The following is a 72089-nucleotide window of genomic DNA, read 5'->3' as shown; positions in this document are numbered from 1 at the left end:
TTTGGATTTAATGCTATTATCTAGATATAGTCAGCTTCATTCTCATCCCAGTTACACTGCTGCAAATCTAGAGTAAGTGCTAATTAATGCAATTAGTCCACATTTATATTTGCTGTCACACAAAGCCCTCTTGCCACCCTCTACTCACCAGATAGCATTTGGGGGATTTTACCTTGTTCTCACCAGTGCTGCCTCAGTATAAGGCTGCTCTACAGAGGCTACCATGCAGTCAAAAGAGAGGGATATCAGAGGCCCAGTGGCAGGGGTTCATTTGCATGACTGCCTCTTCATGGGCCGCTATATGCCAGTTTGGCAGCAATCCTGACTCTGAGTCCCACTAGCCTGGCCATGCTGCAGCACAGTTACCTCACTGGAGAGCTCCCCTCTCCTCAGTGAGATCCTCCAGGATTTGGGCCACATGAGGTGCCCTCAATAATTTTATAATAGGTGTTGTGTATTCAAGTCACTATGGGATTTTTTCATTCACCCCAGTGTAATATCAGTCTGAAATCTAAATTGGTCTGGGCTGTCTGGTCCTAGAATATGCCCCAGAAGGCATCACACAACATGAGAAAGTCACTATGTCTAAACATGTCTTGCTTGGGATAATCAGCATGTGACACTGATACCATCTGCTCAGTACAGGCTAGGGACAGAGCTGAGAGTGAATTATCTTGTGCCCAAGAAAGAGGAATCCTTTTTGAGTGGATCTGAGGTCACCAACAGGCCAGCATGTTGGAAGCAAGCGTATATCACACTCTTACCATGTATAATGTCCTGGGACAGAAGAAGAACTTCAGTTCCCACAATTGACAGCCCCAAGGATCATGCAGATCCTTCAAGTGAAGCATTAAACCGGGCCCAGTCTGCTGAGTGGCATTTCTGTTAAATCTGCTAACGCAACACAATCAATTGTCATCACATTCAGATTCATATTGGTGTCAACATTTGTGTTCTTCCATGTCAGTTGAGATATCCTCTTCTGTACTTGTCTTTTGCAATGATTAGTAAGCTTTGGGAAAGTGAAAGCTATTTTTGTAAACAGCTGGCTTGGATATTGTAAAATGAATCCACTCTGCATGCCGCTGAAATCTGGTGACAATTCATACTTTAATCCAACATAGTTGGCATTTGCTGCCAAAAAAAACATAGGGACTTCCACACAAAGGGCTGCATTTTTCAAAGACATTTGCACTAGAGATGGAGCAAAAGACCTGATTCTAATTTACACTAAGGTTACACCACTCCGGCACTGAAAAGGGGACTTTAAGTGAGATTTAAGGTCACTTTACCTTACCAGAGCATGGTAAAAGGGCCTTCATCCAAATGGGAGTCTGGCCTGTAGCATTCAGGGATTTTCAAAGTAAAATAGTCTGATTTCATCCATCATATTGATGTAATTGCAAATAAAAGTATTTAATGAAAGCTGAGAATAACAGTCAGTTTCCACATTAAGATTTCATAAACCTCTTAAAAACATTTTTCGACTTGCTCTAAAACTCCTAGTGTGATGGGGTGGACTAGGCCCAGAGGCCCCTGCCACACCGTTCTCAGGAAAGGAGCAGTGGAGCTAAGTCCTCCTTCTCCAAGCACCCTAGAGAGACTGTGTGGGAAGCAGCCCATCAGGGGGAGGCTTCAAGAGGCTAATCAGTCAGAGAGTTGCAGGCTAGTATAAAAGGAGTTGCAGTGCAGATCAGTCAGTTCCTTGCTGGAGGCAGAGAAGTGCAAATAGTGCTCCTGGCTGGCAAAGGGCACTGCAGCACCATGGACAGCTCAGTGCTTGCAGGAACTGAGGGAGTGAGGAAGAGCTCCTGGCTGGCTGCTAGGCCTGAACATAGACTGGTAAGGGTGTAGCTTTGGTGAAGGCTGGGGCTGTGGGGAAATGGCCCAGGGAACTGAAAGTAATTTTGTTAAAAGGACACGGTGGTATGTGGCTGCTATTCTTAGGGTCCTCTGCTTCCCTCCATAGGCCACTGGGGAACTGGCCTACAGTTAGACAGCAATAAACCCCCAGGGGGGATATGAACTCCTTAGTGGCCCAGCTGGGGCCAGAAGGGCCCAGAGAGGGAAAAACCACTGTTTCCAAGGAGGAAGCCCTGGGGATAAAGCCCGATACCAGGGCCGGGACTGTTTAAAGACTGCAGGTACATCCGACCAGAACGGGGTGCTCACAAGAGGTGGGTGCCATGCTGTTACATCTTGTAATAAGAAGGAGGGTGAAAAACTTGTCCCCTTGTGGAAAAGTTCTGCAGTGCTATATATTTTGTTCAGGATATATAGTGGTACTAAAAATCATTAGTGTTAGACTCTCCCCACCCCTTTTTTTTTTAAAGGAAAAGCAGCTACTACATGTGGACAACCAGTAAATGGTTCATATTTTAAAAACACAGAAATCAATTTCCCCCTAAAGCATTTTCCACAGATCAGACTTTTCCTTGATTCACAAATTACCCATTAAAAGCCCAAAAGTAGATAGGGGGAGGGGTGTGATGATGGATTAACCTTATTATCCTGACTGAGATTAAAGATAGTCCTACACCACTTCCTCTTAAATGTACAAAGCAAAAATGATGACTCGAGACTTGTGTAGGCTACTTGGAATACCAATGCCAAGTCAGGAAAGATAGCAGGTAGATACAAGAATGAATCTGATGCTATCATCATTTTTTGTATTACACTAGTGCCTGGAGCCCCTAACCAAGCTTGGGATCCTGCACTGGGTCTCTGCAGGGGTTCTCCATCTACCCCTGGAGGAGAGAGGTCAGGGCCTGAAGTGCCTACACACTCAGGTCCATGTCTTCCACCTCCAAGTCCTGCAGAGGCTCCTTTATGGTGGAGGTAGGCCAGAGTGGAGCGTACTGGCGCAAGCCTTCCTGCGTTGCTTTTCGAAGGCTCCGATATGACCAGCAGCTCCTTTTATCTCCCTCCGAGGGGTCTTCCGCGAGACCTCTCCAGGTTGCCAGTCTTCTACCAGGATCTCCTCCAGACCTGGAAAATGTTCTCAGTGACCAGGTCCATCGTGGCCACCAAGAGGGCAGATCTCCTTTCGGATCCCCTGCTACACAACCCCCAGCTACGACCAGGGAGACTGGCTGGATCCCCTGATGCTCGCTCAGCACATGGGGCTCTCCAGGCCTCATACTTCCCAGCGCGTACTTCAGAAGGTGAGGGCCACTTTGACACTTGCTGCTCAGCCTACCTCAACCGGGTCCTGTGAGAGGGCACGCCCCACCCACCCTCCACCCCAGGCCCTCTGGACCTTTTCATCCGGCCCCTGCCCCATGGACCCAATCAGCCTCTCCCTCGCCCCTTCACCATTAGCCAGCTGCACAACTTGCAGCCAGCTTGTTTCCAGACTGCATCAAGGAAACATGTATACATGCTTGTGCTCCACACCCTTCACTTCCTCACCCTCGCATCCCACCCCAACACAAAGTGGCGGGACCTCCTGCCACCTTTCAAGGGTGAGGCACTCCGGTGGGACAGCCTATACTCTACCCTGGTCCCGAGGCCCGCCGGGGACATCAACTGGTGGCTCCTTCATGGGGCCATGACCACAGGCATGTACTTGGTGTGGTTTCACCCCATCCCAGACACCTGTCCCTTCTGCAGCATGAGGGAGACCTTGGCGCACATTTACCAGGAGTGCACCAGGTTGCAGCCCCTATTCCAGCGCCTCACAAATATTCTGTTACATTTCTGGCTGCACTTTTCCCCTCACCTCCTTATCTATGCACTCCCCATCTGAGGCCCCACAAAGCCACAGGACCACCTGGTCGACCTCCTCCTGGCCCTGGCTAAAATGGCCATCTATAAAACCAGGGAGAGGAGGTTGGCCAATGGAGACTCCTGTGACTGTCTGCATCTGGGCAGAGTTCCTCTGGGCGGCATCTGCTGGTTCCCTTGACACCTTCGAGGAGCAATGGGCGCTGTCCAGGGTTCTCTGCTCAGTGTCCCCATCAGGTTCCCTTTGTTTGACCCTTTGGCCACACTCCTGTCCCTGTTATTTCATTAGTTGTCCCCTGGAATCATTTAGGCTGGGGGGAGGTCCTTTAGCAGTGGGCGGGCTCCGCCTACTCACTTCCTGGATCCCAGTAGGATCCTAGCATTTTAGGCACCGTATATTACAGCTGAGCAAACCATTGATTTTTCAGTTCAGTGGCCAAAATGAAAAATTCAATAAAAGTTTTCTTTTGGCTCAAACAAAACATTTTGTTTGACCTGAATTTTTTTCCATTTTTTCTTTTCATTGTTTTAGGGTTGTTGTTGGGTGGGGTTTTCTTGCCTTTGTGTGTGTGTTTTAATGAACCTAGCTAAATGTATAAACAAATCATCATTTTGAAATGGAATATTATTTCTTTTCAAAATATTTCTTTGCAAAATGTAGCGTGTTTTGACATTTTGGAAAAAAGTTTTCCAGCTGAAATTATTCACTGAATTCAGCCTGCATTTGCAATTGCCTTCAGTTAAATCAAGCTGCACTTTTTTCAAACTATCTGAAAAGCTAGTCCCTATTCCAAATGTTTTTCAATCTATATAGGCAGTACAGAAAAAGGAGTGAGAGGAGAAATAGACAGAAAGTGTCCTGCCTAGCATTATGTTCCTAACTTAGACTCACTGTCACTTAACTCTCTGCAGGTCAGTTACCCCTTCTTTAAAATGAGAAATAAGTCCCCCCCCTTTGAAAATATCTTTGAGAAATATATGGGAAAAGCACAACATAAATTCTTCATGTGACCTACAAAGCCATGTAATCTAGTTTGTTGACTTTAATGGGACAACATATGTGAGCAAAAGATTGCTTGTGGGAGTAACAGTTAGAAGATTAGCCCCTTATTCCTGTGAATTATCCCTAAATGAAACATACTGACAGGATAATTCTTAACTATTTCACTCCTGATCACTTTAGCTAACACTGTTGACAATTAAATCATAATCAGGGGGTTTCTACATTAATACATCATTGAGATGGTGGTTGCCATTTATGTGTCTCATAGATCTATGGATTTATGCTATCTTTCTGCAGATTCAGGCTAGCAGCATTGCACTGGGTCACATATAGAATGTCCTCTTCAAAAACTGCAACAGAAGAGCTAGAAAGGCTTTTGTTTTGTTTGTGTTCATTTGTTTGTTTGAAATCTTAAATTTTCCGGAAACCACTTTCTTTAATGAACTGTGTAGACAGACCATAAATCCAAATTAGAACATGTATTTTTTGGGGTGCATATTTCCAGAGGCCTTAGAGTAAAATTTTCAAAAACACCTTAGTGATATAGGACCTAAGTATCAAGGAAAAGTCACTAGGGTTTAGGCTCCTAAGTCATGTAGGTGGTTTTGAAGATTTTACCCTTGGTCGTAAGAGGTTTAAACTCAGAATGAGAACATTGCAGGAGACTTTGGAACTTACAGCAATGGGAAAACTAGGAGAATGTCAATTAAAAAAAAAGACGGCTGAAGACAATGGAACTTTGATAGCAATTATGCATCAGTAAAAACTGCATGATCAGATTGACAGTATTCCAATACTCACATGAGAAAAATATTTAAAGCACTGATGATTATTATTATTACTGGCTAAAAGCCTGGAGATGAGCTGATCAACCTGCTATTCATGATGTTATTCAGTTGCCAAGCTATCGAGTAACATTTGGATTGTGCCATCTTGCTGCATTATTTCAGCCATAAAAGGTACCCTCTAACCTGACAGCAGCTTTCTTAGTTAGAGAGGAGTGTGCCACTTACATCTAGCAGAAAGCTGGTATTTAGTGATTACAGGTGCAGTGCATTTAGACTCATTCAGCTACTTCTAGTTGAGAACAGCCTTCTTGGCTGCAAGAAATGGAGCAAATCTCTTTAGAGGGTGGATCAGTAGTACTAGCAAATCCAGAGATATGACAACAGGGCAAAACTACTGCTACCATTGCTCTGCCACAAGCTTCCTGTGTGACTGTGGCAAGTCATTTTGAGGACCTGGTTTCTGAAATGATGAGTGCTTAAAGCACCTACCACCATCAGTGGCAGCCGCAGGTGCTCAGTGCCTCTGAAAATCAGGCCTGTCTTCTCCAGAATGCCATCCCTGAAGTCAATGGGATACTTTCTGTTACCTTGAGGTGGGGGTGGAGGGTTAGAACAGGCCTAAACTTTTAGCCAGGGCCTCCATTCAGGGTTTTATTTCCCCTTTAATGACTGATCATAATACAAGAGCTGGGCAATGACTGCAGCTGCCTCTGATAGGAAGTGTTGTCTTGTATGTAGAGGGAGGAAATGAGAACCATGACTCTTGGGAGCTGCTACTGAATCACTTTGTGGCCTTGGGCAAAATCCTTAAAATATCTGTGCATCAGTTAACCCATCATTAATAATGCATAGTCATACCTTTATTGCCTGCGACTTGGTTACTGTGGTAACGGGCTTTGATCTCCTTGGATGAATCGTGCTACTGAAGTTAAAATCATTATTTGTTGTTGCACAAAATATTCAGGATGGTGAACTCAAGGCTTAGCAGGCAAAAATCCATCCAGATCCCCTTTACCATTGCTCTGAACAGGTATGTGTTAAACTACTCTGTGCAGAGATGTCTCTTATTCATTAACGAGCTTACTGTGTGATGAAAGGAAAAACAAACTCCATGGCTGTTTTGCTGATGTTAAGGATTTCATTCAGATAATAAATTAAACATGAATGTTGTTGCCATGCATCCATTTCAGAATTCAGCCCCTCGGGGACTCAATAATCCTATTCTCCTGAAGCTAGGAAGATCAATGCATGGAAACAATGAGCTAAATCTACTTGTATTTCATCTGTGGGTGTTAGGAAGGTAACATAAAAGAGGAGTGAAGGAATGTGGACTGAGCTCCCTACCTGATGAGGAGATAAGGTTATTGACCTCATCATCCAATGTAACAAAACATCATCCGGATAGCCATCCTGGTAAAGCCCTGAGCAGTCTGAAACCCCCTGCAGAATGAGGCAGCACAGTCCATGCAACTCGCATAAAGAATTCCATGTGGATAGTTTTTGTTCTTGGCAAAATGAAAGGAAGAGGTGGGGAGCCTCCTCATGAAATATGGGCTGATGGCTTGGAGTCTTTTCTCAAAGCGCCCTCTGGTGCTAATGACCGGAATAGTCTGCAGCATTGAAAGTTGTGTGAGCATGCTGTGTCTTTCAGCCACACTGTAACTCATTCAAAGAATTAATTTAGATTAAATAAGACAGTCAGTACATATTAATTAAATATCAATTGATTCTTTAAAGAGTACTTATTGAAGGTTCTCAAATTGAGAAGGGAGAAATCTGGCTGTCACGCAATTAATTCAGAATGACACAAGCAACAAATGCAGATTACATTTTTTCTTAACATATTAAACTCGTAAGAAATGTTTACACATCCAATTAACATTTAACAAGATAACCTTATAGCACATTAATTAGCTATCTATTAATTAAAAGCCATACCAAAATTAAAATAGACAATATGCAAGGCTGCCTAGTACTGCATATGTGGATAAAGAGAATTGACATCATGGATTTTCCACAAAGCATTTTGAGAGACTTATAATATATGCAAAACTTAGGGGAACACCCAACCTGTTATACCTCGTCCCAGTCATTATGCCTGTGATCCAACAATCCGATATAGTGACAAATGAGTGCCAGAGCTTTTTTCCTTATACACGTGACTGGTGAATGGCTCTCTGGCAAAAACCACTATCTCTAGTCCAGTTGTCTGTTCCCAGCACTAATGATGTCAATACATTAGAAGCCTTTGAAACTGAATAGGACATTTCCCTTTGTTTCTTCTCTATAGAGACGTAGCAAGGAAAAAATGAGGATTTTGAGATCCATACAAGAAAGAACCAAAGGGGGGAGGGGTGGGAAAGTCAGTTGGTGTTATAAGGTAAAGGTCATTAGTTTAACTACAGGTATCCCGCAAACACCTGACCTGCCCATATGTGCACACCCAGAGATCCTCACTACAGACAGTAATCTTGATTCTCCTCATTTCAGAGTGAAAGGAAAATAGGTGCCTGTCCCTGTTGTCCAAAGGAGAGGAACAGTTGTCCATTAGGAGGAGACATAAATAATACTTATGTTCCTCTCTGTTTCATTGGGTTTAGGATTTAAGCACCTACCTTAGCAATTGGGGAGAATTATATGCCACTGTGTGAAGTTAAGAGAGTCAGGGTGATTTTGAGGCTACATTCCTTGCTTTTTATCTAGTCCCTCTTCCAGTAATTGCTGCTAGCTTGAAATTTTGTCACTCTTCAGGCACTAAAATGGGCCACAGAAGTTTTAAAAGATTGTAAAAGTGTGCAGGCCAGGACCTCTTTTCAAGTCAAACACTCCTCCTGAAAAGAAAGTAAAAGCTGAGGGAACCTCTCGATCAGTCTTCCTCTTGCTGGCACAGGACAGAGCATGTACTTACTCAACAAGTGCAAATGACTAATGAATTTCATGCTGATGAAAGTGCATGCACAGGTAACAGTTATGTATAACTTATTGAAAAGTGTATGCACACTGACTGCTCTGTGTTTGCTGCTCTTTATATGTATGTGTTTATACATACACACACACATCTGAATTTTTTTCTTCAACTACAGTATCCACTCAAAACATAGGAACCATTTTAAGTACTTTAAGGTAGCTGATCTCTGTAATACCATTGTCAGCCCAGTCACACTCTTGCATTACAGCACTCCTTTTTCATCTGTGTGTATTCATAATACGTACATAATTTAATCCATTGTATAGGAATTTTTAAGCCCCATACAGTAAAAAACTGAAAACAAAAACAATTTAAATCCAGCAAGCCAAATACAATACACAGCCAAGTGAGAGTTTTGTAAGAAATCTGGCATAAGGACAAACCGAGAGCAATTGGGTAAACCACCCAGATAGAATGGGGGAAGGGCCAGGAAAAGGTTCAACATGGGAGGGAGGGAAGAGCAGGCCAGAAAGCAGGAATAGTGAGCAAAATAAAAGCACAAGAGCCAGCAAAAAACTGGGAGTGGTTTTGCTATGTCCTAAAACGAGAGGGAGCAAACAGCATGGAAAGACAGATGTTGTGTATAGGAATGACATTGCTAATGTCTGTGTTAAGCCTCTGCGCATGCTTGTTGTTCATTATGTCTTCAGAAGCCGAGCAGATTCAAACTAAGCTGAGTATTCATGCAGTTAATAAAAGTGCTGGGCCTTCTCACCCACCTGCCTCCTGAGCACTCGCTGAATCTTATAAGGGGAAAAGTCTCTCTTCAGTAGACTTCAGCTGGTACTATCTGTCTTCCTCTAAGCCCCAGACCTGTCAGAGACGTGAGAGCACCATCCTCTGCCAAACACCAGCTCTGTCTAAAATGCCTAGCCTGAGTGGGCAGAAGAGCTCTGCTGAACAGAGAATCCCTCTCTCTGCTTACTGCATAGTAGTTCCTTTCTGAGAGATGCTGCATTCCCCATTCTGGCCGTGTCTTTCCAGGGAAAGTCAGTGAGCAGAGGGACTGAGGGAGAAGCACATGTCAGTGGGATTCACACTGGGAGGAGATAAATGAACAGGACTGAGGGTGCAAATCAGGGGAGAAGAGAAAAAAGGGTGTGACAACAACCAATAGGAAGACAAAAGCAGAGACAAAATCCAGATCTTCATCCTAGTCCTGTAAATCTCTTTCCAGCAACAAGAAAATCTCCCTGCAGCCCCTGGCTATGGATTGGCACCTCCCAGAAAGGTCCATGGCCATGTCTACCACTGGGAGAAAAGGGCAAACATTCCATATGAGTAGGAGTTGGCATTGGCAGTAGTCATTATTCACCTATAATGCAACATGGGTCACCATGCTAAGAGAACAGTTGTGGAGGGTCCTTAAGGGACAGGCACCCATATGGCAGTGGAGTTACACCAGGGATGGACTTTGGCCCATCCAATTAATTTAGATCATGTTATATGGTACACAATAGCTGAACTCTACAGAACTGCAGAGCTCTACCCACCAGCAAATCATTTGAATCTTACTTTATAGCAACAAGAAAAACTAGACCAGTAGACCTTGTTATCCCTATTGATGAGGCACTAAATCCTCGTAAGTAGTGCAGGCTTGTAAGTGCTTCATCCATTACCTTCCAGCCAATCAACGTGATGTTGCGGAGAGTGCACATCAGTCGTGTGAAGGTTGTGACTGCCATTTCGTCATGCTAAACGTGATAGCTGTCACTCCTATGATTAAGTGACCTTTGTGCTCCATTAAGCCATAGCATGATTTTTAGATGTCCATATCTGACTTTACAGTTCCAATCTCTATGAGCAGACTAAAATTTGTGGGGAAGGGATTACTTGGCTGCAGGCCTGATGCATAGTACAAAAAGTGCCTGTAATACCACATATGGACACCTTTATAGCCTATGCCAAACTCATCCTAAAACAGCCTTTTAATCTGAGTATGTCTTTGTGTTTGCCAGGTTCTATTTGGAGCGATTGAATTTTGCCATCATTTGATTAATGGCATAATCTTCAGCAAGTGCCAGTCTATATGTGTTGCTCTTTAAGGGGCTGATTCAAAGCCCATTGAAGCCAGCAAGCGTTGATTTAGGCCTTAAATTCCATCCGATTGCAGTCAGTTACACAGCTGTTTGGGAGACAGAAATTAACTGTGGGATATCAGGATTCCTTGGTTCTGTTCCTAGCTCTGGGACGGATGTGTGGGTGCAGTGGTTAGCAATAACAATCACTTTGAATGGGCAGATCAGACTGAATATGTGAAATCTATTTCCTTTTTTTCTCAGCCTCAAAATATCACATAGGTACGTGATTGCTGAACCACACATGCTAAGTTCAGGTTCAGCCCAGATGCTTAATTATGCTTTCTCAAGCCATAATTAAACTTCTCGTATCTATAACATTTGGCTGGAAATCTCAGGAGAATAGTTTTCTTGTGACATTTCTGGTGTTTCCTGCTTCTGTACGAGCTGGAAAATCCCCGGGAGAGCTTTCAGCACATCTATTTTCAGTCCTGATAGGGACTGGGAGATGCAGATGTACCGAAAAACTAAGGGAAATTGGAAGAGGTGGGAAGGGAAAGTGTTAACCAAACATTTCAGAACGCCCACAAGGATTCATGATTTGGTCTATAAATGGGCCAAAGTTTTGTGGAAGTAAGGACAGGTAGGTGAGAGGTTATGTTTTCTGTACCAGTTTCCCCATCCCTTCTATAGACTTCCTTTGGAATAGATATGCTCTCCTTACCTAACCAACTCCAATCACTCAGGATATTCAGTCCTGGTGAATTAATGCCCAGCCTACCATGAATATGAGGCCAAGAGTAGCAGCCTCCATACCTCGGTACCATTTGTCTACTATGTTGGAACCACTACATCACTGCAGCATCCTGGCTTCCACAGACCAGCCCCAGTGCTGCCCTCCACACCAGTCTATAAGGCTGGTGCAGAGACCTCTTCTTAGGCACTTGGAGTGTAGAGACCACACTGAATGGTTACTCTGGCCATAGGTACCCCTTGTAATGGTGCAGCCCTCTCCTCATGACATCCTCTGTGCTTGGACAGCACCATGGGCTAATGTGAAGGAGGCAAAGCCAATTTCCTCCCCCCACACCAGAGTCCTCAGGGAGGGAGTCAACAACTGTGTCCAGCATTCTATGGGGCATGCAGGCAGAGAGGGGCTCTTTACATAGTCACATAAAAAGCAGAAAGAGTCTGGCCTTATGCATTGTGGGTGCCCTCTGGTTCTGAATTGTTCTCATCTATATTTAAAGGTTGAAAATCCCTTCAGATAGATGTTCGGCATATATAGTGGGGTGAGGGGTTATGGTGTAGTTTGGCAGTCTGTACACAAAGCTGGCAGTCAGAAAGTCTTGGATTCTAATGCTGACTATGTCAATTGCTTGCTTTGCTTTAGGTCAATTTCTCAATCTCTTTGTGTGTTTCAGTTTTCCCGTCTGGACAACAGGGATAATGATACTTAGAGGTATGTTGTGGTGGTTGGTTAGTTAATATTTGTAACATGCTTTTTAGACTCTAAATGCTTAGAATCATTCAGCTTGGCACAGTGGTCTCTTTCTGCCATGATTATATTTCTCTTATGGTTGTTACAAACAATGTGTATATATTTTAAAATGGGACAAATAGCTGGCCTTTGAGTTGCTGCAGAGACCAAAACAGATCATGAATCAGCAGTTGACATCTCACCTCCGTAAATCCAGGTTCTTATATTGATACTTATGACTACAACCACTGAGAGTCTTTAAATGTTATCGTGAGATGATTTAAAATTGTAACATACCTGGAAACTAAGGGGTAATATCTGGAATTCACAGACAGGAAGATGATACCACTATTTCTAACATAGATTAATTTTTATTTCCTTTTGAATCTGGAAGGATTTTTTTTAAGTGTCACTGTTGATTTTGCCTGTTTGGACACAAGCAAGCTAAGATTCCAGGTTAAATATATAAATACAGTGTTTGTGTCTTTCCCTTGCAAACATAATAAATGCATGGGCTCTTACACCTCAGCCTAGAACAGGACGACTCCTATTTGGTAGCATGATAGCTGCAATCTCACAGGAGACAATAGTTATTTGCTATTTATTGTTACAGACGGCTGCATTACCAGAGGGATTTAAGGACATTTAGCACAACACATGCACTCTATCATTGAGAGAACATGCCCTTTTAAAAATACATCTTTCCCTCTAAGTGCTGCCTGGAGCAGTGGAACTCTCGGCACTCCCTTTATCTGAAATTGCTGACACCTGTTATATGGGAACAAATAATTCTAGAGTCCCTGTCATTTTCTTCTCAGCCTGCCATCTCACCTTCTGGTTTCCTAAGGGCCTTGTCACCCTTAATCACAGCTTTCCTTGTGATGGACACCAGAGGTGGAGAACTAGACAGGTTCCAGATTAGCCACAGCAGAATTCGCTTAACCTTATTCCCTTGGGGAAAAGGAGGAGGATGGGGAGGGGATGAAAAATGCAGATGTACTAAAATAGACTACTACACCTAAAGCAAATAAGCATGAGCAAATTTGCTGTCATATTTTCTGCTTCCTGAACTAATTCCTTCCTTGGAGGCCGGGCATTCTGATATCCCAAGCAGTGTTTGAATGTCTCTGTTGAAATACTGTATGCTGAACATTTGTCTTTCTAGAACTGAGGAAGGAGCTTTTCATTCAGACATTTACAGATATTAGAGATCAGGGGTTCCATTCAAGTCAATAACAAAACTTCCATTGACTTCAGTGGCACCAGGATTTCAACTGGAGACTTTATAAAAACCAGGAGCCAGATTTTCAGGTGTCCAGCACCCACGAAACCTGAAAATAGATTTATGAAACAATTCCAGCTCCCACTGGGGCACCTTAAAAGGGTCAGATTGTCAAAAAAACAACAACAAACAATAGCTCCCATTGTGAGACTATTGATTAGATTTTCCCAAAAGCTCAATATACAACAAGTACCCAGAATAGTGAGCACTTTGGAAAATATGGCCCTGGTTACTGAATCTTGTGAAAACTGTAGCCCTTACTAGCTCTTTGTCTTTATCTTCAGATGGCAGGTTATATTATATTGGCGCATTTTACAGCCAATCAAGCCCCAAAACCTCTAGAAGAAGATACTGGGGCACAGAGAGATTAAGGCCAAAATTTTCTGAAGCAGCCACTGTTTTTTTTCTTTTATTTGTGTGAGTTCCCTCAAACGTGACTATATCAGAAACCATTTCAGTGTGCAGGGTTTACACAAACTTTTTGGCATGTTCATTTTGGTGACCCAAAGTTTTGTTTGGCTGAACCAAAAACTCAAAGCAAGACTTGGCCAGAATGACCAAATTTCTCATGGAGGTTCTTGCTACCAAACCAGTAATCAGCCCAGGTTTGCTCGAAACTCAGATGTCAGCTCCTTACCCTGAGCTTTGGGTATGTAGTGAAAGTTTCACACCATTATAAGCCCTTGTTGCAAAACGCTGTGCTACTAGGGTTCATCGGTTACCTTCCAATTTTTCTCTCCAAGTCATCTTTTAAGGCTGCTCTGCATTGGCATGGTTCACGTTCTACACGGAAAGCTAAAGGCACATCCAACAATGGCATGCACCTTGTTAAAGGTACATCCAGCAACTGTGTGTGCCTAGTTTCTCAGAAGTCACAGAGGAACCTGCAGTTCCCCCAATACTGGATCCACAGGTGTGCATGATGTAGCTTTAGCATTTTAAGGGCTTGATCCAAAGCCTATTGAAAGCACTGGAAAGACTCCCATTAGGGTCTGATCCAAAGTCCATTGAAGTTAAGTGATGGCAGTGTAAATAGATTATGAGGAAGGTTTAACTGAGCACTGTCCATTTGATAGCATCCCTAAGCCAATATTTACAGCACTTATCATGAAGCGATTCACATTTTAAATTGTTCCCAAATAGACTATTGACAAACCTGCCTTTTGCCTTCCATCTCCACACTCCTGGGTGGGTATTTTGGGCCCTTTCTCTTTTTATTTTTTTATTGACACTTCCACTTTTTCAGCATGGAATGTATATTGACGAAGCCATCAAGAGAGCAAATACATTAAACCTAAAACAACAGCAAAAGCCCTAAATAATACAAAGCTAGACCTGCAGCCAGTATGCTGAAGAGCTTTACATAGCCCCAGCAGCAAGTCTCTTCAAGCTTCTATTTGGCCATAACAAGGGAGCAAATCTTTCAATTACATTAAGAATAGACAAACAGCAGGCAAAGAATACATCAGGCCAGATTCTCTGCCCTGATTCCCACCCCTACGCCCCACCTGCATGGCACAAAGGGGCCGGAATCTGGCCACAAATGCCTTGTTGAAGTTCACCAGCAGAGGGAGGCTCTCAGCACCTGTAAAACTGGTATTGCTGGCTCCTCTGACAACCCACTCCAGCACAGAGGTTTGTTAGGGGTGAGACAGAACACAGCTCTGCTCTTGGACATCCTGAGAATCAGAAGGTCATAACTCCCTGATGTCCCACTTCCTGCTCCAAGAGAACTGTGCTTCAGGAGAGAATCTGGCCAGTCATTTGTACTGGATTCCTCTAAATATCCTTCCACTACTGTAGGAAAGAAAAGTATATTGCAGCTCAACTGTACATGGAAAAGCAGGGCAGCAGCAAGAGTCATCTTGACTGGTGCATGCCACTGTGTGACAGAGACCTAAATCCCTGGAATTAAATCTCCCTTCGCAGCACAAGAGGAATGGGGAACCACAGCTATAGGCGAAAGCAACAGTTTTTGCACAAAGTCTGAGGCTAAGCACTAGAGCTGAGTCAATAACTGATTCTCCAGTACAGTGGCAGTTTTGAAATATTGAAGAAAACTTTGGCTCAGGTCTGAATTATTTTTTTTTAATTTTCAGTAAACTGAAAAAGTCCATTATGGGTCTGTGCCAGAGTGGGGATTCACACCTGGGACTCCCACATCCCAGATGTGTGCCTTAACCACGGCAGGAGAGGTTTGGGGAGGAGGGCCAACACTGCCACCAGCATCACATCCTGCTCCTCCTCCCTTTCTGGACATTTTACTAATGACCAAAAATATTTCTGTCACATTTGCAAATAATTTCAGCCCAATCAAAACTGCATTTTTCATCCAATAAACAATTCAACAAATGCAAAATTTCCCCCCATGTCCACTAAACAGACATTCACAATCCTCTGTCTGGAAGTCTAGACTCTGATTCACCTTCATATTTCCCATCCTTCACTTAGTTTGGCAACTGCTTTGACCTCTAAGCTCTGTATGTTTCCTCTTTATAAATAACCCTTGTCTCAGCAGGATACAGCATTGCAGCTCAGTCATTTGTTTCAGGAAAAGCTTTCCTTCTCCCTGGTCTTCTTCACTCTCTGGTTTTTGGAACTGGATTTATACAATGAATGTTGGTTTACTCCCTTCAAAAACAAAATCTTATTCTTGGGCTGCATGGCAAATTCTGGCCTGAACTTAGATATTCCAGAAGGCTAAGATCACTGTTGGCAGTTGTAATAGAATTCCTCTCTGGAATTCTGAAACATTTTAGGATGATCTCCTCCTCCTGCCCAAAATGTCCACTCCATATAGCTTAATAGACACAGGATTTTTGATGCCTATTTTTCTTATTGAGGCTTTAAAGGGGCCAAAGGGAGTTAGGCACCCAGCACCTGCCATTAGCCCCTGTTGTTTTTTTTCGAGTCCCAGACCCTGCTTCAGGCTCTGCTAGGTTGAGTGTTTCCTAAGATGTACTTTCCCCTTCCAGTGAAGCAGGTCCTTACTTGCTGGGCCATTTTTTTAGTTCAAGCTATATATACCTTCTATCGCTAATAGCAGATTCTCCCCCATCCCCAAATGTTCCAATGTCTTGGTTTTATTTGTTTCCACTCTGTCTTCCAGTCTCCTCTTTCCCACCAGCAGTGAAAATCTCCATTGCTGACAGTTTCAACTTTGTCTTCCAAACACATTGTGTAGTATGAAATCCCACTTGAATTAGGGAGTGAGTCTTCACACTGCACTTCACACAAGAGAGCACTTGCTGAAAGGCCTGAGACAAACTCACATGTGATTTGAAAAACTTGAATTTGATTTTTGTCCCATTGGTCATGTTATAAAATTATCTTTGCCTGGAGGAAGGAGCTCATAGAGTTAAAGCCCTGGCATCTAGAAAACACTGAAAAGCTGCCAGTCTCTGCTCTTCTGCTTTGATGGCACAGTAGCCCAATGCTATTGCAATCTCTGATCATGTGATCACAGACCATCATTAGCATGCATTTATTAACTGCCACCTGAAATCTCTGCCTGGTCATAGGCTCTAGTTGTGTCACCTAACTTGAACTAAATGCCTGTGAAAAGAAACTTTTCGGACTATATCCTGCCCTCCAGAAAGATCATTGAGACTTTATTCCAGTTCCTATCATAGACTTTAGAAAACCTGACCAATTCATAAGCAGCTCTTTTGTTTCTACATTTACAACAAAACCTTCAAGTGTTTTCCTTTCACTTCAAAAGATTCCACTGAGGATGAAAAAAGGAAATAAATGGAAAAGTATTTAAGGAGCACCCATTATCATAGTATGCGAGCGCCTCACAGTCTTTAATATATTTCTCCTCACAGCACCCTTATGAGGTAGGACAGGGCTATTACCCACATTTTACAGAGGGGAAACTGAGGCACAGAGACTAAGTGACTTGTCTGTGGTCATACAGGGAGCCTATGGCAGAGTAGGGAACTAAACCAGGGTCTCCTGAGTTCCAAGCTTGTGTACTAACCTGTAGGCTGTCCTTCCTTTCACATCAATAGGGGGAAGAGGAGACAGGGAGGAAAAGTCTCCCAATTCAAGTACATGCTAAAAAGAGCGAGAAAGAGCAACAAGTATCTTTTTCCTTCAGTAGCAAATCAGAGACCCAGAGTTGAGGCAAAATTACTCTTTAATTCCATGGGAATGAAATCCAGCCCTTGGTTCTTAGCAGTAACAAGGTACATTTTCGTCCCAACTCCCAAATCTTGAAGAGCAAAGGGGCTCTTCCCACCTGTTCATATGGATAATATTATTAGACTGCACTATATGGAACAACAGTGACATGCAGTGGCTAGCTGGGTTAATCACAGGTATGTGGTAGCTGGGGCTAGATCAGGATGTGCTACTATTGCAGGAATCAGATCTTATCTAATGGTTAAGTTATATGTCTAAGGAGCTATAATGCTGTACAGAAATGACAGACTGGTGAAATATTGAGTTACATTATACACGTAAAAGCAGTCCTGTTACTAATTTACACTTTATCCTGATTCCTTGTATAACAGTGCTATTAAAATATAGCCACTGTAAAAATTATATTTTTGGCTCAATTCCCAAATTAATATACATCTTTTTATTGGTTTATAATGCTTGTCTTGGCTTTAACTGGTATAGCAAACTGAAAACTTCCTAGATTTTCTTTCCACCTGTTTGGCGTCAGTCTCTACCTTTGCCACTTATCTATCAAACAAGTTAATGACAACATTTGTATGACACCTTTTATCCAAAGCATTTTAGCTGGTGAGGCTAATATATACTAATAGTTCAGTTATAGATGGAGAAACTGAGGCATGGACATATTAAATGAGCTGACCACCCAGTGAATCAATAGCTGAATCAGGTATAGAATGCAGGGACTTCTTGCTCTTATTTTGAAGGAACATACTAATTCCTTTTCTTTAACATGCCTGTTATAATTAAAATGTAAAGAGCAGTGAGTTACTATCAGCCTGTGATGTATGATTTGTTTAGATAACTTGTAGAGGGAAATCATTTCTTAACTTGGAAACCCTCTGGACCGTGGACTGTCTTTTTCCATATCTTTTCTGCAGTGCACAGCCCAGTGGAGCCAATTACAGGGTGATCTGGCCCCTTCAGGGAAGGGAGCATTACGATTTAGCCTTAGCTGCGCCAGCTTTAGCTCATCTTCCCAGGTGGCTGGGATGAGTGCGAGAGTCACATGACAGGGAGAGCATGTGATCAAAAATCAGGCCTGCTGGCAGTTGGAGGGAGACCCCACAGACTGCAGGCCTAGCAATCTGCACTCCAGTAAGGATGGGAACACTGGCCAGGAAGGAGACAAAGGCTGGGTATTTAGGAAGAGGCCCCGGGAAAGAAAGCAGGGCACCTTGGGTGATGGGGCAGACACCCCAATTGTTAGTGTCTCAAGGCTACCCCACTGCAGGGGTGCTGGAACAATTTGTATAGTGAGGGTGCTGAGAGCCATTAAACTCAGGGGTGGCTCCAGGCACCAGCACACCAAGCGCGTGCCTGGGGTGGCAAGCCATGGGGGGGGCGCTCTGCCGGTCGCCGCAAGGGCAACAGGCAGGTTGCCTTCGGCGGCATGCCTGTGGAGGGTCCTCTGGTCCCGCAGCTTTGGCGGACCTCCCACAGGCGTGCCACTGAATCCGCGGGATCGGGGACCTCCCGCAGGCAAGCCGTCGAAGGCAGCCTGCCTGCCGTGCTTGGGGTGGCAAAATACCTAGAGCCGCCCTTGATTAAACCAAATTGTAAACCAGTATATGATGGAAACCACTTCAAGACAGGGGGTACGGGAGCACCCCCAGTTCTAGCACCAAAAGTCAGCTGTAGCAGAGGCTGGAGCCCTCTTGAAAGGGGAGGAGGGATTGATTGGAGCCCAAGAGCATAGACCCAGAGAGGAATGGCTTTGCCTGGCAGGGGAAGAGGGGAGGACGGACTGAGTTTTATATTTCCTTGTAGACTCTGACTGATCAACTCCAGAAGGAATCAACTTTTGTAAATTAGCTGTAAGGTTAAGTCACCTCAGATACCTAATCACAGTGGGAGAGCTGGAGGACCACTTGGGGTTGGAGGAAGACAGTGAGTCAGCATCTGAGATAAAGTGAGGCAGAAGATGGGCCTGAAGCCTGACTGGCTAAATCCCTGCTGGTCACAGTGCTTGGTGAGGCTCTGGATGCTACTGTAACAAAGCATGTGCACAGTGACATGCTACAAAATAGATCGTTCAAAAAAATCAGACCATGCCCTTAGTTAATCAATCCACCCACTGTGGCTGTTATCCACCTGGATTATTAATACTTACTCCCACCCCCTAGGGCCCTAGGGTGATCAGATTCCTGATTTTTAGGGACAGTCCCGATATTTGGGGCTTTTTTTATATATATGGGCTCCTATTACCCCCCACCCCCTGTCCCGATTTTTCACACTTGCTGTCTGGTCACCCTACCCCAGGCCCATGAGCCCATTCATGGCGGGTCACAGATCAGGTTAAGTGGCTCCATATAGAACTGGATCCCCCTGACAATGCTCTTCCATATTTCTGCAATGGAAGTTGGATCCGGCCCCCAGTAAAGTAAATGGGAGAGTTTCCACTTTAATGGGATCTAGATCAGGCCTGGGTGCTGCTGCAGGGTGAGTACTTCAAGACTGAGAGTGATATGTCCTTCCTGGGGATATGGTTTAGGGTTTGGAATGATTCAAAGAGAGGGGGATTATTTAAAGTTGAGTGTCCCTCTGAAGAATGTAACTCACGGTTACCCAACTGCCAGGGAATGTTACCGTGTGCATGAATTCTAGAGAATCACTGCAGAAGCTCAAGGGATTAATAATGGGGAATGAAGCCATCCTGCAGGTAAAGATGATGTGGATTTCTGTGACTGGGTCTGGGTTCCAAAGAAAGCATTGCAAAAGCCTTGAGTTCTACTGGCCACTTGTACATTTGGAAAAAGTCCATTTCCCAGTTCTAAATGTGCCATCTTTCAGTTTCATCAGACATCCCCCTTCTTGTATTAGCAGAGAGGGCAAAGGGGAGCGTCCAACTTACTTGCTCTATGCTTTTCGTTATCATAGACCCCTCTCAAGTGTCCTCTTAATTTCTCCTCTCTAAACCCGGTCTTTTGGATTTCTCTTCCTGTGGAAGCTTTTCTATGCTTTCAAAAACCCTGGTCAGTGGGAATTTTACCTTTAATAGGAACAGGATTTAGCCTCATAGAATTTTAATACAAGTCTCATCCCAAAAGCTGGTGTGGGCATGTTTGCTGTATAGATTAGGGTCTCTAAAGAGGAAGACACATAATAGACCTTGAAAGGCATGATTTTTTTGTGAGTCCTGCAAAGTTTGTTTCCATGGGTTTGTGTCTGACAGTTATAATATTACTTTAATGTGGTTTTGCATAATTAAATTTCCTCTTTGTATAATGCTAGTCAAATGGGAGTCATTGCAATAAAAGGTTTATTACACCAAGGGTTTTTCACAGTGCTGATGCAGCCAATTCCAAAATGTTATGGAAATGAAACTACTCCACAGTGTGGTACAGCTTCTTCCCTCAGTGTGCTGCATGCATTGCAGAGAATATTACCTTGTAAATATTTGAGGAGGCCAGGTTGGATGGAGTAGCAAGTCCGCTGCCTCAGCAGCCAGCTGTGTTGTCTAGAAGCAGAAATAAGTCATTTGCAAAATGCTGTGTAGCTAGTGGCAGATAAATTCCTTTCAACACCTAGGGATCATTACACTAGGCGAGTCCCAGTGCTATGTGATAAGCTACCTTCTGAGCAAAAGAAAAAACAATAAAATAATGAAGTATTAAATCTCTGCAGCAAACATCTTCCCTTTTTTAAAACCTCAGCAGCAAATTCTTCCATCTAGTAGTTTTAAAAATTGGAATGTCTCTCCTCTTCTGCCACCGTTTGGGACACTAGGATCCATGTCCGGTTAGCAGAGTAGACTCAGAGCCTTGGTTTCAGTCTGGGGTAGCAACACATGTATGTGTCCTGGGTCCTTGCACAGCTTGCTCAGAAGCCCACACCTCCGCATCCGCGCTGCTCTGTTTAGTCGTGCTAGCGTGGGTATGTCTATCCATGCTGCAGTCACACCACAGACTGCAGTTGTAGATGTAACCTTAAGGGCTCATTTAAAGTCTGCTGTATGGTGTCTATTATATGACCTCATGAAGTGGGTGTTGCTCCTGCTGTAGTTCCAATGAGATACAGAGTTTAATTGTCCTTCTCTTCCCGCACATAACTGTGTAATGCAGCTGTGGGCTGTCAACCAGCTGCCATGTTTCACCCCAATGGAGGCTGCATTTCAATGGTGGGGAAAGTAAAATCCCCAAATGTTGCTTGTGTAATATACTAATTTAAGGCCCTGATCCTGCCAAGTCTTGCGTCCACTGCAATCACTCTTATGCTGAAAGCTAAACACGTGGGTAAGTCTTTGCGGGATGAGGCTACATTCGTAAAGCAGTTTCGGCTCATTGGGAATGGAAGGTGCAATATAAAAATGGATGTTTTGCTTAATACATATTGCTATTCGGGTTTTATAATTACTCACTATGGCCTATCCAGGTGCCTCTTCTGGGCCACAGTGAGGTGGGTTAGGTGAAGCCTTACCCCACATAAAGCTGTATTTCAGAATGCACATCAAGAGTTTTACTTATATTCTCATCTGGGACTTGGGAATAAATAATAATAATACTCACCTACATGACAACTATTTGGATCCTTTAACTAATTGAATAAAATACTTTGATTAAATACATACACTTCAAACAGCAACATAACAATAACATTGCATTAACTTGAGGGCCAAATTCATTGAGTTACACTTGTGTACCTGCTGAATCATATGGGCCAACTCCTACTCAAGTTTAGTGGTGTAAATGGAGCCCAGTCTAGTTCTTCTGCATTTGAGCAACCATTGTAAATAAGAGCAGAGTTGAGCCCAATGAATTTATTGGCGATTGTAGACCAGTATCTAGAGATCCCTGTATAGAACTATCACATTAACAGACTCCTGCAGTGCAGACTCCTGCAGTGCATGACTTCACAGAGGCTCAGGAAAGATAACTAAATTAACCAAAGGTGAGAAGTTAAAGCATATTAGAGGGCATTAAACCCCTCTGTGGACTCTCTCTCATTCAGAATTAAAGTGGCTTTCGATCACTTCAGCGTAATCCCTGAAAACATGTCAGTCTTTTATGAAATTTAGCGTATAAAAAATTGAAACAAAGTATTTTGATGGGGTCAAAATGTTTTGTTTAGACTTTATCGGAATGAACTTTGATTTTTTTTAATTGACTTTTTGTTTTGAAATGTGTTTTATAGTGTAATTTTAAAAGTCCAAAATCAGAACAAAACACTTCAATTTTATTGAAATTAAATCTTTTCACACACCAATTTTTTTCAAAAACTTTAATATAGTGGGAAATTTCTAAACTTTTTGTTCTGAATTGGAGCAAAAACAAATTTTGAAATATGAGAATTTCCTATAGAATGGAAATTCCAAGTTTTGACCAGCTCTGGTTTTCTGTTCCAATATCCAAATTACAAGGAAGTGCAAGAGAGATTTAGTTCCTCAGATGATCAGTAATCATGAAAGGCTTCCCATCAAAATGCAACGAGGAAAAACTTTGTGTGACCCATTGTACCAGTCTATGTAGCAACCTGCCATTGGATCAGAAATGGACACAGGAGATCAAACGTGAAATGCAGGCAGATCACATCTCTTCTCTGACAGATGCCTGGCGGTATCTGTCTCTTAGTTCAGCAACACTTGTGTAGCTTGACATGCCAAGAAAGTCTCATTGCACTGAACTGAAATTGCCCAGGTTTTACAGAATCCAGAACTTTTGTTCTGAATTGGTCAGAGGAAATCTTTCAACCACTACAGCAATGGTGTCCAACCTTTTTATGCCCAAGATCACTTTTTTAATTTAAGAGAAGCCCAGGATCTGCCCTTCCCCAAAGCCCTGCCCTGTTCACTCCATCCTCCCACTCTCTATCACTGGCTCTCTCCCTCCCTCACTCACTTTCACTGGACTGGGGTAGGGGGTTGGGGTTCGGGAGGGGGTGCGGGCTCTGGGCTGGGGACAAGGGTTCTCAGTGTCAGAGGGGACTCTGGGCTGAGCCTGGGGCAGGGTGTTTGGGATGCAGGAGGGGGTAAGGGGTGCTGGCTCTGGGAGTGGGGGTCAGGACTGGGGTTCAGGGTGCAGGAGGGGGTTCAGGGTACAGGAGGGGATTTAGGGTGCTGGTTCCAGGAGGTGGCTCAGGGCTGGAGGTTGAAGTGTGGCTTCCTGCCGGGCAGCACTTACCTCCGCCAGCTCCCAGTTGGTGGTACAGCGTGGCTGCTGCTAAGGCAGGCTCCCTGCCAACCCCGGCCCCACGCTGCTCCCGGAAGGGGCCAATGTGTCCACTGTTTCCATTTACCACAGCTCCCCATTCTGGCCAATGGGAGCTGTGGGGGTGGTGCTTGCAGGCAGAAGCAGCATGCAGAGGGAGACCCCTGCTGCCCCCTGCCCCTGCCCTTGGGGACACACTGGCTACTTCCAGGAGTGGCGTGGGGCCAGGGTAGGCAGGGAACCTGCCTTAGCAGCAGCCATGCTGCACCACCGACAGGGAGCCTTTAAGATTCAGGGGTGGCTCCAGGCGTCAGCGCAGCAAGCTGCAAGGGGGTGGCCTGCCAGTCACTCTGAGTGTGGCAGGCAGGCGGCTTTCAGCAGCGCCCCTGCAGGAGGTCCACCGGTCCCACAGCTTCGGCGGCAATTCGGCGGTGGGGACGCCAATGGCATGGCACCGACGGACCTCCCACAGGCATGCCACCGAAACCACAGGTGCACCGCCGAAAGCCGCCTGCCTGCCTGCCGTGCTTGGGGAGGCAAAAAACATAGAGCCGCCCCTGCTAGGATTGACCAATTGGTGACCACTGCACTAGAGGGTGTTTTTATCAGCCACTGAAAACACTAAAATGCTCTTCTCTGTCCTGCAAACCTCCACTAAAATCTGTAGGACAGATATCAGTGTCCGTCCTACTCAGTTATTGCTCAGTTCTAAGTCAGTCAGTCTCAGTATCTGGTCCTAGCGTTCAAAGCTCAGGACCAGTTGTGGGGTGCAGTGATTTGCCCCAGTTCCCCTGTTTGCAGTGTGCTCAGTTTGGGGTAGGGTTGCCAACTTTCTAATCACACAAAACTGAACACTCCTGCCCCACCTCCTCCCTGAGGCCCCGCCCCCACTCGCTCCATCCCCCCTCCCTCCATCACTCGCTCTCCCTCACTCTCACTCAGGGCTTGTCTACATCAGAAAGTTGCAGCGCTGGTGAGGGAGTTACAGCGCTGCAACTTAGGAGGTGTACACATCTGCAGGGCACCACCAGCGCTGCAACTCCCTGTTTGCAGCGCTGGCCGTACTCCCGTTTTGTCTCGGGTGTAGAGGATCCAGCGCTGGTGATCCAGCGCTGGTAATCAAATATAGACACTTACCAGCGCTTTTCTTGACCTCCGTGGAATAAGCAGGTATCCCAGCATACCTGAGGAAGCCTCTGGTAATCAAGCTGGTCTCCTTCCCCGGTTTGCTCTCGCGTTCCCCGAACCCCGAGCAAGCAGGTCTCCTTCCCTGAGGTTTGCTGGGTGGTTCCGGGAACGCGAGAGCAAACCGGGAAAGGAGACCAGCTTCGCCGCGGTTTGCTCTCACGTTCCCCGAACAAGCAGGTCTCCTTCCCTGAGGTTTGCTGGGTGGTTCCGGGAACGCGAGAGCAAACCGGGAAAGGAGACCAGCTTCGCCGCGGTTTGCTCTCGCGTTCCCCGAACCCCGAGCAAGCAGGTCTCCTTCCCTGCGGTTTGCAGGGTGGTTCCGGGAAACGCGAGAGCAAACCGCGGCGAAGCTGGTCTCCTTTCCCGGTTTGCTCTCGCGTTCCCGGAACCACCCAGCAAACCGCAGGGAAGGAGACCTGCTTGTTCGGGGAACGCGAGAGCAAACCGCGGCGAAGCTGGTCTCCTTTCCCGGGTTTGCTCTCACGTTCCCCGAACCACCCAGCAAACCGCAGGGAAGGAGACCTGCTTGTTCGGGGGTTCGGGGAACGAGAGAGCAAACCGGGAAAGGAGACCAGCTTCGCCGCAGTTTGCTCTCACGTTCCCCGAACCTCCCTTGAAGCCGCCCAACAGCGCTGCAGTGTGGCCACATCTAACACCACTTGCAGCGCTGGTTGCTGTAAGTGTGGCCACTCTGCAGCGCTGGCCCTATACAGCTGTACTAATACAGCTGTAACAACCAGCGCTGCAAAATTTTAGATGTAGACATGGCCTCATCACTCTCACCAGGCTGGAGAAGGGGGTTGGGGTGTGAGAGGAGGTGAGGACTCTGGCTAGGGCTGTAGGCTCTAAGTTGGGGCTGGGGATGGGGGTTTAAGGTGTGTGGGAGGATGAGGGCTCCCAGGCCAATGGGCGCTATGGAGCCAGCATTCAGGGCATGGGGCAGCTCACAGAGCATCCATGCACCTAGGGGACACAGGGACTTGGCGGTCGCTTCTGGGAGACACGTGGAGCTAGGGTAGGCAGGGAGCCTGCCTTAGCCCCGGGCCCCTGCTGTGCCACTGACTGGACTTCTAATGGCCCAGTCGGTAGTGCTGACCAGAGCCGCCAGGGTCCGTTTTCGACTGGCCATTCCAGTCGAAAACTGGACGCCTGGCAGCAACCCTAGTTTGATGGCCCTCTCAATCTGGCATAAAGGGTCGCTGCACCACTCAGATTTGGCCCAGCTGCCCTTCCTTGATGGAGGAGCAGTTGGGCCATATTTAAATGGTGCTGTGACCCAGTGCTCCAGGTTGCAATGCCACTCACTCAGTTTTGGCCCGGGCACCCCGTTGTGTCCAGGCCCAAGCTGAATGGTACTGTGACTGTGTGTGCCAGGGCGCAATTCCAGGAGACATTGGGGTAGGGGGCTGGGCCCAGCCCCAGGGGACAGGAACCAGTGCTTGCACAGAGAGTAGAGGTAATGCAGGGGGAACTTGTTCTCCAAACACATACAGCAGGCCTCTCTTCAATGGTGTTTTTGTATGGGAGAGGGGCTTAGTTTCAGCTTTGATGTAAACTCATGTAAAACTAATTCAATCCGAGCTAATCAAATCTTATTTTATTTAATCAGGCTATGTAATTTCTGTTGCACACATCACCGTAGTACAGTAAATGGCTTTAATGAGTTACCATTACTTCACTGATTCTTAATTCTTAAGTTTCTAGAAGATATGCTCTGTTATTGGATTCAATGCGGCAATCACTAGGTGAAATTCTCTTGACTGCGCTTTTCAGGGAATGTAGGAATATATGACTCCAATGGCCTCTTCTGGCTTTAAAATTTATGGAAAAATTAAATGGTTATGTAACAATGTGCTGTATTTTCATAAAATGTAATAACTCTTTAGGTATAGTCAGTGATGTACTGTAGCCACTAGATGTCAGCAGAGACCACTGTTCCTCTTTTGCAAAACAATTGTATAGTGCGAGAAAGAAAAAGATTTTAAAGACTTTTTCCCGCTCTCTTAGATGAAATATTGAATGCAAAAAGATGAAGAGAGAAATGACACAGAAAACCACTCCAGCAATTTAAAAAATCAATATAGCATTTTTTTTTTGTTACCAAAATGAATAAAATACAGTCTTAAGAGAGCTTGGATCTAGAGTAAATGCTTTTCTGGTGGCTAAAGCATCAGTAAAAGTCGTCAGAATTTTCCTTATAGCTTCCTGTTTTCAATAACTTTAAAAATAAATTCTCCTGTGGAGCCAAATATTCTGTGCAAGGACATGGAACTGATGGGAACTTTTTAGGAAAACTCATTCCATCCTTGGAGCATGAAAGAATGTATTTGATAGTGTTTAAAATAAGTGAAAGAGATTAGAGGGAAGGGAGGATGGCCTAGTGAGCAGGGCACTGGTACAGGACCTGGGAGACACTGGATTTAATGCCACAGACTTTCTATGGTACCTTGGGCAAGTTATTTAATCTACCCCATGCCTCAGCTCCCTATAGTACTTCCCTATCTCACTGAACGTTGTATGCATAAATCCATGAACATTATTTTACTTTCAAAAGCATTTCCCATGGAGGTTGACCCATCATCTCTGTCATTGTGACTGTGACTCTGGCAGTCCAGGTACCAGCTTATGCCAAAACCACAGGCCTATTCTCTTGCACATTAGTATAATCAAAGGGATTGTTAAATGTATGTGTGGATTTGGTGTTTTAACTTCATGAAGACTAATCGGATGTTAATTGCATTGTTTCCACTTATTTGTATCCTGTCAAAAGGGGGTCTTGCAGGGGCTCTAGCCACCCCAAAATTTGCCTTAGCCACCCTGTAGCCAGCCTGTCACAGTGCCACTCTCCAGCCACCCGGCTCTGAAGACAGAGTGGGGATAGCAGCAGCTGCTGGCTGGGTGCCCAGCTCCAGCAGCACCACAAGAGTAAACCTAGGCAAGGGTTCGGGGGGCCCGAGAGCAGCCCCTGGCCCGTGTCCCCGCCCACCAGGACGCACTGCCCGGGATGGGGTGGGAGGTCTGGGGCTACCAACAGCAGCCGGTTCTGATCTACTTCAGCCTGGGCTCCTGGGCCCTGCCCTCCACAGCTGCTGCCACCCAGGCAGCTATTAGCATCTGCAAGCAGCCAGTGCTGGACACTGCCTGGCTCTGGCTTCCGACCTCTGACCTGGCCAAGGGTCCTTTTTCTCATGTGCCCCAAGTATGTTGGTCTGCCTTTTTCCTTCCTTTTAACCATGGTCATTTTACCTAAGCATGTTTACATGTCAGCAGGGGTTAATGGGACAAGTCACTCTGCCAGGCTCAGTAACACATTGTGGGGAAGCACAGCAAACTGCTGGGTATCAAACAGGCATTAATCTTGCTGGCAGAAAGAACCATGGCGGTCACATCTGTCAGCCTTTATAAAGCTGCCTCCACACTATTTCCTCTCTCTGGACCTAACCCAACAACGTGCTGAGTGAGGACCCTTAATTCCCATGGACTGTTCCACCCAATCTCTCTCTAGGTATATGTGAGTTTTTGAATGCTGCATGTGGGAAATTATTTCAGAAAATTTTAAGGATTTTTCATAAACTCTCAAGTAAGAATAACTCTGGGCCATCATCACATCCAAATAGTGCAGGAAGTTCTAATAAGGAATAAGGGGAAGATTTTTAAAGCTCCTAGAAGACACAGAAACATAATCCATTAGTGATTTATGGTGACAAATTCAGTTGTTTTGTACTTAGTTCAGACCACTCCAGTTCCTTTATATGACCGTATATATTTTATATTTATAAAAACTTTGTGCAGCTACAATTCAGATATTTTATAGAGGCACTTTGAAAGCATATCATATTAATTGCATAATAACTCTGCACAGAAAGCTGTCTCATTCCTTATGGAAAACATACATCCTAGTTCTCCTGTGCTTTTGTAAATCATGCGTAGCTGTGAGATGTCATTTTAAGGGGTTCATCACAACTCAGGCTCATTTTAATGAAGTAGAGGTAATACATATTCAGAGATCAGCATGAAGCTGCTGCTTACAGTACATTCATAAGTAACAAACATTTAGAGTTACATCATATAAATTTTGGCACAGCATTAAATAATGATCTCACGCATACAGAGATTTTTGTTAATACGCAGGTGCTGAGTCTAACACATAACATTTAAAGTACCATACTCAAGTGTGTGTAAGTTTGGTAATGAAGAATTTTCCCTACTTCCATTTTAAAGCAGTTACTGTATTTTTGCACTGGTCAAGTGATTGTATGTTGATAGTACACAGACAGAAATATATCCTGCCTAATTCAAGTGCACGGCAACATGTTGAAAATACATTAACACTGGAATGTGGTGGGGTGAGACTTTCAAAAGCACCTAAGTGACCTTGGAGCTCAAGTCTGATGACTGTCCATAGGGGACTTGTGATCCTAAATCACTGAGGAGCTTTAAAAAATCCTACCAGTATTTCATCCTGATGAAAAGGAGGGAGAGGGTTTTGTGGGTAAGGCACTGGACTAGGAATCAGAAGACCTGGTTTGATTTCTGGCTTTGCCACAGAGTTCCTGTGTGGCTTTGGGAAAATCACTTAATCTCTTTATTCCTACTCCATTAAATTCCCTTTTTTCCTGCCTAAACCTGTTTACAGGGCTGGTTCTTTGGAGCAAGGCCTTTCTCTCTCTCTCTTTCTCTCTCTCTCTCTCTCTCTGTCCATACAGCACCTGGCATAATTGGACTCTGCTCTCAGCTGGGGTCTCTAGGTGCTACAGTATCACTAATGATGCAGTTTTTGAATACAACAAATAAAGAATTGCTATAACATTTAACAGAAGCAGGTGAAAACAGTTATCCCCATTTTCAGTAATGGAGGAACTACAGTGCAGAGAGGTAAAGGGACTTGCCCGCGGTCCCATTGCACATCAGGGGCACCTCTGAGATGTGACCGCAGCATCCTGACTCTCAGTCCTGTGCTAGATTTGCACAGTCTCCTTATTTCAGAATGGTTTTCCATGTGTCCATTTCATCTGGATCACTACACTGAAGTCATAAAGGAACTCACATCTGTAATAGGAATATACTGGAGCATGAGACTCGATATGGGCTTGATCCAAAGCCCCCTAGAGTCACTGGGAGTTTGAGGGTTAATGGCACTGGCTCAGGCCCTCTATTAGGCATTATTGGCCAGGATACAAAAAACAAGTACTCAGCACATAAGATAAATTACAGCTGAGCTGTATGTATAATTTTGCACAAGTTAAATACATCCTACCACAACGCATAAGAGTTCCCATTGACATTACAAATCCAGACATAAAAACACTTTGGAGAACAAAGTAATTTACAATGTTGAAGTATCAGAGAATCATAGAATATTAGGGTTGGAAGAGACCTCAGGAGGTCACCTAGTCCAATCCCCTGCTCAAAGCAGGACCAACACCAACTAAATCATCACAGCTGGGGTTTTATCAAGCCGGGCCTTAAAAACCTCTAAGGCTGGAGATTCCACCACCTCCCTAGGTAACCCATTCCAGTGCTTCACCACCCTCCTAGTGAAATGGTGTTTCCTAATATCCAACCTTGACCTTCCACGCTGCAACTTGAGACCACTGCTACTTGTTCTGTCATCTGCCACCACTTAGAACAGTCTAGATCCATCCTCTTTGGAACCCCCCTTCAGGTAGTTCAAGGCTGCTATCAAATCCCCCCTCACTCTTCTGCAGACTAAATAACACCAGTTCCCTCAGCCTCTCCTCGTAAGTCATGTGCCCCAGCCCCTTAATCATTTTCCTTGCCCTCTGCTGGACTCTCTCCAATTTGTCCTTCTGTAGTAGGGGGACCCTAACTGGACACAATACTCCAGGTGTGGCCTCACCAGTGCCAAATAGAGGGGAATAATCTCTTCCCTCGATCTGCTAGCAATGCTCCTAGTAATACAGCCCAAGAATCATGCATCTCAAGAATCCTACTAGCAATATGTAATAAATGGTGAGGGGTAAATATCGTCTACCATATAAGTGAGTGCTATGTTCTGAAGGAACTCCCTTGAAATTAGAAATACCTGACCTGGCTTACAGGTTCCTTGGGCTTTGTGTATGCACATGCACATGTGTGTCAGAAAACAGAATCATAGCTATGGTATAGACTCATAGACTCATAGGTCAGAAGGGACCAACATGATCATCTAGTCTGACCTCCTGCACAAGACAGGCCACAGAACCCTACCCATCCACTTTTATAACAACCCCTAACCCAGGACCGAGTTATTGAAATCCTCAAAATTGGTTTGAAGACCTCAAGCTGCAGAGAATCCACCAGCAAGTGACCCATGCCCCACGCTGCAGGGGAAGGTAAAAAACCTCCAGGGCCCCTGCCAATCCGCCCTGGAGGAAAATTCCTTCCCGACCCCAAATATGGCGATCAGCTAAACCCTGAGCATGTGGGCAAGACTCACCAGCCAGCACCCAAGAAGGAATTCTCTGCAGTAACTCAGTTCCCATCCCATCCAACATCTCCCCGCAGACCATTGAGCAGACTTATCTGGTGATAATCCAAGATCAATTGCCCAAATTAAACTATCCTATCATAACATCCCCTCCATATACTTATCAAGCTTAGTCTTAAAGCCAGAAAAGTCTTTTGCCCCCACTACTTCCCTTGGAAGGCTATTCCAGAACTTCACTCCCCTAATGGTTAGAAACCTTCGTCTAATTTCAAGTCTAAACTTCCTTATATCCAGTTTGTACCCATTCATCCTCGTGCCTACATTAGTACTAAACTTAAATAATTCCTCTCCCTCCCTAACGTTAACCCCCCTGATATATTTATATAGAGCAAGCATATCCTCCAGCAGCCTTCTTTTGGCCAGGCTAAACAAGCCAAGCTCTTTGAGTCTGCTTTCATAAGGCAGGTTTTCCATTCCTCGGATCATCCTAGTAGCCCATCTCTGGACCTGTTCCAGTTTGAATTCATCCTTCTTGAACATGGGACACCAGAACTGCACACAATATTCCAGATGGGGTCTCACCAGCGCTTTATATAACAGTACTAACACCTCCTTATCCTTGCTGGAAATACCTCGCCTGATGCATCCTAAAATCGCATTTGCTTTTTTAACAGCCGTATCGCATTGGCGACTCATAGTCATCCTGCTATCAACCAATACCCCAAGGTCCTTCTCCTCCTCTGTCGCTTCCAACTGATGTGTCCCCAACGTATATCTAAAATTCTTATTATTAATCCCTAAGTGCATGACCTTGCACTTTTCACTGTTGTATACGAGATGAAGGTCTCCCATGTCTGAAGTGAGATGTAAGGGAACAGAGAGAATCTGTAATTAGTAAAGATTGTTAATTACTAATCTGTAATTAGTAAAGTGTTAACACCATTGATAATTACTGAATTGCACTTCAGACCAAGTCCTACTACTGTACCTGGGATATCACTCAAGCATGCTGGAAGCCTGAGTACTCTATATTGTCATTTGGGTAGTTTAGGTCACCCTTCAAATGCTCTGAAGTCAATGGCATGCTAAATCACTAATCTGAATGAATCTCATTCTGTGCAGTGAAACTGTGCTAGGATATACATATTTATTATTCATGTGTTTTTTGTCTTTCTCACTCTTTCTTAACCAATCTTCAGCTATATAGAATCTATATTAGAGTAGACATGAAGGTCACAATGCCTAAGGGCTGCTTAGTAGTCTATGTACAATAAATGTAGTGATGGTCTCAGGCCAGCTGTTGAGGGAGAGAGGCTTCCATCACAGCTAGCACTAATTGGCACCTTTGTTAGGAGTCTCAGCAGAGGCCCAGGATTAAGTGGGCTGTGGAGACAGGACTCCTGTGCAGTCATGAGGCACTCTGTCGGGTCAGCTGATGGGAGAAAGGAAAGAAGAGAAGCTGTGTTGTGCTAGACCTGTCCTGCAATAAAAGGGGACAGCTCAGTCTCTGGGCTTGTCTAGTGAGCACTAAATACACATAATTTATTTTCTTTTAAAGACAAGAAGCCACTTCATTAACATTTAACAATGAACTGTTGCCATAGTGAGCACTGCGCACTGGTTAAGAGAAGAGCTAGCTCAGCAGCATGGTACGCTCAGGAGAAGTTTTGCCATTCTTCTTATCCACATTGATCCAGTCAGTTCCACATTATCTTTAGGCTGCATTGCTGCTTCAGATCCTCTGCTCCTGTCTCTGTTTGAGGCCTACTACTCGGGCAGCCAGCAGGAATGCTGCCCCAGTCAGCACCTCTGCAATGAAGGAGACCCACACAAGCACCAAAGACCAGCCAAACTTGATGTCAACTTCCTCCAAGAGATTGTTCCTTCCCAAAAGGCAGAGAGCTTCCTTGAAGGCAGCCGCTGAGTATGCAATGTAGACACTGATCCCAGTGAGCGTAACAAGGCCTAGAGGAAACAACACAAATACAGTATAGTGTTGGGGTCCACTTTACCTGAGTCAAAACTGTGTGGTTAGGGCTCTGCTAGATCTCTTTTCCCACCCCTTCCTGTATACACAGGCAGGACTGTCTTCTGCCCTGTTTTTGTTTCTTGTCTCTAGTTTTGTTTTGGTCTCTGTACCACTTAAGTGATTAATCAAAACGTAGAACAGCATGTTTCCTGCAATGTACATCTAATGATGTGTGTTTCAGACTCTGAAAACATATACAGCCCAGCTTACAAAATTATATTATATAATGGGCCTGATTCTCCACTGCTTTGCACCTTATATAGTTGTGTACTCATGTGAAAAGTGGGTGCGAATGGGAGTGTTTTATAGACACTTTGCACAGCTGTAATGTCTACACCCGGTGCAAGTAGAAACTGGTTTATACATTTCAGCTCAATGATGCTGCTTGTATTTAGGCTAAAATTTTCAAGTGTGGTTTCTAATGTTGAGTCCCCAGCTTAAAACTCCTTGGGCTTTATTGTTTGCAGAATTGGTCCCAAGATATGAGAGAGAGGAGGTAGGTGAGGTAATATTTTTGTATTGAACCAACTTCTCTTGGTGGAAGGCACAAGCTGAAGAAGAGCTCTGTGTAGCTTGAAAGCTTTTACCTTCCACCACCAGAAGTTGGTCCAATAAAAGATACTGCCTCACCTACTTCATCTCTTGAGCCTTATTGTCAGCTCCTGGACTGGACTGGAACTGCTCACCACTTCCAGAAAATCAGACTGTAGGTACGTTAATCTGGGCTCCAGAAAAATCAAGGCACTCAAAATAAGCACCCACATTTTTCAAGAGTGGCTGCATAATTTGTCAATTGCTGCAGGATGGGTAGTGAAATCTAAATTCAAGAAAGGATTGCAGTATAAAGCTGTTTAGGAGGGGCATGATCACTCAGGACAACTCTTTAATTAGATGCAGTGTATAGAGCCTGCTGTGGAATCAGCCTCATGCTGCTTTCTCCATGCAGATGCAGAGGGGACTTTTTGCCCATGGAGAAGGAGATTTCCACCTCTGCAGCATGTTCCTCTAGCTCCGTACAAGGCCCCTCCCAGGTGCTTCTGTTCCAGTGAGGGCAGAAAGGGCTGAGGGCAGGGAGGCCATCTCAGCTCCTCCCAGATTGTCTCCCTGCTACAACCCCAAGAGAAAACTCTAAAAGTTCCTACTCCCTGACTTCTCTGGGCTGGCTTGCCTCCCTTTCCCACCAGCAGCAGCAGTGAGCAGGGCATCCTTGCCCCTGCATTTGCAATGGAGTCATGCATCTGCGGAGTTTAGACAAAGGGTGGGGCCTCCATGTAAATAGCCTAGTTCACCAGACAATTGCTAAGATCCATGATATCTGGGGGCTGGAACCCCAGGCCTTTTCTGCATGGAGGTGGGAGATACCCTAATCCCACTCCCCTGATGGAAGAACCCCTAGGGAGCAGTGTAAATTAAAATTCTCAGAGCTTCCTGTCCCCTGCTCCTGTATAGGGGAGGATGAGGCCCTAAGCTGGTGAAAAGCAATCAAGAGTTACCAAGCCAGATGTTAAATAGAGAAATTCCTCCTAGTGCACAGGGCTAGAATGAGGCCAGTCTATTACTGAAGTCTCACTTTCTCCCTCACTGTCATAGGGTAAGCAGGGCCTTTAAAGTCCCAGCTCTCATCTGTGCCTGGCTCTTCTCCACCTGGATCATGTGACTGTGGGCAGGGAGCAAGGCCTGCTGGGAAGAAGGAAACAGGATAAAGGGTGGAAAAGAGGTGGCAGGAACAGCCCACTGGATGATTCCCTGGTAATTAGAGTTTGCAGAGTGCTTAGAAGTGGCTCTCTGGCAGGAGAGAGCTGATAGAGACCCAGGGAGGACAATAGCAGCAGCCTGGGAAGCTCTCCAGATGTAAGGGTTGACCTGGAGCTGGTGTGTCTCCCTACTGGCAGAGGAGCCTAGAAAGGACTGTATAGAGGATGTGTGAGAGGGTCTAGGATGCTGGCAAGTGAGCTAGTGTAGGGAATACCCCAGTGAAAATGTGGAGGCTAGAGCTGAGGAATGCATTTTTATTTAGGTTCTCAAGGCTAACGAACAAAAAGGTAAAAGGACATGGGCTCCTCTACATCTCAGCTGTGCCACCTGAAAGGGCTGCAATTATGTGACTAAAGACTATGGCTCAGAGATGTTGAAGTTATCTGTAGAGCACTTAAAAGAGAAGATTTGTGATGGTTTTGTTTGTGCTCCTGTTTGCCTAGGAATGAGAGATCTAGTCTGACTATAGGTCAAATTGCCCTACCAGCCTGCGAAAGACCTCTTTGGTGGGAAACTGAGGCACAGATGCATCTGGACATCAGTGAGGTAAAACACATTCATACTTGTGGTTGAAGGAGTGCATGGGCCTTACTAGACCTTGGCATGAGGGTGAATCTCTTCCCCCTGTACACAAACTACCAAATAAGGATAAGGGGATTATTTTCATGGGGGTTTGGGCAAGGTCTGCTAGATTCTGATAGTCTCTAACCATGGTGGGTGCATTTAAGAGGTGGCAAGCTAAATTGTTCCAAAACCTGGAACATACAAACTGTGCTGGCAAGGAAAAGGCCCTGGTGTTTGTGTCTGTAACCTAGTATCTCTTTAGCTGCTGTTCCATATTGATTGACAATGTAGAACAATACAAAGTGGCACTCTGTATGAAACTGTGCCACATTAAGCTGCAGCATAAGAATTTGTAGTTACAGCCATTTACACCAGCTAAGGTTCTGGCTCAAGATTTTCCTTTCAACTGAGCTCTGAGTACAGCAGTCAGTGGGCCAAATCAAACCCAAGTGGAAAAACTGCATTGTAAATTACAAATCTTCTGTGTCTTAGCTTTTCACTTAACACTATCTTCAGTGGTTTCCCAATCCCCAAAATCTGTTGTGATATTTCTCTTATGCACTTCTGTTGAATGGTGCTTCGTGAACAGCTGCAGAAACAAGGAGCTAACATGATGAGCTGGTCTTGTGAAAGCGCAAACAGTGATGTGCACTTCACTCTGCCCAGATCTCCTAAAGCCCTGAAATAGTTGCTTGTTTGCTTCCAGCAGCCCTGGTCCTCTTTCTCTTTCACTTTTAGAAACAGGACATTCTGATTCACCGACCCATGTGTAATTGGATCCTAATAATGCAGACATGACTAGTGACCTGCTGAAAAGGCCATTGTCAGGGATAGCCTGGATGTTCCTCCTAAGCTCAGTCTGACCAAAGGGTCAGGACTTGGCAGACTGACAGAGGTGGGTGGCAGGCAGCATGGTGTGGGTCAGGTTTCAGCAGCATGCCACCTGCTGGAACTGCTCAGCAGGTAGGTCTGTTTCTGGCCCACTTATCTGTTGAGCGAACAGTGCTGCTGTTGTTACCGTTGATTTTGGGGGAAAGTAACAAGCAACTGTGGAGCGGCTGCTGTAGAGTAGCGCTCTGCAAGAACCTTCAGCAGAGTGATCTAGGCTAAGATGGACTCCTGACCCCCACTAGCACTGGGATGGCGGGGAGGGCGTGAGACTGAAGTTTTATTGTTGGCATTAGCATGACCAAGGTATTGCACCTGTTTGACTGGGGAGAAACTTCTTGTGATGTTTAATAGCAAGTGGTAATTGGTTATAAAGTATCAAAAGCACATAACATCAGAGTTGTAAGGGCAAAATTCTGTACACTTAGCTATTAGTTTTATTAGGATGTATTCCCTGTCCCCCAACTCTATTTTCTGCTTAGAGTGTAAGCCTTCACCCTTTACTAAGTTCTGAGCACACCAATATGTGATCATTTTACAATCACCAACTTCCACTACACTTGGGTTTAGCATCCTTGTGGACTGTTAAAAACAGTTACCAAGTACCACCGCAGAGGTGGCTGCATTTCTTGTCACAGGTGAAATATTCCCTATAATCCTGCCACACAGGGCTGTTGTCAAGATGAGGGGGTGGGGGTGTCAAGTTGTTGTTCTGCAGTGAATTAAAAAGGCTTACCTGGCCCTTTCCAGCCAGTTTACTTTTATATTATTGGTGGAAGAGGTGCTGTGAGATTTAATTAGTATTGTTAAGTCTTGCCCTAAGTAACTTGTATATCACTTTGAGGTACTTGGATAGAAGAGTGCTATCGAGTATTTATAGGCTTTGTTGCTTTACCAGGGCAATGTATGTTATGGAAGAACACTGCATTAAGGCTGCTGCCATGTTTCTTCTCTTTTTCCAAGAGAGAATTCACCGATTTGTGTGTACGCAGTTAGCACGGTGTGCACAATGCCAGAGCTAACATCATGCCTGTAGCAAATTCCCTGGAAAGAAGTAGGACTAGGAAGTAGGGATCAAAATCGTACTGGAGGTTGATGAAATAAAGGATTACACTCCTCATTCAAGAGAATCTGCTTTAAATTTTGCTTTGGCTTGCTGCTCAGATTCCATAGTGAGCACCACTGTAAAACTCTGATTGTATGCCGGTATTATGGAGATCAGTTAGACATTTTTATATTAGATTAGATGTCAGAGCATCCTGGCCTGCATATCTCAACTCTTGCCATCTGAGCCTCTCAAAATGTTTGTGTCACTGTAACAGGATATCAGGTTCCAGACATCTGGGCAGAAATGCAGAGTTGTTTTGCTGACTCATGCTGATGTCGGGTGCTAGGACCCTGAACAGACTCAATTACTCTTACTCAGTGTCACCCAGACCACATGGGTCCTATTAGCAATTAGATTAAATCCAGATGTATACAGGGGATTGTTTGTCTCTGAGCAACTGCAGAAATAGAGAATTGCAATAGAAAACTATAGGACCAACCTTGGGAGAAATCTTAGTCTGAGGCTTGTTTTGTTAACAATAAAGGCAAATCACAGAAAGGAGTTTAGAACCTCTCCAGAGTGAATGTGTACTGTTAGGAGAAGAGTGGGAGCCCCATCTGTGGACACTTTGCTTTCCACATGTGCTAGCATGGAGCAGGATTACACACTGGAAACTCTAAATATGGTGATGGGCATTCTACTACTTATTACCATATATGTTGTATGATCCCAAATCCCCTACTGGCAGAGTTTACCTTAATATCATGGGGAAATATAAACTGGCCAAAATGAAGACAAGTTAAAAGTGGGTGCAACTATCAGGAAGGAATGTCTCTCTCTCCTTGTGATGGCCTCACTTTCCAGCAGAATGGGCCCTGGTGCTTGGCATCTCTGAAAATCAGACCATTACACTGCAAGCCATTGCTAAGGACATGATGCTTTGGGATGCTCCAAGCAAGTGTAGATGACATGGTGGTTTGAGAACTTACAGTGGCCTGTCTACAGTGGTTCTTCCACCATTGCTGGTGTTGATGAAGCTGCACGTGTGCCAGGGCAATAGTAGCTTTCCTTAAAATAGCCAGTGTAGAAATGGGTAGTGGGAGGCTTGCGTAAGTGAAGACGGTGCAGGGCAGTCCATTTCAGTTAGCTTACAGTTTGATCATGAAAACGTTAGAGGGGATTAGAAGTGGCTTTGATACTCATTCACACTGGGTCACAATCTGGCTTGCGGCTTTTTGATTCCATCCAATCAAAATCCTTACAATAGGAGAGGGGGCAATTATAAATCCAGCTCCAGGAATCCTCACCTTCCTGCTCCTAAGTAAAAACATTCTCCCTAGAGTACTGATGGGGACACCTGAAGCCTTGAACCTGTTGCTGTTAATGCTATTTGTATTAACTGGAGCCATTCATGCACGGTGCTCAGCAGAGAACTGAGGGCATTTGTTACCTCACAGGGCTGGGTAGTAGCTTCCTAGCTCAAAGCAAATAGTAAGGATAAAATAAATGAAATGGTTGGACAGACCATGTAAGCCCCAATTTACAGGCCTGATACGGAGTCCATTGAAGTCAGTGGAAATCTTCCCACTGATGGCTGTTTTTGGTTGGTTGTTTTTTTTTTCCCTTGAGCTTAAGATCAAGCCTTAACTCACTACAGTTCAAAGCTGTATAATGCCAAGTTTCATAAATTCCAAAGCCACTTGCATTCTACTAAGATTTAAAAAAAAATCTTGTCTCTAGAAGAGAAAAAATTGACATAACATTTGCTGAAAGGGTATTTAACCTTTCAAGGATGAAGATACTGTGTTCAAGATGTCTCTCAATCCTCCATGAGACACAACTACATGTAACTTTCTGCTATTCCTCCTTGTAAATGTCTGCTGATTCCCTCAAAATCCACATTACTAGCTTTTCAGTCTGCAAGGAGATGAATGAGAAAGCACATGAAGTGAATAAACACTGGCACTCAGTCTGACAGCAGACACTTGGCTGGTTCTGTTCTCATTGTCTCTTTACCCTCTGGTAGTTGAAGTGCTACAGTTCTAAGCTGTCACCCTTAGTCTCATCATTAACAATAAATAGGACTCAGTACAATACCTCCAAAAAGAAAAAGCCATCCCATCATTAGAAGCAGCAGGTAGGCCCTGGCAAGCATACTGATAAATCCAGTCATTCCTCCAAAAATCATCAGGATCAGGCTGAGAGGCAGCAGGATTACAAATGTCCCATGCATGTCTAGAGAGAAATGAAAGTTGTCAATGTTTCATTATCACTGGCATTGATTATATTACAGTAGTGTCCAATCAAGATCAGGGCTTTATTGTGCCGGGTACTGTACAAACACATAGTAAGGCCATCCCTGCTCCATGGAGTTTAGTCTAAATAGACAGGATGAAGGGTGAGAGAGATGAGATGTGACAATGAGATTTTGATCCCTTCACTTACACTTAGTAGTACTTTATTCAGTGAACAGCTCTACCAATTGCGCTTCTCATTGTGAGTAAGGGTATCAGAATCTGGCCCATAAAGATCAAAGTGATGGGTTGCAAGCTTCATGTTAGTTCCAGGTCCTGGTTTTCTCAGATTCCATACAACATGGAATATTCTTAGTGCTGACTAACTTCGAAGAATCTGTGGTAGGGATGAGAGTTTACTGACATAATGAGACAGCAGATGGCTAGGGTGATATCTGAAGTGGGTGCTCACTGTCAGATGCATCTCAGAATTCCCTTGAAAGACTCGTATCAAAGCTTTTAAATGACAATTCTGCACAAGGCAATGGTCAGAGGGCTGAAACTCTTCTGATTCAAGTTAGTTTTTCACCCTGTCTCCCATCACTGTTGCTGATTTCTGCTCTTCAAACGCTGGGCTTTTACCTCCTAGAATACTCAATTATCCCTGCTTTTTATTGTAAGTTCTGGGGTTGAAGAAGAATGGGGGAGCGTAGAGTGATGGAAGCAGCAGAGGCTGGGATCCAGGACCCCTGGCATCTCTTCTCATCTCTACCATGGCCATGCAGGGACCTTGGATAAGTCACAGGTTACTGGATTCTGTGCCTCGGTGTAAGTATTTGGATATGGGTGATGTGAAGCTTAACTCATTAGCTTGAAACCTTGGTTTTGCCCACACACCAAGCCTGTATGAAAGGCTTTGTGTGAGAAACCAGCACAATGGCTGAGGAGGACAAGCCAGAGGCAGAGTTCAGTGCACCTGCCAATCCCAGGCTACCATGCCTGCCCATGGATTGTAATAGTGGCCACATTCCCAATGAGCAACCACCACAGAGCCCAGCTCCAGTGCACGCTGAGTGCTGAAGGGTCTCAGTTGATAGCTTCTGTTTCCTAGCCTTGCCCATGTAGTGTTACTACAGGATTCTGCTATATTTTGGCCTGCAGCCACTAAAGGGCTAAGAGAACTCGTCCCTTAATAGTTGTAATGCAGTTTGAGATCCATGCATGGAAGGCATTCAGCAGAATAGGCGAGAGCCCCATAAATCACTGGGGTTGCCCAGGGATAAATCAGGGCAGCATTAGTCCATACACATAGCAAACTGTGTGCATGCCTATGTTCCAGATGATGATGTGGGCAAGTCCTTTCCCTACTACCTCCGCTAATGCCAGTGCTATATAATAAATACTCTCCAGCTTCTGAGGACATTGCAGGAATATTTATCTATTAACTTTAGTGACAGCATAAGATTGTTTAACCCAGCATGCCTTCCCTTTTCTGCTTAATATTATTTTAACCAGCCTCTTGCTCTTCCATCTTTTGTTGTAGTACCCTATTCTGTATAGGTTGGTTATGCCGTGTGTGAGACAGCTGTGCCCCTCTCCCCTTGTGGAGTGTGTGTCTCCTCACATAGATGCATTTCAGTCCTTCGGGGGAAGCACTCTCCTTCATCTTAGTCCTCCTCAGAACGCTGAGCACTTCCATTAGCTTACTGAAACACCTTCTTTGTCTTCATCCCAGCTCCCTTAATAGTTCATCACGTGGATTCTCCAGACTTGGACTCCTCTTTACTGCTGTCCATGGGATCCTCTCCAAAGCCAAAGTTCCCTTAAGTGGTCTGATAGCCTCCCACATGAACCTATAAGCCCTTTTTCCTTGTCTTTGTCCTACTTCATCCCAGCCAACCTCTCTATGTACTTAACACAAGGACACTACCTGTGTCGTCATAATTCAGCCGCCTTGTGCATAAACCTTATGATCATCTCCAGTTATGTGACCACATATTGGGTTTCTTAGCCCACCACATCTCTGCCTCGCTTAAAGCCTAAGATAGATGATGATCACCATAAGCACCGACTTCTAGTTTTCCCCAGGGGTGTTCCAACCTTGCTCTGCCCCCAAGGCCTCACCCTCACTCTGCCTCTTCCTGCCCCTGCTCCACTCCCTGCCCACGAGGCCCCTGCCCACTCGTTCTCACTGCTCTCTGCCCTTCTCCAAGCCTATCCCCAAGCTGCCAAACAGATGTTTGCCGCTTAGCTCATCGGGGCACTACCAAACAGCTGATAGGTAGCGGTGCCACTGAACAACTGTGGCTGATGGGGTGCTGACCATCCACTATTTTTTTTCCATGGGTGCTCCAGCCCCTGAGCACCCACAGAGTCGGCACCTATGATGTTCACTTAATGAAAACTATTCAAGATTTGTTTTATCCATTTTTCAATGGGTGGGTGGCCCTAGGCCTTGTTTACTGCACGCTATTCAAACCCAGCTCTGAAGACAGAATTATTAATTTTCTCCTGGGATTTTCTATGTTGTTCATCACTGCAGTGTCAGAAGGCATCACAAACAGTATTTTATTTTCAGTGTCCCTGTGAGATGAAGGGGTGGCTATATCCTCACTTCACAGATGGGGATCTGAAGCACAGAGGTCAAAGGTATCTATTAATTTTGAGTGCCTAGGACCTGACTTTTTTTTTTCAGAGAAATTACCATTATATAGCACTTAATATATATGCAAACACAGCTCCTGTTGGCTTCAGTTGCAGCTGTGAGTGCTCAGCTCTTGTGCAGATCAGACTCCAGGGTATCAAGTCAAGTCCCCAGAAAATGAGGAACACAGAGTTAGTGACCATTTGTGAAAAGTTGGGTTGAAGTGACCTTCCCAGCGTCACACAGAGTCTGAGGTAGAGTCCAAGTCTTCAGGACAGGATTCAACTTCTTTAACCATGAGGCCATCCTTTATCTTCCTGCAATCCCTTGTCTCAGTCACTGCACACCTTCCAACTTCAACAACTGAGACGGGGTCTTACTGACAACAGACTTCTTCACTATACAACCAGGATTCATCCCTAGAGCAGGTCCATCCTGGGCTCTGAACAAGGTAGGGAGTCCAGTGGCGGAAGAGGGGAAGGAGCAGGAATTGTGATCATGTAATTAAAGACAGTCTTATAATGCATGCTCACAAAGGGGCTGAATTAAGGTTGCCTGGGTAGCCTTAATTCTAGTATTTCTTAACTTTGAATACCTGACTCTTCAGTCTTAATCTTTTAATGTTGCTTTGTACATAATTTTATAGAGTTTTTTTTTAAAGAAAAATGAAAACATAAATTCCACTATATCATCATACCAACCCCTACATGGGTCATCAGCAGGGCTGGAACCTTTAGATCACCACACAGACCTCTGCTATTTGTGCTTACTTGTAACTGATAGCAATAGTAGGTTATCTTGTAGGTGGACCTGCAACTTTGCTAGTGGGTTTCACAGTTATTTGCTGGCTGAAGAGGAATGGGGAGAATCTTGGTTCCATTCCAGGCCCTGGAAGGGAGTGTTCTCTAATGGGCACAGACTCTTCTGTCCCGTCCCCCTCCAAATTTTTGTCCATGTCCTGGATCCCTGTCCCAGTCCCATTATCCTTGTCTCCACTCCTCAGGTTTCTCATCCCAGTCTCCTTGCTGAGTCAGTACCAGTCTTCTCTTCCCCCACCTCTCTGGTCTGGCTCTTGTCCACTCTTCATTTGAACGGGACAGCTTCCTCCTTCACACTGTGGGTGCCCAGCATGGGGAAAATTGAAAGACAGGCTCCCTGTTCTCACTTCAGGTGTCTGAACCTGGAGCCAGAAGAGCCCACAGCAGTCTTAGTTGCAATTTCAAGGAAAGTCCTGTTCAGCCCCAGGCTGAAACATGCCTAGTGCAGGGAATCTCCAGGGAATTCAATGTTAAAATGTAAGTCTTTACTGAGCATGTGCAAGCTGCAGTATTCCTCCCCTCCCCCACCCCCAAAGGCTTATGACTTGAGCAACTCTTCACAGGGAAGGCAAAAAGCTTATCCCTGATACAAAGGTCACCCTCTGTCAAATTTCAAGTCCCTGTACAAAGAGGGGCCACTGGAGATGTTCCAAAAAAAGAAGTCTTCAGAACTCTTTATCAGCAAAACATTTTTCCTAGCTACCCTCTCAGAAACAGCTGAATCATTTTGGCTGAAATTTTCCAAGACAATTAACCATTTGGGTTGCTGGATAACTCAGAATGAAAGTTTGACAAAACTATAAATAACTGAAAGCAGGGTCTTACAATGGGAAATGTTGGGCAACCAGCCCTACCTACAATAGAACAATAATTAATAACATTCTGACCAGCACTAATCAGATTCCTAGAGGGATCCAACAAATACTTTACTGTGTCATCTTTTAATAGTATGTCCTTCTGCTAAATTGCCATAGTATCTTGTTTGCTTTTATTCCCTGCAGCTGTTCACTGGGTTAATGGTTGATCTGCATTGTTCCATAACCCTTGCATCTCTTTGGCTATCAGTGTTTTAGATAAGATAAGGCAAATGTACTAAATGAAATGGTTGAGTCCTTCCTCCCCTACTAAATGTTTCACATTTGTCTGTGTTGACCTTTTCACCCTGACCCACTTTGGTGGGGTATTCTAACAGCTGTGTAAACAAAGAGTTGCTATTTTCCTATTGCATTGAAACTCCCTTCATAAGCCGCCTTTATTCATATTCATCACTCCCCCTCCCATGATCAGGAAGCACCTACCTACCATGTTCTACATAGCTCACCCCAAGATCAAGAAACACACCCTTATTCTCACTGCTCCAGTCCACCTGCCCCCAAGGATGGTCAGCAGCCCACTCTGACATCCAGATACTGAGATCCACCTGCTTGCCCCATTGACACCTACCTGCCAGCTGCTGCAACCCACCGAGCCCCCTTAAATCTTACCTGCCTATTTGGTCCATTCTGTAGCATGATGTGGGTTGTATGTTGCAGGAGAGAGCAATCGGATCTCTCAGGGGCGTGTACTCAGAGTGGGTGTCTTGGGGGAGATGAGCACACATGGGGAGACAGGTATGTCTCAAACATGGAGTTGGAGGAGCACATTGAGTAGCCCACCAACTACCTCCACCACAACCCTGCTCTCCCCACAGTGGGACAGGGGAAACATTCACTGGGTAGAGGATGGTATCATAATCCTATGGGGCCATGATCGATGTGGTCCTTCCCCTACCCCTCATCCATCAGCCTTTATCTACATGAGCCTATCATGTGGCTTTCAGATGTGGTGCTTCACATGATCATCCCCATAAAATCATTAACCACAACCACCCCATGTTTAGGCTTCCTGAAGATTAAAGGCACTATAGGGTTGCCAGTAGTGGAGCAGAGTTTAAATGTAATGGTCCAGACCTTCAGTTAGTATAAATCAATAGATTTCCATTGAAGGCAGCGAAGCTACGCCACATTACAGCAGCTAAGAATCTGGCTCTGACACTTTGGGGTCCACCCAGAACAGGAAGGGGTTATGTTATCACCTGCCCTAGAACTTTGGCCTCTTTGTGTGGTGCAGCTATGGGTCTAGTCCCTGACACCAGTAGCCTGCCCATGAGCATAAAGTCTCATCCTGGCTCTCATCAGCCTCATTATGCTTTGCAGATTGATGCCAACTGCCCTTGCTGTCACAGGTCTCCCTAAGTGCATTCTTCCTGAGTTCTTTGTTACCACACACTCAAACTGTTCCCCTCTGATTCGTCACCCTAAAGGTGTGAAACCAGATCCCCATTATCGGCTCACTTTGGTGCTCACCCACTGCACACTAGATGAAAATAAACAAAGTTTGCAGAGGATGCTCTTTAACAGCCAGTGACCCTCTCACATGCTTTGAATGTTGAGTATGACCTGTCCTGAATTGACATACCCCTATTAAAGGAAACTTGGCTCTAATTCTAAATGCTGCATTGGTTGGAGAAGTTTAGGACTCCTGAAGATTAAATACACTTGTGTACATTAATACAGTGGTTCTCAAACTTGTACTGGTGACCCCTTTCACATAGCAAGCCCCTCAGTGCAACCCCCCTCCTCCCTCATAAATTACAAACACTTTTTAATATATTTAATATCATTATAAATACTGGAGGCAAAGTGGGGTTTAGGGTGGAGGCTGACAGCTCATGACTCCCCATGTAATAACCTCGTGACCCCCTGAGGGGTCCCAACACCCAGTTTGAGAACCCCTGTGTTAATGCTTTCTGGTCCTCAAGCTAAAGTCTACATGAGATGCAATCTTCAGCAGATGGATGGCCTCCCCTTAGGGTTACTCATTCCTTAGATGCTCTCTGGAACTTCCTTGGACAGTAGAGTGATATGTTTGACCAGCCATTTGTTCTGTTGCCATCTGAGAAACCCTAGGAATCACTTTAGAGCTAACAGTGCCAGGTGTCAACAAATGTTAAGAGCCAAAGGATCTTCAGATCAACTCCCACAAACTAAAGGCTATGACTCAGTATGTCACTTAGAGTTAAACTCGAGCTGGTATTCAATATGTACCATAGAACCTAACATGGGGTGTTGAGTGGCAGTAATAAAAGTGGCAGTAATAAAAGTATCTCCAAAACTATTCCAGAACTTAATTCAAATGGCATGGATTCTGCTAGGGGAGCTGGGAGGAGTGACAATCTTGTATTCCTAGGACACAATAAGAGCAGGATCAAGCCCAGCCTTCTGCTTCCAGTAGACACTGAGCCTGATTCTGCTTTTCATACTAGTTTTACGTCTGCATAACTTTATTGACTTCTATAGGGTTATTTTATTCCTATGCAGGTCAGAGGAGAATCTGGCCTTTTGGGGGCAAAACGTAATATCACTCTGCAACTAAATTAAAGGAGTAAAAATGTAATGGCCCAATTCTACTCTCAGAACTGACATTGCTGGGAATAGCACTATGCAAACAAAGGCTATCATTGGATCTGTAGAATGAGACCATGAGCAGCAACGCTGACTTCGTTCCAGATCTGTTACCTGCTTCACAGCGTCTCAGAATGCTGTGCTTCACTAGCTGATATAGCAGGATAGAAGGGCTAATGAACAGTTTCCAGTCTCTAGTTTGACTTCAGTGAGTCGAGGCCTTAATGAAATGTGGATTAAAATATAATCATGTTGCAAGAAGAAGTGGATCTGGATACAATATGTCCTCTTGTGCTAAAAGACAGAACCCATTGCAAAGGGACCAGAAATCCACTTCAGACTATCCTCCTCCTTCCAAATGGATTCGCAAAGTGTTGGAGCACTTTCCATGTCTAACCATGCAGACTTGGCTAGCTAATGTTAATCTCCTGTGACAGTCACATGCAAAATCACACAGACTCTTTAATGCCTTCTCCACTAGAAACAAATTTCAGGGATAGCCTAGGTGAAACCCAGGCATCCTCCCAGGATGGAGTACTGCTCTTTCTAGGTGTAGTATTGGGTTCCAGTGGCTTATGAGAAAATGTGGTGATTTGAAATCTCCTAGTTAATTGTGCAACATCAGGTTAAACAATGCATTTAGCATTTATACTGTGTGAATCTAAAGCCTAATACTGATTTTGTTCCACTTCACTACAGTCAGTCATTTCCTGGGAAACTTTTTCTGAAATGCTGCCATGGAAACTGTTCAGTGATCCAAACTCAGGCCTTCTGGATTGTCATTAAGCTATTACGCTGTGCCATACGTGACAAAACTAGTCTGTGGAAGGATACTATTTTAAATAGCTTTAGAACACTTCTGGCCTCAGTGATCCATCAATGCAAGAGGCTTAGGTGTGATTCCTACTGATACCCACTCCATTTCCTGCTTTTCTGGGGCAGACTGAAACACATGGTCGTGTCCTATAATCATGATCATGCTGGTAACAGGGAGAGATTGTGTGGTTAAAAACCTATTGCTTTATTTAATAAATTTCACCCTTAGGGTATGTCTACGCTACAGAACGATTCCGATTTTATAGAAACTGATTTTTGGAAACAGATTTATATAAAGTCGAGGGCAAACAGCCACACTAAGCACATTAATTCGGTGGCGTGCATCCATGTACCGAGGCTAGCGTCGACTTCCGGAGCGTTGCACTGTGGGTAGCTATCCCATAGTTCCTGCAGTTCTGCCCATTGGAATTCTGGGTTGAGATCCCAATGCCTGATGGGGGCCAAAAATTTGTCGCTGGTGGTTACAGGTAAATCTTGTCAGTCAATCTTCCCTCCATGAAAGCAATGGCAGACAATCATTTCACGCCCTTTTCCCTGGATTGCCCAGGCAGACGCCATAGCACGGCAACCATGGAGCCCATTCAGCCTTTATTCACTGTCACTGTATGTGTACTGGATGCTGCTGACAGATGTGGTACTGCAGCACTACACAGCAGCATTCCCTTGCCTTTTGCAAGTTAGCAAAGATGGTTACCAGCTCTACTGTACAGTCTGCTGCTGTCATGGGTGCTCCTGGGCCGGCCTCGGTGAGGTCGGTCAGGGGTGCTTGGACAAAAATGGGAATGACTCCCCAGGTCATCCTCTTCTTCAAGTTTTGTCTAATGGAGAGTCAGTCCTGCCTAGAATATCAGGCAAGCCTACTGAAGAACCAGAGAGGCAAACGACTGCTCTGGGTCAGAGCCCCAGAGATCCCACAGAAATAATAAGCTACATGTCATTCTAGGGGGTGCCCCTGCAACAACCCCACCCATTGCTTCCCTCCTCCCCCACCCCTCCTGGGGTACCATGGCAGTTATCCCCCCATTTGTGTGATGAAGTAATAAAGAATGCAGGAATAAGAAACAACACTGACTTTATGGCCTCTGCAAGCAGAGATCAAAGGGGGGAGGGGAGGGCGGCTGGCTTACAGCAAAGTAGAGTGAACCACCATTCTGCGCTTACTCAGCCTATAGCTGAAAATGGGAATCTGTGATAAGCACTGGGATAGAAGCACAGGCAGGACTGAATCTCCATTTGTGTGTGGGCCTTTGGTTGACACTGGTAAAATACAAAATGTCCCAGGATATGTATGTTGGGGGACAGTTCTAAACAGCAGCTTAATTTTCTTTATTTGCACAAAATGTAGAGGTCTAAGTATCTGATTGTGAGCCCTGGTAGCAAGGGGTAGGAGTGACCGCGCGGTGCTGCTGACTGGGGAGAGCGGCCTGAGGCAGAAGCCTCCAGCTGCCATGATATTCCATGAATCTCCATTAGACAAAACTTAAAGAAGAGAATGACCTGGAGTCATTCCCATTTTTGACCAGGCGCCCCTGGCTGGGGCGGCTCCAGGCACCAGCATGCCAACCCCGTGCCTGGGGCGGCAAGCCACGGGGGCACTCTGCCGGTCGCCACGATGCCTGCGGAGGGTCCGCTGGTCCTGCAGCTTCAGTGGACCGTCCACAGGCATGCCACCGAATCCGTTGCACCGGGAACCTCCCACAGGCAAGCCGCCGAAGGCAGCCTGCCTGCCGTGCTTGGGGTGGCAAAATACCTAGAGCTGCCCCTGCCCTGGCTGACCTCACCGAGGCCAGCCAGGAGCACCCACAGGACGACAATGATGGATACCAGTCCTACTGTACCGTCTGCCATCCGCAAGGCAAGGGAAAGAGATGCTGCTGTGTAGCGCTGCAGCACCGCGTCTGCCAGCAGCATCCAGTAGACATACGGTGACATTGAAAAAAGGTAAGAAATGATTTTTTCCCTTTGCTTTCACAGGGCGGGGGGACTGATGACATATACCCTGAACCACTCAAGACAATGTTTTTGACCCTTCAGGCTTTGGGAGCTCAGCCCAGAATTCAAATGGTTTTTCAGAGAGTGCGGAACTGTGGGATAGCTACAGTCATCAGTTGCCTCTCCCTCCGTGAGCGTCCATTTGATTCTTTGGCTTTCTGGTACGCTTGTCTCAGCTCCTTAAGTTTCACTCAGCACTGTGTTGAGTCCCTGTTGTGGCCTCTGTCTATCATAGCCTTGGAGATTTTTTTTTCAAAAGCTTTGGCATTTCATCTATTGGAATGGAATTCTGATAGAACAGATTCATCTCCCCATACAGAGATCAGATTCAGTATCTCCCGTACGGTCCATGATGGAGCTCTTTTTTGATTCTGGGACTGTATGGTCACCTGTGCTGATCAGCTCTCCACGCTGGGCAAACAGGAAATGAAATTCAAAAGATCACAGGACTTTTCCTGTCTATCTGCATCTGAGTTCAGATTGTGACCGTTCCGGACAGCAATGGTGCATGGTGGGATAGCTCCCGGAGGCCAATACTGTCGAATTGCAGCCACACTAACCCTAATTCAAAATAGCAATACCGATTTCAGCACTACTCCCCTCAGCAGGGAGGAGTACAAATATCGATATTAAGAGCCCCTTATATCGAAGCAAAGGGCTTCGTTGTGTGGATGGGTGCAGGGTTAATTTGGTTTAATGCTGCTAAATTTGAGATAAACTCATAGTGTAGACCAGGCCTTAGTATATTTAGCAGTGTGATTGGAACAGTCTAGTTTTTGTTTGTTCATTTTTTGTTTTCACTGCTTGTTGGACAATCTCATCAGCCAATCAAACTAAATAATTCAAATGTTTCTGGAAAACAAATGCTAAAACTTACAAAAGTGGCTAAAACTTACAAAGTGGCCAAAACTAATTCATTTCAAACGTCAGCCAAATGTTTGCAGGGAATTTCTTGCAGTATTTGTCCAGATCTGAAAATATTTTAAAGTTATCATTCAAGATGGACTTGATTATTGGAAGTAGCCCCTACAAGCGTTTTACTGAATTAACTCCCATTTACATCAGCTGATTTTCTGATTATGCCAATTTAGGATCTGGCCCTGTATTTTTAACTCCATTCTCTGCTTAATCTTATTGTGTTTGACTGCAGAGAAAAATAGTTTGGTTTTGAGTGTGTGGCATAGCCATGCCAAAGCTATAAAACAGGTAATAAGTGTAACCCTTCTGCCCCTCTAGTTGGCAGCAACAAGGGCCGGGTTCAGTATCCAGGGGTTCCGTTTCAGTAACACAATGCATAACCGGCTCGAGCCCCCACCCAGTGACCTGGGACACTCACATACCACACCCCCCTGGGCGCCTCTAGGAGGCAATACTTCCCCTCTCGCAAGCACGGAGTCTGAGTGTAGCAAAATCTTTTTTAATAAAGGAAGGAATCAATGCGGCATCCCATTGGAGAAACACCACAAACAGGGTTATAACACATACCATAAACAAAAACCCACCTCCAAGTACGTTTGGCACTGTCCTTTTTCCGCTTAGGGTTTTAAGTCCAATCACCCCAAAGTCCAACAACCCAAAAGTCTCTGGTCAATGCCACCCCAGAGTTCGAGAGTCTATCTGTAGAGGTCCCTCCCCCCAGCCTGGGTAGAAAGGGGCACCTTACGTGGTCCAGGGCCAACTGCCCTGCCTCTCCGTGGGTTCTGCTTCCGCCTTCTCCACGAACTGCTCCGCTTCACCAGCCGCTCCACTCTGCTCCTCCAGCCGTCCTCAGGAACTGCTCCGCTCCACCAGCTGCTCTGCTCCATGAGCTGCTCTGCAAAACTGCTCGGCTCCGCTCACTCTGTGGGCCGCTCCACCCGTCCCGCAGCTACTCCGCTCTGCCAGCCACTCTGCCACCAGCTGTCCCGTGATCCGCTCCAGCCGTCCCCGCAACTGCTCCACTCCGCCAGCTGCTCTGTTCCACAGCATATCTTCAGGCTCCCCCACTAGCTAGCACAATGCTCAGTGCTCTCAGCTAAGTCATTTCAGCTTTTTTGTGATTTCAACTCTTAGTGATCTCAGCTCTTAGTGGGGGAGCCCCAGTGCTAGTGCACCATTAGCCCAAAGTGAGTTCAGCTCAGCAACCTGTATTTAGATTCTTGAGGGAATAAAAAAATCAACTCTGACATTCCACAGTGGAGAGAGGAGGGGGTGCAACTGGTGCTTCTGGCTCCACAAGGAGCCTGCACCACCAGGCACAGATACCTGTCCCCAGCCTCTCTACTTCACTGGGTTTTGGAACCCATGACCCTTGTCTAGCAAGTACCACCCAACTGAGGGTGAGTCATTTGTCACCAAGCAGTCCCACCGCTCAGCAATCTGGGATAGGGTAGGCGTGTCTATGCAAATAAACTCTCTGACATTCTTTCCACCAGATGTCAGGGTAGAGCTTATCCTGACTCTGCTTACATCCTTCCCCCAGCCAAGAATTTGTCGTCCCGACAAATCACATTCCCTACTATACCAACTTATTGGTCCCCTCCAAAAGGCATTAGATAGCCCACTTTAGCTTTCACAAACCTGTGTGCTAAATGTATAGGCTCCTCACTAATCACCCCAGGTGCATCGTAAGTTAACCGTTTCACTGGTCTTATTACCCTGTCTCGCCTATTAAGAATCTCTGTTGCTATGGTAGGGGGGACATCCTCTTGAGTGCCGGATGGGGAGGTTTCCTGTGAGTTCCCCTCAGATACTGGCATAGGCTCCTGCATTTCTAGTTCTAACAGTGGAGGGTCGCAGGTGCTCTGGACATCCTCCATCTGTATGTCACCATTGTCCAATAGCCTGTGTAAGTCATTACACGGGGGTCCCACCAGTGGCTCAGGGATGTCAGGAATGGGCCTAAATACTTCTGCCATAGGGTTTAGGGCGGAAGAGGATGTGCTCTCTTCTGATTCAGCGGATCGAGACTGAAATCTTGTCTTCATCCCAGGATACACCATGGTTGTGTCTTCCTCCTCAGACTCACTGTCAGATGTGCCGAGTAGGGGTAGGTTAGCTGCAGGAGGCCGGCTGTCCACATTGGAAGGCGGCTTTGGTACAGCACCTTTGTTCTGCCCAGTTGCCCTGTTGTGGCCCATCTCATAAGGGCTGCTTACCAATTCTCCCACAGGGAGCAAAAGGTTTCTATGCACGGTTTTGGTCTGCCCTGGACCCTCTTCAGGTTTTATCTTGTAGACCGGCAGGTCTCCTAGCTTTTCCATCACTAAGTAAGGTATTGCCTTCCATCTGTCAGCTATCTTGTGTTTGCCAGCAATACCCAAATTTCTCAGCAGGACTCTGTCCCCTGGCTGGAGCTCTTGCAGACGTACCCTAGCATCATATCGATGTTTGTTGCGGCCTGCATTCTTCTGAGCTGCAGATGTAGCTAAGTGATAAGCATCCCGCAGCTTTTCTCGTAGACGGGATAGATATTGCTGGTGAGTTTCATAGCTATCTCCATCCTCGGATACACCAAAGCACAGGTCTATGGGTAATCTTGGTTCTCGCCCAAACATTAAGAGATATGGGGTGACTCCCGTAGCGTCGTTCTTTGTGGCGTTGTAGGCGTGCACTAGAAATGCGACATGTTGGCTCCAGGTTGCCTTCTGCTCTGGCCGCAAAGTCCCTAACATATCTAACAGGGTTCGGTTGAACCTCTCTGGCTGAGGGTCACCCTGTGGGTGATAAGGCGTTGTCCTTGACTTTTTAATTCCTGCTATCCTCAGCACCTCCTTCAGAAGGTGACTCTCAAAGTCTCGTCCCTGATCCGAGTGTATCCGGGCTGGGAATCCATAAACTGAGAAATATTTTTCCCACAGTACTCGAGCGACGGTAGTGGCCTTCTGATCACGTGTGGGATATGCCTGCGCATATCGCGTGTAATGGTCGGTCACTACTAGGATGTTCCCAATATTCCTCTTGTCCACTTCTAAAGACAAGAAATCAATGCAAACCAGCTCCAGAGGTTTGTTGCTGGTGATGTTCTTCAGATATGCAGCCCTCGTGGGCAGAGTTTTCCTTTGCACACATCGCGCGCAGGTCTCACATTTCCGGCGAACATCTTCAGCCATCCGTGGCCAATAGAATCTACTGCGGATAAGTTCCAGGGTCCTCTCCATCCCTAAATGTCCAAAGTCATCATGCAGGGCCCTCATGGCCAGGGCTCTGTAATCTTTTGGCAGCACTAGTTGATTCCGTTGCTTTTGTAGAGGGTCTGTGGTCGTGCGGTGTAGCACTCCCTGAATCAGTTTTAGTTTGGTCCATTCTCTCAATAGTAGTTTGCCCTCTGGGGTAGGTGGGACAACCTCAGCTGGGCCTCGCCCCCCTCTTTTGGCAAGTAGTGTATCACGAATGTCAGCATCTTGTAGTTGGGCCTCTTGCCAGTCAGCCGTATTGAGCATGGGCAAGGGAGATTGGTCCAAAGCAATGTAGTTCACTGAAGCAGAAGGCACGCCTTCAGGGGGTAGGCCCAAAGCTTCAGCAACACATCCATGAAGGCTCTCATGGGCCTCCGGCTCTCGGCGACTCACACTGCAAATAGCTCTCACGCCATCCGTGGGTATCACAGCAACATCAGGTGCCTGCGGACGTCTGGACAAGGCATCTGCATCTACATTGCTCCTCCCTGATCGGTATTGAATGCTGAACTCATAGCTAGCCAAGGCGGCCACCCATCTCTGGCCTGTAGCATCCAATTTAGCACTTGTTAACACATAGGTCAGTGGGTTGTTGTCTGTCCACACCTGGAACTGAGCACCGTACAAGTAGTCTCGGAATTTCTCAGTGATGGCCCATTTCAAGGCCAAGAACTCCAGCTTGTGGATGGGGTAGCGAGTTTCACTGTCAGACAGTCCTCGGCTGGCAAAGGCTACCGGTTTGCGTTTGCCTTCCACTTCCTGATACAGTACTGCTCCCAGACCCTCCAAACTGGCATCAGTATGCAGGATAAACGGTTTGCTTGGGTCAGCAAAGACTAGGACGGGAGCATGAGTTAAGCGAGTAATGATTTCCCGAAAAGCTCTCTCACATCTTTCATCCCACCGCGGCCCAAATGGTTCGAAGGGGCCATAGTGTCTCTGCAAAGGCGGCTTTGGAGGCCTCCGCTTATTCTGGGTCTTAGATTTGTTCTTGTTGGACTGGTATCCCCTGGTAAGATCATTCAGAGGTTTTACAATCGTAGCATAGTTCTTCACAAATCTGCGGTAGTAACCACTAAATCCAAGAAACGTCTTGAGTTCTCTGTAGTTAATGGGACGTGGCCAGGTAGTGAGTGCTTCTATTTTATCGGGGTCAGTACTCACACCCTCTTGGGACACGATGTGACCTACATACTTCACTGAGGTTTGGCAGAACTGGCATTTATCAATTGAAAGCTTCAAACCGTATGCCTCCAACCTGTCGAGCACTTTAAGAAGTCTTTCTTCATGTTCCTCCAGGGTTCTTCCAAACACAATCAGGTCATCCAAGTAAACTAACACCTGCAGTAAATTCATGTCTCCCACGACTTTTTCCATAAGACGTTGAAATGTGGCAGGTGCTCCAGAAATCCCTTGGGGCATGCGTTCGAACTGATAAAACCCTAATGGGCAGATGAAGGCTGTCTTCTCCTTATCTTCTTCACCCAGAGGGATCTGGTAGTATCCACTCCGAAGATCCAACACAGAGAACCACTGACTACCCAGCAAACAGTCCAAGGCATCTTGTACTCGAGGCATGGTGTACTGATCAACTGTAGTGCGCCTGTTTAGGGTGCGGTAGTCAATACACATCCGGATTTTTCCACTCTTCTTACGAACGACCACAATGGGTGAGGCATAGGGGCTTCGTGACTCTGTGATGATACCATTTGCGATCAGCTCTTGAAGATGATGGCGCACGTCTTCCATCTCAGAGAGGGCAATCCTCCTAGACCTCTCCCTGAAGGGTCGGGGATCTTGTAGCCTGATATGGTGTTCCACTCCCTTTGCACATCCCACGTCCCACTCATGTAGTGAGAACACCTTGGATCTCTTGCAAAGCTTCTTCCTCAGGCGATCCTTCCACTCCTCAGACAGCGGTGAGTCCCCGAAGTCAAACTTCGCAGGATCTATCATTGGAACTTCAGCTTCACACTGGGGTCTCACAACGCTTTCAGGCTCAAAAATGTCTGCAATCTTCTGCCCTGGTTTTACAAACACATCACGGCGTGTTTCATTAGCAACCAGTATCGTCACCTCCTCCTGGGCTTCAGCAGGTAGGGTTATGACTCCGCTGAGAACCAGCACTCCTTCTGGGAGCCCTCCCTTGGTTGGCTGCTCTACCACAGCTAATGTTTCCTTACTGCCTTTTAGGCAGGTACTCCTGACAATCACCTCCTTTTCTGACATGGCAGGCACCACTAAAGGGACCGGGCCCGCATACCTCAGTGCTCCGACTGGCAAATCAGGCATCACTTTTCTCGTGTCCTCAATTTTTCTGTAAGCCTCGGCACAGTGTGTGTGTATCACCAAGGTATTCAGATATTGGTCTCCTGCTTGCTGTCTGCAGTAATCGGCCAGTATCCTAAAGAGGCTGGAGTTGGTCCCTATTAGCACAGACACATCAGAGGCTCCTTTGGGGTCAGGGCATATTAAAGCAGCAGTGTCCACCTCCTGTCTTACCCCAGCAATCTCTTCTGGGAATTCCAGGTGTACTATGACATAGCCCTGATAAGGGTATTCATCCATGCTGAGGCCACACAGACCAATGCCAGTCAGTGGCTGTATGGGCAGGTGCCTAAGCATCTGTTGGTAGAATGACTGAAATATAATAGTCACTTGAGATCCAGTGTCAAGCACAGCTTTACACTCCGCCCCTTCAATCCTCACCATGACCTCTGCTCGAGGCCCTATCAGTCCTGCAGGGATCCCAGCTGGTTGGTCTCTTCTGGGGGAATCTTCAAATCCTCTAGGCCTAGATGGTCTCTGTCCCCGGACCTTCTGGCAGCTACTGGATCTCTCCCAACTGATCCTCAGCTTTTCATACACTAAGGAGGGGTTCTCTTCCTTATGGCAGTTAGCAGCACTGTGCCCATCCTGACCACACCGGTAGCAAAAGAAGTGTCCTTTCCCCATTCGGCGAGGTGGGACGGTGACTCTAGATACTGACTTCTCTATCATCACAGTCTGAGGCTCCTTATTCCGGGAAGTCTTAGCTTGGTCAATGATGCTTTGCAGCTCAGCTATCCGTTCTGTCAGGACCTGCATTTGTTGGGCAAGTTCCTCTGTGGTGCTCACCATCAGTACACTGGCCATTGGCGGTGGTGTCGTACTGGCTCGTTCCAATGTTTGGGCTTCCCAACACTCGCTGGCTGCCTGCCTTTCTTCTTCTTCCCTGACCTCCTTTATCAGCTGGGAGTAACTTGGGGGATGTTCCTGCCGTTCTCTTAGTCGGAGATGAAGTAGGATTGGGTTCCGATACTGAGTCCCTCTTACAACTTGAGCCAGTCTGGTCTGATCCATCTGCTCAGCAGTCACTGCTCCCCTCATAACAGCTCTCTGAAGTAGTCTCTCCAGCCTCTGTATGTAGGCTGAAATTTTCTCACCCCTTTGCTGTCGAGAATTAATGAATTTACAGTAACTGTCCTCAGGGCCCTCTACGCTCCCAAAGGTATTATCAAGGGCCTCTAGGCAGTCCTTCACACTGACCTCAGGGTCAGTGAGCTTCAGGGTGCGAATTACATCTAATGCTGGGCCACTAAGGCTCTCTATTAGACATCGTCGCTTTTCTACATCGGGTACGGCCCACTCCCACAGCATTTCAGTAGTATGCTCCGACCAAAGTTCAAACTCCTCTTCCCCATCAAATAACCTTAACTTACGACAAGAGTTTGACGTAGCATAGGCCAACACAATCTTTTCCAATATATGCCCCAGTGCTTTTGCCCAATCATAGGCTGAGTCTGCCGCCCCTGAGCTAGAGGCTGCAGGACTGGGGCCCAACAAACCCGACATATTAGCCATTATACAAACAGTAGTTTCCTCAAAATATAAACATAATTATTTCCCAATACAGTGGAACACTCAACAAGTGCTTGCGAGGGGTACTGACCCAGGGATCCTGGACGAGCCCCCAAAAATGTAACCCTTCTGCCCCTCTAGTTGGCAGCAACAAGGGCCGGGTTCAGTATCCAGGGGTTCCGTTTCAGTAACACAATGCATAACCGGCTCGAGCCCCCACCCAGTGACCTGGGACACTCACATACCACACCCCCCTGGGCGCCTCTAGGAGGCAATACTTCCCCTCTCGCAAGCACGGAGTCTGAGTGTAGCAAAATCTTTTTTAATAAAGGAAGGAATCAATGCGGCATCCCATTGGAGAAACACCACAAACAGGGTTATAACACATACCATAAACAAAAACCCACCTCCAAGTACGTTTGGCACTGTCCTTTTTCCGCTTAGGGTTTTAAGTCCAATCACCCCAAAGTCCAACAACCCAAAAGTCTCTGGTCAATGCCACCCCAGAGTTCGAGAGTCTATCTGTAGAGGTCCCTCCCCCCAGCCTGGGTAGAAAGGGGCACCTTACGTGGTCCAGGGCCAACTGCCCTGCCTCTCCGTGGGTTCTGCTTCCGCCTTCTCCACGAACTGCTCCGCTTCACCAGCCGCTCCACTCTGCTCCTCCAGCCGTCCTCAGGAACTGCTCCGCTCCACCAGCTGCTCTGCTCCATGAGCTGCTCTGCAAAACTGCTCGGCTCCGCTCACTCTGTGGGCCGCTCCACCCGTCCCGCAGCTACTCCGCTCTGCCAGCCACTCTGCCACCAGCTGTCCCGTGATCCGCTCCAGCCGTCCCCGCAACTGCTCCACTCCGCCAGCTGCTCTGTTCCACAGCATATCTTCAGGCTCCCCCACTAGCTAGCACAATGCTCAGTGCTCTCAGCTAAGTCATTTCAGCTTTTTTGTGATTTCAACTCTTAGTGATCTCAGCTCTTAGTGGGGGAGCCCCAGTGCTAGTGCACCATTAGCCCAAAGTGAGTTCAGCTCAGCAACCTGTATTTAGATTCTTGAGGGAATAAAAAAAATCAACTCTGACATTCTACAGTGGAGAGAGGAGGGGGTGCAACTGGTGCTTCTGGCTCCACAAGGAGCCTGCACCACCAGGCACAGATACCTGTCCCCAGCCTCTCTACTTCACTGGGTTTTGGAACCCATGATCCTTGTCTAGCAAGTACCACCCAACTGAGGGTGAGTCATTTGTCACCAAGCAGTCCCACCGCTCAGCAATCTGGGATAGGGTAGGCGTGTCTATGCAAATAAACTCTCTGACATTCTTTCCACCAGATGTCAGGGTAGAGCTTATCCTGACTCTGCTTACATAAGCATTACTGCCTTAGAAGGATGAAGAAAATATCATTGTAGAATGACAATACATAATAAAATATGTCCTTCCCTTTCTCTTTTCCCCCAAGCCCCATTTTCTGTTTGTTTTTGAGTTGAGAGTTTCATTAACCTAAAACATTCACCTAGTAGTGCAGTTCTTTCGGAGTAATAGTCACTGCAGATCTCTCGGAGTCTGAGATAATCTCATTAAACCACTGAAGAATTTCTCTGGGGAGCCAAGCACAGTAGCTCAGAAACAAATAAAATCAGTACAGCATACTAAATACCAACTACATGATTGAAGCTAAAAACACTTAATTATATTAGTTAATTTCATTTAGTTTGTACCACGATGAACTGGCCCTTTAAGAAGCATGGTCCAGCTCTGCGTGGTTACTGATTTCAGCTTAGAAGAGGAGATTTTGGAGACTCTAATTCCAAGGGATCATGGGTACCATAGGCCTGAGAACAAGGTGTGCTGGGAAAGGAGGCAGAGATGTAAGTAAGATCCCTTAATTCATAAAGGGAACAAAACCGTTCTTGGGACTCTTCAGATGAAAGGGGGGCAGCAGCTCTGGGAGAGACCTAAAGGGACAGGGCTGTGTAAAGAACCACATGTCAGGGGTGATGCTCTGACTAGAAAGCCAGAGTGATCCAACCCGAGAGGAGAATCAAGGGGCTGGGTATCTCTGTTATACTCCCGAGAGGGGAGTAGAAATAAATAACTCTTTTTTAAGGTGGACTTCTGGCTGGTGGTTGAACTGTCCTTATGCTGGAAAGAGGGCTAAATTAACTTGATTTGAGAGGGAAACTGAAGCAGCAACTGCTGTGTTATAACTAGGAGGTAAGCCATAGCAGCAAAGATTCATTGTCCCTCTACGGGAAACATTAAATTCCCCATAGCTATATAGTTCCAAGCAAGCTGATGTTAAGAGGTACTTTATGTAAAAATAATCTAAAAAGCTGATTCATGCCCAGCTGCACACACTCTTCTCAAAATCATAACAAGGAAAGCATTTTCTCCTAGCTACATGAATGGAAAATCTGTGTGGCCATTAACACCTGATCACTGGATGTCTTTGGAGCTCCTAAGAATGGTAACAAATGAGTTGTGACAGGGCTGATTTCCTTGGCTATGAGGTTTACATTATTTAAGTGACTTTGGAATTGACAATGATTTAATCATGCTTTGCAGGTATCTAATGCATTTATTGCTTTGGTGCACACAGTATGTGAAAGCAAACCAAGATTTCAGCCATTAATAACGGTCTTCCCTCTAGACTTTTCATTAATCTTTGTCATTTGTTTCCCTATACACGATCACCCCAGCCCTGCGTCTGGATCACAAGATGAAAGATCATTGTTGCATTAAAGCGCCTCCCTACAGGCCTGTGGCAGTGCCCATTGGGTTGGACCTCATAGGGTGGGAAACTGGATCTGCTGGCATCAAGAGCACCATTTGGCCAAAAGGCCTAATTTTGCTCAAGCAGCAAATAATTATACACTTCTTTTGACTGTATTTTTAAACCCAAATCAAAACAGAATTGAAAAGCCTTTATCAATTTAGCGTTAGAAAATATAGCAAAAAAGCTACTGACTAAAAGATCTTGGTATACTAGCAGATGCCCATGATTTGAGAAGAGAAAACCCCAATCCGTTTTCAGGGATCTGAAAATTATACAACATTGAAGTCACTTTTATTAAAATGTGCTTATAGCTGCAGCACCCACAAGCTCCAGTCAGCATCAGGGTCCCATAGAGTTGGTGCTGTATATACATAGGAACACGTGAGCCCTGTCCCAAATTGATGTTAGTTCAGAAATCAGTTAGGGTTCCTGTTTGTAGGATCTGGTGCTTAAGTTCAGTTCGAAGAGCTATACAGGGGCACACCGGACTGGGCTATCTAACCAGTGCACAGCAGTGTCATACAGGTGGAGCACTGTACAACTTATAGTAGTATGAGCATGTTTGCCCAGGGTCAGATTCTTTACTTCTTGAAAACTGAAACTCAAGTTTATAGCAGACTTTTTGTCAGAAAATTCTAACAGAAGGTGTGCAGTAAGGATTGCTGGTGAATTCCACCTGCAGGTCAGGTTGGTTGTCATCTTCAACTGGGCCCAGTGTGGGGAGCAATTCTCATTAAAGCTGGTTGAAAATTTTTGAAATTGTGTCCATTTTGCAGAGTTAAAAATCATCTTAAATCATTAGACACTTTTTTTGCTTAGCAAAAATTAGGGGTTTTGGTAAATGAAAATGTATTTCCAATACTTTTTCATGGTAACAAGAGAAATTCCAAAAGTTATGTTTATTTTAAAAAAAGACTGTTTTTACACCACCACCCCACCCCGCCCCCCCGAGCAAACTCTTTATTTCAAAACAAGGACCCAGCTATCATTCTGACATGCCTGGAATGAACACACTTCTCTCCCATTGCATTTGACTTTGGTCATTGCAGAATCTGACCCTAGATGTTATTTTGATTTGGAGCAATGCCTCTCCTGCTCACAAATGACAGAAACTACTTTCACAGGGCCTGATCCAGTTCACCTTGAAATCTATGGGGACCCCTCTGTTATCACTGAGAGCTTGATTGGGTCTACAATGAAGGCAACTCCTCTCTCTTTCTCACTCTTTGGGTATGTCTACACTACGGGATTATTCCAATTTTACATAAACCGGTTTTGTAAAACAGATTATATAAAGTCGAGTGCATGCGGTCACACTAAGCACATTAATTCGGTGGTGTGCATCCATAGTTTGAGGCTAGCATCAATTTCTGGAGTATTGCACTGTGGGTAGCTATCCCATAGCTATCCCATAGTTCCCGCAGTCTCCCCCGCCCACTGGAACTCTGGGTTGAGACCCCAATGCATGATGGTGCAAAAACAGTGTCGCGGGTGATTCTGGGTAAATGTCGTCACTCATTCCTTCCTCCGTTAAAGCAATGGCAGACAATCATTTCACGCCCTTTTTCCCTGGATTGCCCTGGGAGACGCCATAACATGGCAACCATGGAGCCCATTCAGCATTTTTTTACTGTCACCATATGTCTACTGGATGTTGCTAACAGACGCGGTACTGCAGCGCTACACAGCAGCATTCATTTGCCTTTGCAAGACAGCAGAGACAGTTATCAGTTCTGTACTGTCTGCTATGCCATTGTAAATTGGCAATGAGATGACAGTTATCAGTCATTCTGTACCGTCTGCTGCTGTCATGGGTGCCCCTGGCTGAGGTCGGCCGGGGGCACAAAGACAAAAATGGGAATGACTCCCCGAGTCACTCTCTCCTTTATGGTATCTAAAAATAGAGTCAGTCCTGCCTAGATTATGTTGCAAGTGTACTAGAGAACCAGTGCACCAGAGAGCACAGCTGCTCCGTGTCAGATCCCACAGAAATGATGAGCTACATGCCATTCTAGGGGGTGCCCCTGCAACAACCCCACCCATTGCTTCTGTGCTCCCCCAACCCTCCTGGGCTACCGTTGCAGTGTCCCCCCATTTGTGTGATGAAGTAATAAAGAAGGCAGGAATAAGAAACACTGACTTGTTAGTGAGATAAAATGAGGGGGAGGAAGCCTCCCGCTGCTATGATAGTCCAGGCAGTACAGAATCTTTTCTTTACACATGAAAGGGAGGGGGCTGATGGAGCTCAGCCCCCAGTTGCTATGATGAAAACAGTTACCAGCCATTCTGTACTATCTACTGGGAATGACCGGGAGTCATTCCTATTTCCACCCAGGTGTCCCCGGCTGACCTCACCTGAGGCCAGCCAGGAGCACTAACGGGATGATGACAAGGACGGCTATCAGTCCTTTTGTACGGTACCGTCTGCCACCGGGGAAGGGAAGGGAGAGGATGCTGCTGTTCACTGCCGCTGCACCGTGTCTACCAGCAGCATGCAGTAGACATACGGTGACATTGAAAAAAGCCAAGAAACGATTTTTTCCCTTTTCTTTCACGGGGGGGTGAAGGGGGGTAAATTAACGAGCTATACTCTGAATCACCCCGGACAATGTGTTTGACCCTACAGGCACTGGGAGCTCAGCCAAGAATGCAAATACTTTTCGGAGACTGCTGTGGACTGTGGGATAGCTGGAGTCCTTAGTACCCCCTCCCTCCCTCCATAAGCATCCATTTGATTCTTTGGCTTTCCGTTACGCTTGTCATGCAGCACTGTGCTGTGGACTCTGTATTATAGCCTGGAGATTTTTTTAAAATGCTTTGGCATTTCGTCTTCTGTAACGGAGCTCTGATAGAACAGATTTGTCTCCCCATACAGCGATCAGATCCAGTATCTCCCGCACGGTCCATGCTGGAGCTCTTTTTGGATTTGGGACTGCATCGCCACCCGTGCTGATCAGAGCTCCACGCAGGGCAAACAGGAAATGCAATTCAGAAGTTCGCGGGGCTTTTCCTGTCTACCTGGCAACTGCATCCGAGTTCACATTGTTGTCCAGAGCAGTCACAATGGTGCACTGTGGGATACTGCCTGGAGGCTAATACCGTCGATTTGTGGCCACACTAACCCTAATTCGATATGGTAATATCGCTTTCAGAGCTACTCCTCTCGTCAGGGAGGAGTACAGAAACCGGTTTAAAGAACCCTTTATATCGATATAATGGGCCTCGTTGTGTGGATGGGTGCAGCATTAAATCAGTTTAACGCTGCTAAAATCGGTTTAAACGCATAGTGTAGACTAGGCCTCTCTCTCTCTCTCTCTCCCCTCACCTCCCAAACCAGACACAGGAAATCATGTTAGAAATTTAGAACAGACTTTTGTTTTGCTGATAGCTGACAGACACCTTTTAAAAGAGACTCTCACTGGCAAGTGCTGTTTAACCGTAAAGGTAACCACAGGACTCTAATTACTATCTTGATTATGATAACTGCATCTTGAATGCTAGTGCTTTCCTTTGTCCTACTGTAAAGGAAAAGCAACACCAGGTATTGCAGAACAACCTTTCCATTCTGCAGAAGGTGATCTTCCCTCTGTATCACTCTTGAACCAATGCCCCAGCAGAGTATTAAGGTAGCCAGCTGACAGGAGTTCTGTCTTTCAGATTTAATTTAATTCTCACAAGTAGTTAACAGTTTAGGTTTAAAGATCCTATGGTAGACTTCTGTAATAGTCAGGGTGTCCTGACTGGTTTGCACTTATGTAACTGTATCCTGACTACAGTTACATATCCAGACTGTATCTGAATTTCCCCCTGCAATAGTAGTTGGCTACAATATTCACATTCAACTTCCGCCTGTAATTGTTGTGCTCCAGTAAACACCTCTGTTAGGTAAACCAAGTGATCTGTCTATAAGCCACTAATAATGACTCATAAATTTTTGAATGCACTATATACATATAAGCTACTCTGTTAGTGCAAGCAAGTTTCAGACCCTTTGTATGGAGGTATTTATATCTACCACACGTCCTGTGCTGCTGTTGGCAAAGTGGATCCCTGCAGAAATGAGCCAAAAAGCACAATTTGATCTGCACTCTTCGTATGAGGCCAACAAGCGTCTGTCATGCCCCAAAGTCAAAACTGTAGGAAAAGGAACGATCAGTTTCTCTAAAGTAGAGAAGAAGCATGAATGAGATCATCTCTTCCATCACCACCAAGTGCTATTGTTAGCAGGGCAGAGGAAAACCCACATCTCCAGTTGAGAGGAATTTTAGAAATTGCATTGCAGGAACAAATGACTGGTTTATCTCATCCCATATCTGACAGTGGCCAGTGTTTTTAGAAGAACATATAAACATCCCATGAGGTATTTGATTGTGAGGTTGGAGGGAAAATGAGAAAAGTGGAAAGAGAGGAAATGGAAGCCTAATGTGGAAGAAAATGTAGCTTGTATCAATTCCATTAGAGAAATTGCTTGAGTAGCTTAACCATGTGCAAAATGACGTCTCCTATTATCAAGGTTAAGAAGACGTGAGGTGATTACATGAATAATGGCACTGGTAGCACAGACAGCTTTGGCTTACACGCCTGATCTTTCCCAAGTTGTCAGGACTCAGCGGCTCTGTCTGAAGCAGACAGTAAGAAGAGTCCCTTTGTAAAGGAAACGAGCGATTAGGAGGCATGAGCTATTAGATATTTGAGGGAGGGAATGCTAAGGCTTTTCACAATTCTGCTTTCACCAGTACTCCTGCTCTGTCATGCCCAGTGCACAGATTTTTCCCAGGCCTTCTTCCAGTTCCATACTCAGCCTGAAACCAAAAGTGCCCAAAAAGGTATCTGAACATTTACACACCAGGTGTGTGTGTGTGTGTGTGTAGCTACAACTTCAGTGTGCTGCAGCTTTCTCTGTAAGAATTCTGCCATCTAGGGCTCTGATCTGTGAGAGGATATTTGACATAGAGGATCACAGAGTAAGACATCTCAACTTTCTCTCTCATGGAGGCTTTATAGTCATTATTTGTCTTGCTGAATCTGAAATATGTCTTCCATATGGAATGGGCATGCTGTACTCACTACCTATGGAAGACAACTCAGGGTAGGCGGCTGGGCTGCTGATTTTAGATCCAGAACCTCACATTGCCAAAGTTCATGGGTGCTCATATCTGGCTACAGCTCTAATTTAAAAAGAGCTAGATTCTAGAATGGGCAATGGCTGAAAGGCACTACTTATCTTCTTTGACCTCTATTTTCTCTAGGCCTGGCTAGGTGTTTGGAGCTATCTTCTAGCACTGTGAGAACCCTGTGATGAGAGATGTATATGGAAAGAGGTTATGTAAGGAGTGGGGTTGAACTGCACCTGTACAGTTTCTACATGGTAACAGAAGCCTGACAATGATGATTTAAATGTCAGTGTTGATAAATATTTCACTTTTGCTGTAAGCACATGAAGGATGATCCTATTGGCCCTGATCTAAATTCCATTGAAGTGAATGGGAGTGTCTCAGTTGACATCAATTGGCTTTAGATTGGGTTATTAAGAAGAACTTCCCAATCATCTGTGCATGGCATCTGTCTTCTGAGGCAGCTGGTTTGTGCATGGAGCTTAGGAGAGCATCACTACTTTATTTTTATCAGTTCAACCCCTGACACTGAAAGAGACTTTGATAACCTGAGACTTATTCAGAGTGGGGACGGGGCATGCTCAGGGGCTGGAGCGGAATCATGTCTGGGGCTGCTGGTCCCACTGATCAACTCCTCCTCCTCTCTCCCAGTGCCTCCTGCACACCCTGGAACATCTGTTCCCTGGCATGCAGGAGGCACTGGGAGGGAAGGGGCAGAAAGAGGTGGGAAAAAGGAGGGGCAGGAGTGGAGTGGGGGAGGGAAGAGGTAGGGCCTTGGGGGAAGGGATGGAGTAGGGGCAGGGGCAGGGGCTGAGTGGGGCAACTTGGGGGTCTGTGAAAAAATTTAAATCAAAATGAGGGTCCTCAGGTTGATAAAATTTGAGAACCGCTGCTCTAGCTGATACATCAGTGGTGCACCCCTTAAGGGTGTTTGCCTATCTAGTTGACTCAACAGCCTTTTTAAAAAAAAAACACACATGAATCTGTATCCAAATGTTTTCCAATTCATTTAATCAGCCAATATTACCAGCTCAGAGTAACTGAAGTGTAAGTCAATTCTGGACAAACTGTTATATTTTTTACAGCCAAGTTCTAGGATCTGTGTGGAGCCCAAGTAAATGGATTGCATAAAGGCAGACACAAAGTCTAATTCTGCTGAAATGCAAAACCTCTAAACTCAGTTTGTATTATATTCTAACCAAAGTGTTATTGGAATGAGTCCTTCTAACTGGGCTGTCTTTCATCAGGCTAACCAATGAACAGGTCATTTCTAAATAAACTGCTACTGTCCATGCAAAATATGTGAGCCACTCTGTAAGTTAGTGGCCATTCTACAATTTTTCTAGAAATGGGAATTGAATTAGAATGAAAAAATATTTTATTCTTTAAGAGGCACAATATCCCCTAAGTCTAAACCATCATTATAAATCCAATTTTATTCATGTCCATTCCATCCCCTCTTTCTCTCCCATTTCCTGACAGTTTTGAAAACCTGCTTTCTTGTTTCCAAACCAACAAGACTTGTCTAGTCATCAGCAGAACCCCTTGTATTCTACAACTCTGTGGCTGCAGAATCCAGCTCTTGCTGGAAAATTGTGCTTTGAAATCTAAGCTTTGTTGCTTGAATTACACTTCTAGCCCTCACAATGTGAAAATAACTTTCCAAATGTGAATTGAGTGCCAACCAGTACACTGCTTTTCTGTGTCTGAAAACAGCCTAAACTAGCTGAGACACCAGAACTGAGGTGTTCACTGTCCAGTTCATTTCACTGGGAAGTTTCCTGTAAACCCTCATTTAAGTGCCAACAGCCAATCACTTTGCTACTTATGCCTTCCAAAGTATGAAGACCCGACCCTCCCAACATCTCCTGCTGACAAAACCTCCAGCTTCCCCCTGCCAACTGCTGTGAAGCATGTTTTGTCCATACAAATATCTATGCATATTGAAAATGGAACATGTAGAGTTTGGGGTTGGGACTCAGTCTATCTGCGTTGCACTGGACACTGGGATCCATGCAGCAGCACATAGATGCTAGTTGAACATTTTGCAGGAGAAGATGCAATGTGGACCCTGGGGAAATTATTTTGATTTTTTATATATATTTCTGGAATTTTATGTTACTTCATTTTATGTATGGGGGGGCTAGGTCCTGCCCTGGTGCGAGGTTGCAGAGTAAGTCTTCAGTGGCAGCTCCTTTCCAACCCCATGCTCTGGGAGTTGCAACCTGGTGTATGGGGTCGCAGTGCTACTCAAGTTTGACTTGGCTGCCCCTCTGTCATCATGGCAGAAGGACAGCTGGGCCACACCTGAGACACTGTGACCCCTTGTGCCAGGTTGCAATGCCACTTACTCAAATTTGACCCAGGTGCCTGCCGCTCCCAGTCATGATGCTGCTGTGGGGTGAGTGTTCACATTTTTAATATCTTTTTGTTGATGTTCTATTTCATGTTATTTTGCATGTCTGAAAAGTACAGAGCTCTAACACTATGCAAACTTTGTTCAGATAAAAATTCCCACTGATGTCAAGGGGCTTGATCCTCCACTACCTTGTACTTTACATAATCGTTTATCTCTATGCAAAATTACTAGCATGAGCAGTACCAATTTACAACTGATTTGTGCAGGTACAAATTGCTACACAAGATGCAAGCCAGTGGAGAATCAAGCTCAGTGGAACTGGAGGACTTAGCCCAAAAACCCACTCACAAAAGAACTTTAGTGCAAAGTGGAATGCCATGCCAAAATATAGAAAACTAATCTAGTTAAGATTGTTAGTCTGTCTTTTTGTTCGTTTAAAAAAAAATCCCATGGGAAATAGACATCCTGCCTGAGTCTTCTGTTTAATAAAAGCATGTAAAGGCTTGTGAAGAAAACTATACTTTGGGGTACAATTTAAATCAAACACCAGTAACTCAGAGACAAACATCTCTGACATTTTAAAAAAAATTCGCCCACAACTTATCTTTTGTTTGCCAATCACTAGGTGTTTGCCTGCCATATATATATAGGCACTATCTCCTTTGTCTTAAATGCCATTATGTTTACTTCTAATGGTAACAATCAACAACTGGTGGTAGGCATTTCTGTATGGTAATGAAGGTAATAATGCTGTCTACAATTGACACCATTGGCGCCAAGTTTCAACCCCTATCCCATCCTCCTAGCACAACAAGAAACAGGCCAAAAAGCTCTCATCTGCCTTCCACTCATTGTAGCAGATGGGAAATAGTGGGGCTTTGCAACTTCCCAACCTGCCCAGGGCCTAATCTTGCATGGTGCAAATGAAGTTGATGGGAATTGGAGCCATTTGACACCTTGCAGGATTAGACCCATAAGAAGAATAGACAGGCTGTGTGGCCTCCTAAACCTGCAGAATCCCACACAAGATTCACTAGGAAATCCTACAGATGTCAGGCCAAGTAAAGCTTGTGTGCAAGCAAAGTGACTCTGCACTACTGCCCAGCCTTCTTTTGTGGCAGCATGGTTCACTTGGGAGCCATGCTGCTATTTGTTCTCCAGTCCCCAAGAAAACATTGGGGAGGTTTCAGTGTGGAGGAGCAGCAGCAGAAGAAAAATGCTAGTCCAATCGGCCTTCTCCTACAATGCAGGATTGATGGGGTAGCCAATACCAGGTTGGTGGTTCTTTGCTGAATCCTCCTTATAACTCTGTAGTCATGTGGTGTGATTTTATCAGGGCCGTAGGAACAAAGAACGTGGCCCCCTCCGAACATATGTCCGGGGCCCCTTGCAATGCAGAAACGATAAAAAACTAAACAACTAAATTAATAACATTTATCCGCCGACCGCCATTATGAACGCAAATACACATTCTTTGAATGGATCCAACTAAAATTCGAAACTGACCGACAGACAACTGATGTAGCCAACAGCATTATGATGTATCATAATGACTTCACAGTTTTGTCAGTAAAACTGACATGGATTTGCAATCGCGTCAATGAATGTCACTTACCTAGTTATACCTTACTTTTTTTTGCCACTTTTAGGGGCCCCCTTCCTTGCGGGGCCCCCTCCGGTTGGAGGGTACGGAGGGCACTCGCTATGCCTCTGGATTTTATTTCCATCTGTAGTTCTTAAATCACTTAACAGGAGCGATTAAATGACAAGGAAACTGATGCACAGAGAACTTACTTATCCAGGGTCAGAGGTGAAATAGTTGCTAATAGTAAAATATCACTAGTAGATCTGTTATCCTGAGAAACAGGCAACTACTTACTTCATTTGAATTGACAGTGCTTGTTACCTCCTACGAGGTGCTCAGCACCTTGCAATATCGAGCCTTAAAGTGTGCACATCCCATTGTCAGTACTGAAGAGATTTTCAGGTCATACACTGATGCACAATTACCTGGGTCCAGACCTGATCCTACTGAAGTCCTTTAGGAACACACTTGACATCATCTGAGCTATTAATAATTGCGTGTGACAGCCCCTTACAGCCTTGCTCAGGGATGAGGGCCCTACTGTGGTAGGTGCTGTGTACACACCTAGTGAAAACCCTGCCCCAAAGTGCATACAATATATCCCAGACATAGGTCCTTGCTTTCATCCCATGTGTTGCAGGGGGGTGAAGACATGCAAATAGTATAAACGTTACTCACTTAAAAGTTGTTTGTGCGAAGCAGTCAAGTTTATGTTCTCGTACCAGAAAGGGTTCATCAGAGGGAAGCATTTGCTCCTAGCTAACAGAGAAGTGGGGAAATAGTATGTGAAGTTTGTATTGCAAATGAAAATAGAAGACTTTAGAGTGTGTTCTCCTCAACTCGTGCATACAGATCCTGCTATGTCCTCCCCTTAATCAGTTATTTTTGTGTGCTGAGAATAAGAGTGAGAATTTCAGTACTGGCCTAAATGTGTTCTCACTGGGTGAAATCCTTGTCATTGAAGTCAGGAGGGCCAAACGCTCATTGATTTCAATGGTGCTAAGATTTGCTGAATGGGAGCAAAGGTCAACCCTGATGCTTTTGAAAATCCCACCTGAATACTTTTTCATATCCCAGCAACATCCTTTCTCCTCCCCACTTGATACACATTAATCATTGTGTGTGTTTTGTCTGTGATTTTTTTTAATTTAAATTCATTCAGATATCATGATGATTTGCATGCCTGGAGAAGGTAAATAGAATGGAAAATCCTGTCACACCAGCAAAAGAGTTTATCAGCCTTCCAATATAGACCAAGGCTGTAAAATATGCCCAAGATTCAATTTAACATATATCCTTCTTTAAAATATCACTGTTGGTCATTTTAAATCTTACAATTTGGGGTTAATGTTCAAATTATTTCTTTTATCTAAAAAAAAGGCAAAACTGTCTTAAGTCCCCACCCCCCAGTCAACCCAAGTATTTAAACCCACACAATTTTACATTTTAATCTAGAGGGCATGAGATCCCTTTCTTAATTTTGGTTTCATTTATGATGAAAATGTATACTTTTTTTTTTTAAGTTTTACTTACATAAAAATACATTTGTACTTTTTTTGAAAGGTATTATTGTAAACCCTAAATCTTGGGGCGGGGGAGGAATGAATTATGTTAAGAGCCCGGAACGCTTCATAGGTTCACTCTCTTATTGTCTATTGTGCCTAGTTAGTGCAGCTTTTCTGGTACATATGCCACCTCATCAATTAGTGAGATTTCTACAGTACCTAAATACAGATAAAGAGATGCAACTCTGGCGTTTAATCTTCCGCACTATGCTTATTAGGCCGTGGGAATTGTCATAATGCCTAGGTACTGTGTGTATTTAATAAACCTACTTTCATTAAGGGGGGGGAGTAGCCCCCGTTTCAGGAGTCAGAGACCCTGGGCCGGGGGCAGATTCTCCAGGCAGTGGCAGGGCTGGGGACACGCTCCGTCCAGGAGTGTTGTTCAGTGCGACTCTGCGAGCTGACGCCCAGCCGCCGGGGGCTGTGCCCCGCGAAGGCTGCTGCATGCAGCTGCCCTGCGGATGCCTAGAGGGCCGCGGGGTACTCACGTCTGCAGGTCCGCCAGAGCCCCGAGTGCGAGCTCAGCGCCGCCGAGGAATTGTTTAACCGCTCCAGTTTGGAGGCATCGATGATGTACCAGAAGTCGGTCCCTACGGCTACCACCAGGAAGATGAAACTTAACCCGCCCGCCAGGGCCACGAACACGGCGAGGCCACTTAACTTGATCTCCATGGTGCTGCTGCCTTGGGTCTCCGGCTGCCTAGCGCCTGACGGGGCAGCCCCGGCGCTCAGCCCCTGCCCGGAGCGCGGCCAGCCCTGCTGCGCCCAAACCGGCCCCCTTCGCCGCGGCTCCGCCAGGCTGCCAGCGGGACCCAGCCACGTGCAGCTCCCGCCGCCCCGGCCAGGCGGGAGGCTCGCTTCGCCCGCGAGCTCAGCCACTAGCGCCGCTTGCCGCCTGCAGCCCCGAGCACGGCTGGCAGCGAGCGGAACCGGGCAACTCCCCGGCCAGCAGGCTCTGGACCAGCCCTGGTCTCACCTACCCCTCGCCGGGCGAGGTGCGCTGGGGCTGGGCGCACGGGTCAGCACCACTGACAGCTCCGCCGCAGAGTCTCGCCTGGAGGAAAGGGGCGCGCTGGCCACGTGTAAGGCACGGGAGAGCGCGTAGCAGCCAGATGCAAGGGGGGCAGCTTCCAGCCCAGCTGGCTTTCTTGCTAGGAGCAGTTCCTGCTGCTGGGGAAGATCCTACAACACTCTCCCCTCTGCACTGGCTCTCAGCCCTGCCAGCGTCTCCTGCTCTCCTT

The 72089-nt window shown here is 45.6% G+C and overlaps 1 protein-coding gene across 2 annotated transcripts; it reads right to left on the bottom strand.

The window, feature by feature from the left end:
* Positions 1 to 32827: 32827 nt before the first annotated feature.
* Positions 32828 to 71520, bottom strand: TMEM114 (transmembrane protein 114). 2 transcript variants are annotated; one of them, XM_050966494.1, is made up of 4 exons: positions 71337 to 71520; positions 69962 to 70042; positions 39593 to 39730; positions 32828 to 33176 (listed from the first exon to the last, which is right to left on the bottom strand). In XM_050966494.1, the coding sequence occupies exons 1-4, from the start codon at positions 71518 to 71520 to the stop codon at positions 32944 to 32946; spliced, it is 636 nt and encodes a 211-aa protein (XP_050822451.1). In that variant the 3' UTR covers positions 32828 to 32943. The 2 variants fall into 2 exon arrangements, with proteins under 2 accessions (XP_050822451.1, XP_050822452.1); XM_050966495.1 differs by lacking the exon at positions 39593 to 39730.
* Between the last annotated feature and the right edge of the window lie 569 nt (positions 71521 to 72089).

This window comes from Gopherus flavomarginatus, chromosome 9, assembly GCF_025201925.1.
Source record: "Gopherus flavomarginatus isolate rGopFla2 chromosome 9, rGopFla2.mat.asm, whole genome shotgun sequence".
Taxonomy (NCBI): Eukaryota; Metazoa; Chordata; order Testudines; family Testudinidae; genus Gopherus; species Gopherus flavomarginatus.
The sequence above is the reverse complement of the archived record's forward strand: the minus strand, read 5'-3'. Positions and strand labels throughout refer to the sequence as shown.

Coding starts and splice junctions, on each gene's coding strand:
- TMEM114 (XM_050966494.1), bottom strand. CDS start 71,520: ATGGAGATCAAGTTAAGTGGCCTCGCCGTGTTCGTGGCCCTGGCGGGC. Junction 39,731..69,961: donor TTCGCACAAACAACTTTTAA/GTGAGTAACGTT, acceptor ATTTCTCTCTAG/ACATGCATGGGACATTTGTA. Junction 33,177..39,592: donor ATGGCTTTTTCTTTTTGGAG/GTATTGTACTGA, acceptor TGTTTCCTCTAG/GCCTTGTTACGCTCACTGGG.